General features: G+C 26.9%; 2 protein-coding genes and 1 long non-coding RNA gene across 3 annotated transcripts in view; 1 reads left to right on the top strand and 2 right to left on the bottom strand.

The window, feature by feature from the left end:
- Window positions 1–15638: 15638 nt before the first annotated feature.
- Window positions 15639–18590, bottom strand: LOC136088870 (sentrin-specific protease 2-like). The gene is made up of 14 exons (XM_065813873.1): window positions 18535–18590; window positions 18387–18440; window positions 18261–18314; window positions 18145–18189; window positions 18015–18071; window positions 17897–17942; window positions 17508–17682; window positions 17277–17363; window positions 17027–17092; window positions 16817–16905; window positions 16627–16732; window positions 16266–16371; window positions 15895–15996; window positions 15639–15764 (listed from the first exon to the last, which is right to left on the bottom strand). Exons 6-13 carry the CDS (start codon window positions 17938–17940, stop codon window positions 15986–15988), a joined length of 684 nt encoding a protein of 227 aa, XP_065669945.1. The 5' UTR covers window positions 17941–17942; window positions 18015–18071; window positions 18145–18189; window positions 18261–18314; window positions 18387–18440; window positions 18535–18590; the 3' UTR covers window positions 15639–15764; window positions 15895–15985.
- A 17569-nt stretch (window positions 18591–36159) lies between these two features.
- On the bottom strand, window positions 36160–41592 carry LOC136087855 (uncharacterized). Its single transcript, XR_010642123.1, has 3 exons — window positions 41263–41592; window positions 36672–36739; window positions 36160–36342 (listed from the first exon to the last, which is right to left on the bottom strand). It is a non-coding gene; the product is annotated as an uncharacterized LOC136087855 (long non-coding RNA).
- An 18792-nt stretch (window positions 41593–60384) lies between these two features.
- LOC100202074 (uncharacterized) overlaps window positions 60385–72089 on the top strand; it is a 19398-nt gene continuing 7693 nt past the window's right edge. Inside the window, exons 1-3 of the mRNA XM_065813872.1 lie at window positions 60385–60625; window positions 60739–60962; window positions 64434–64622. Coding sequence (XP_065669944.1) covers window positions 60406–60625; window positions 60739–60962; window positions 64434–64622 — 633 coding nt within the window. The 5' untranslated portion in view covers window positions 60385–60405. The remainder of the gene's footprint in view (window positions 60626–60738; window positions 60963–64433; window positions 64623–72089) is intronic.

Below are 72089 nucleotides of genomic sequence, written 5' to 3'. Positions count from 1 at the left end.
TTAGAAAATCCTCAAAAATAAAACAAAAACTATATATTAAATACCTTGAAGCAAAAACAATTGAAAGCAAAACACTCTATAAAACCTTTACCAAACTATTTGAAAATAAAAAAAAAACCTTAAAAGAAAATATTACAGCGACTTATTTGATAAATATAAAAACGACTATAAGCGAAAATGGCAACTTGTTAATGAAATCACTTGTAACAATAAAATGGAAATATGCTCTTTGCCCAAGGCAGTTAAAATAAATACTGACATTTTTTAGAACCCTACCATAATAGCAAACGAAATAAACAAGTTCTTTGTATCAGTTGGACCAAACTTAGCCAAAAACATCCCCATAATTAATAATTCAATCAATTCAAAAAAAGATTTGACTTCCCCTGAAATATCTTCTCTAAATAAATTTATCTTTTGATGAATTTGAGTATCTTTTGATGAATTTGAGATTGCTTTCAAAATGCTTAAGACTAATAAAGCAATTGGTCCAGACGATGTAAACGGGAATATTGTTATTGGTTCATATGACATAATTAAAAATATTCTCTTTAGGGTCTTTACGTGCTCAATAAACCGAGCAGTATTTCCCGACAAACTCAAAATAGCTAGAGTTACCCCAATTTTCAAAGGAGGAGAACTTACAAACCTCAGTCATTATCGCCCAATATCAGTTCTCCCAGTTTTTTCAAAAATTCTAGAAAGAATATTATATAATAAAATTTTTAATCGCTTATCAGAAAACAAAATATTATATAATAACCAATATGGATTTAAAAAAAATAATTCTGCAGAACATGCAATACTTCAACTAACAAGAAATATTGGTGATTCATATGAAACATCACAATACACATTAGGTATTTTCATAGATCTATCGAAAGCTTTCGATACTATAGATCATGAAATTCTTTATAACAAACTAGAACATTATAGAATCACTGGAAATACTTTAATATTACTAAAGAACTATTTAACTAATCGTAAACTGTTTATTCAAATAGACTCATCATTATCATCAAATTTATTAAATATAACTTGTGGAGTGCCACCAGGCTCAATACTAGGCCCATTGCTGTTCCTGATATACATCAATGATCTCTACAAAGCCTCAAACTTAATGACAATTATGTTTGCGGATGACATTAATCTTTTTTTAACCAGCAATGATCTAACAACATTATTTAGAAATATGAACACTGAGCTTATTAAAATCTCTGACTGGTTCAAATCAAACAAATTATCAATTAATATAGAAAAAACTAAATGGATGCTTTTTTACCCAAATTCAAAAAAAAAATTAATTCCATGTTTTACGCCACTTATTTTTGTTGACAATATTGAAATAAAGCGAACAAAAATTACAAAATTTTTAGGCATTTATATTGATGAAAATCTTAAATGGAAACAACACGTTAACAACCTAAATAACAAAATTGCTAGAACTATAGGAATATTATATAAATCAAGAAGTTTCTTAAATAAACATACTTTAACTCAATTATATTATTCCTTTATTCACTGCCATATTAACTACGCTAACATTGCTTGGGGTAGTGTGAACAAAAGTATACTAGAACCTCTTCATCGTCAACAGAAACACATTGCACGTCTTATAAACTTTAAAGACCGTTTTACTCATGCCAGGCCTCTCTTACTTGAAATGAATATTTTAAATATATATCAGCTAAACGTTTATGATATTTTATGTTTTATGTATAAATGTAAAACCAACGATTCCCCTTCTTCCTTTCATAACCTATACTCAATAAAAGAAAAAAACAAGTACAATCTACGAAATGATAATTCTATTCGACTACAATTTTCGCATACAAATTTTGGTAAATCTTGTGTTTCTTTCCGAGGAGCCTTTCTTTGGAATAAAATAGTTTTGAAACATTTTGACTTTTCTCATGAATGGACTTATAACTCTTATAAAAGGAAACTTAAGAAAATCATTTTGTCTATTGATAATATACTTTTATACTTTTAATAGGAAATTTATTTGAAAATTTCTATTTTTTATTTAAATTATGTTTTTCTTCTAATATTGTTAAACACAGTTTTTTTTTAATTTATTTTAAAATATGTAACACGTAAATTTGTAACGAGTTTGCAACGGTTCTTCTACGAGTCTCCGCATTCTTTTTTTTTATTATTTATAGTAAAAATCCTCACTTGTAATTGTTTATATTATTATATCTTAACTTGTAATTTTATAAATATTGAAGAAACGTGAAAAAAAAATTTAAAAAAAAATATATATATATATATATATTTTTTTTTTTTTTTTTTTTTTTTTTTTAGAATCCAGTTATATATATATATATATATATATATATATATATATATATATATATATATATATATATATATATATATATATATATATATATATATATATATATATATATATATATATATATATATATATATATATATATATATATATATATATATATATATATAACTGGATTCTAACAGTTATAAAACTTTTTTTTAAGTTTCTATCATCTTTATAAGATAGATGAAAATTGTAATCGAATGAATTTAAAAGATTAATTTTGATTTCAAAATTAATCTTTTTTTTTCAAAATAGAAAAATAAAAAAACAAAAAAAAAAAAACGTCATAATTGTAAAAGAAATTGTTTTGAAAGTATTTAGGGAATAAGACAAAAAAGTAAAAATTTTAAATAAATAGACTACCTGTCCAAACCAAAACCCTCAGTCAATGTATGAAAACTCAAATGCGTCAACCTCAAATTAATTTAGTCGATGTATGTCACTAATAATATATTTAAAATAGTACAGATATTAATATAATACGATAAAGAATGGTACAAATATTAGTATAATGCGATGTATTAATATAATACGATGTATAATATTAATATAATACGATGTATAATAGGGTGCATCGCTTGGTACTATAATTAATGAAAATCAATATTTTTCAAAGCGCGTACTCATTTTCTTATGTAAAATTAAATTTTAATTTGAGTTTCCTTTTAGTGTTTTTTAATTTAAAAACGTTTTGGTAAGGCAATGGACACTTTTAGATACGCAATATATCATTATTTATAGCAATTTTAATTTTTTTAGAAAAGTGGAAATTCTAAATTATTTTACTTTTATACTTATGTCAAAGAGCGTTGTTTTGTCAGAAATTGATTAATTTTTTTTAGTAATAAGAGCATGGGAACACCCTTCCCCTCCCAAACCCCCTGAGCAATCTCGGAACAATATATGTCATCGTCCCTAATGAAGGGGAAAGAATTTTTAATCTAAAAATTACTCAATCTCACATTTTTTAAATTGGTAAAAGGTTTAAAACCATTTTCAAAACTATTTTTTGTTAAATATTTTATTAAAAAAAGTACTTCTCATTACAAGCGGTTTTCAAGTTTTACAGATTAAAGTTTTGAATAAAAAATGAAAAAAATACAAAATGTATAATTTTGTTTTATTTCTTAGTTAAATTATTTCAAGAACATATTTCTTTGATTTAAAGGTAGGAATTTCTTCCCTGTGTATCATTCTTGTTCTAACAAATCCATCTCTTCTTTCTTGGCCGTAAACAATGGCAGATGCTTCCGTCACGCTTTTGACGCAGCGTTCTGTTGCTTGAGTGTGAATGCTGAATTTAGGAATTTTCAATTGATCTTCAATGAATTTGGAGACCTCCACTTTAGAAAGATTACATGTAAATATTGGTTCATAACAATCTTTTACATTCCAAGAAATTAGTTCTTGAAGAATAGTAGCGTCAAGGTTAATTTTTGGAGATATTCTTTTTCGAACAGCAGTGTCTCCAAGCTCATTATTTCCTCTAATTTGTAAAACCTTATCAACACCAAACATTCTTTCATTTTTATTAGAGCTAGTCAAGAGTGAAACCAGAATACACTCACTATGGCTGTACCAAGCCCCAGTTCAAATATAAGGTGTAATAATATTCGCCAAATTGACTGGCATTGTCTTTAGAATTTTAAGTTCAAGCAAAATGTGTCTTGGTCCGTCCTCCAGCAGATGTTTGGAAGAAATTTCAAAATAAAGTTTGAAATACATTTTGACACAAAATTGAACTAATATCTTTAAGATCTCCAACTCACTGTATTTAAGGTTATGATTTCTTTTCCACAAAAACATCAAAGCCATACCTGTTGTAAGCCAGCGAGAATGAGACAGTGATCCACATTTTAGATTTGCGAGATCCGGAGAAAGTTTTCCTGACTTGATAGCATTTACATATCTGTAACTGATATAAGCATCAGTAGATAAACTTTTTATGTCTTTCTCACCAAGTTTTGGAAGCTCCTCTCCATCTGGCAGGGGTGTAAAATTATAATTTATTGTCATATCATTTACATACTTAAGGTTTTTGCAAACTGATCCTGTAAATCCGTCCTTGCTACTTGTCGGACCATCAAGGGATATAATTAAATGTCGTAGCTTGAGTTCATTTGTATGTTTCATGCAAATCGCCCAATAGCATTTATGTCCTAACATTTTTTCAAGATGGGCATGAATTCCCCCTGACCATCCTGTGTTGATATTAGTTGAATCTCCACCTATTACTATGCATAACTCATTTGCATTGTTTTTTTCAAGCACATCATAGAGTGCTTCAGCGATTTTTTTTGCAGGTTTTTCCGGATGAAGGGCAGGTTCTGGCGTGATGTGAGCAAGATAACGTCCAGTTGGCTCCCAAGATACACTTATATGCTCCTCTTTTATGACTCTAGGGTGAAGTTTTTCGTATTTATCTGGAACTAACGTTTTGGTCCAGTCTTTTCTTCCATCATAAGCAATTCCAATTATATTTTCGTTACTACATTTATTAGCTTCAATTATTGTATTTTCTTTCATTACATTATTTTTAGCCCTTCGCATTTTATTTGGGTCAACAGAAAGGTATGACATATCAGGAGAAAGATAACCTGCAGCTATAAAATCTTTTATTATACCAGTGATTATAGCAGCCCCACCAACATTAGAAATATTATATCTTATTGCAGCTGATGCCGCATGTGTTATAGTCATTTTGTTTTGCTTTAGACTTGGTTTTTTTAAGTATCTTGTAACCAGTGATGCAAATTTTCCTAGTTTTTCTTCAAGCAACTTGTCGGCCAAAGTTTTTGTTTCTTTTTTTAGTTGTGCAGTATTTACATTGTATGTATCATCAGTATCATCAATACCATTTTTGTTTTCTTCATGCAGATTGAAAACAAGTTCAGGATTCTAAATTTTTTAAACATGCAGTTTCTATAATATAATCTTATTACTTACCAATATTGGTAAGTAATATTATATATAATAGAATATATAAATTTTAAATTTAAAAAAGTTAAGTATATATTAAACATTAAAAAGTTAGTTTTAAAGACTTTCTTAGATTGCGGTAATAAATGTTTTAAAAAAATTAAAGAATTATATTCATGCTAATTGAGCTAACCTGAAATTTATTAAACTCATATTTTCTTTCATTTTCTTTTTTTTCCCTTTTTCTTGCAGCTTCTTCCTGAATGTTTTTCCTATTTTCTCTTCTCCGTAGGCGAACTGATTCTTTATAATCACATAAACCAATTTGCATAGTAGAAATCTCTTTCTTTTTAAGCCTCTGATTACGAAGCCAAAGAAGATCAAGTACAGGAACTTTTTGTAATAGAGGGCATGAACAATAAACATGTGCACCTAATTTGCAGTTTTTGGGATCATTGCAAAATGATGCTGCCTCTGTGCATATAATGATTGTATGAGTACATGATATGATATCAAAGAGACTATCAAGCTCATTAGTTATTTTGTTGGTTGCTTCTTTGGATGGTTTTGTGTTTTTTAAAAACCTGGATATTTTAAACCATAGTCTACTTATTTTTTCTGCTAGTAATTTTTCCGAAATTGTAACTGGTGGTTTAAACATACTATTTGCTTTGAACCATTGAGCTGTCACCATTTTATCAAGTTCTCTGCTTAGTTCTTTTGTAGCAAAATTACTTTATCTACATTCAAATTCTATTTCTTTTCTTTCCTAAAAGGTAGATATAGATTTAGTTATTTATCACAAATAATTTATATTTAGTCAATATATATTTTTGATATAATATTTTTTGAAAATATTTTAGAAGTTAAAAAAAATAAATAAAAGCTAACCTTTAGAAGAATACCCATTTGAATTACTGATCTTTTTGTGGGTACCTCCGACAAAACAAACTCTTTACCTTTTCCAACAAAAGTAGACAATTTAGTTGCTAAACTATGTCTAGTTTTCACATTCGATGTATAGTTACTCATTGTTAGTACTGTTATTAGAAATAAATTAAAAAATACACATTATTAAAAAGTACTTGTGATTAGAGTCTTTTTTATAAAATACGTTTTTAGTATATAAACAAAGTAAATTTGAATTCTCGGGTATATAAACTGAATAAAATCCTGCTTCTTTCGTTTCTTTGTTTTGAAAATATCTTTTCTTAACAAAAACATGTATTTAAGATAACAATGTATGTTACAATCGTATTGTAATTTTACAATCGTAGTTTATAAAAGAAAAATGTACATGACTGGGGCTAGAAGACGACAAAATTAGTCTTTTCATTGAGCCCCGAAAAAGATAAAACATCACCATAAGGTCAAAATAATAACCAAAAAAAATTCTATCACATAGTTCATTTTATTACATATGTTCAATATGCATAATCGCTGAATATGCACAATACGCATTATAAAAACAAACTTTATGATATTTTGATAACTAGTATTTATTTTTCAAGGTAAGTATTACTTACCTTGAGAATTATACAGTTGTTACAACACATTCTCAAAAAACGGGTAATTATTTACAATAAACTATAAAATGTATAACTAAAAGTCTCAATCGCCTTACCAAAACATTTTCAAATTAAAAAACGCAAAAAAGAAACTCAAATTAAAATTTAATTTTACATAGGATTATCAGTACGCCGTATTATTTTAATCAAAATTATTTTAGCGATGTACCCTAATGTATATATGATATATAGCATTATTTAATAACATTATTAATATTATTTTATAATATGATTATTATATTATATTAAGATTTATTATTGTTATCAAAAATGAATTTTTATTCATGATATAAAAAAATATATTACTTCTAATAATTAAATAAAGCTTAACAAAAAATATACATATATTCAACAAAATATTGCGTTTCTTTACTTCATATTTTTTTACTACATCGCAAAAGATATGTTAAAGTTTTAACAATATCTAAACAAATATTGCAGACCGGAAAAAAAATATGTTTGTTATCGCCGAGAACAATAAGATAAAACTTGCATTAGCGGCGTTGAGTAAGCTTACAATGCGACTATCGCATAATTTTTTGGTAATAAATATAGTATTTGAAGTTTTCCTTAAATTAACTTCAAATATGGTAGACTTTACTAGGATCATTATTCTTGGGATTTTTTTTATTTTTTTATTTATTTATTTATTTTTTTTCTGCACCTTCTTTTTAGTATACCACAATTTTCTTGACGAATTTTTCATTTTTCATCAAAATTATCATTTTCTTCAACCGTTGTAAAACACCTCTGCAAATACATTATTGAATAGATTAAGTCTATCTTTTTTTTTTTTTTCTTTTTTTTTTTTTTTTAAGGATATCACGATTGTCAAGTCGAATTTTTAATTTCAAGATTTTTATTGTCATATGATGAATATTTTCCACTTGATTTGTAAAAGTTCTTCTTTGACCCACATGCAGCAACTTTGAACTCGACTAGTGCGTTCACAAGTCGAACGCACTAGTTTCAGTGGTTTGAACTTGATGTTTCTCTTCAGATTATTACATTAGCATTTACAACCATAGTTCAATAAATCAAGTTAAGTAAAAAGAAATGAATCTGCTTTTCTACTTTGTATAAACAGTCAACGTAACATGTCATGACGTTAGAATTATGTTGCTTTATGTCACGACGTTAGAATGATCTTTTTTTGCTTTTAGGGTGTGCTTTCTATATATTTTGTTTGTCTTTGATATCTTGAACACTAAGTACCTTTAAGGGAATTCTTTTTTACTATTTATATTTTCTTTGCTTTTAATTTTATACTTTATCTAGAATTTTTCAATACAAAAGCCGCGCGATGTAGAATAATTAAAAATTGATTTTGTTCTTACTTTGAAAATGGCTAATATTACTCGAAACATAAATTACTTTTATGCGGTTGCTTTTTTAAATTACATAAAAAAATACTTTTATAAAAACTATAAAACTGTTATAAAAACTTTAAAATTGATATAACCTATAGTTAGGGTTGCTATTGTCCGAGTGTGTAGGAGAACGCAATAAGAATTTAACTTTGATTAGTTTAGCGCTGCGCTCTCCTACGTAAAAACAGGGACAATGGCAAAATCTACCTATAACGTCAATATACATGATAAATATTCGGCTAAAACAGATTCTAGCAACTGGATTCATTCGGGTAACGCTGATATTAAAGTTTGAATTTATGATAGTATTACACTTTAAGGTGTTAAGCCATTATAGTTATCATAAAAAGCTTACAAACTTACGGCATTTTCTCCTCCTATAGGAGGAGAGAATTCAGTCGGCGAAATTTTTTATATGCAATCAAATTATTTATCTGCTTGTCATATATGACAATCATGGGCCAATAATGCTTTAGAAAACAGTCAATAATGCTTTAAAATCATGGGCCAACGAACAAATAGTTTGTTTGTTGGCCCATGATTCTAAAGCATTATTGACTGTTAAATTTAAAAGTTGTCTTTAAATACTATTCTACTTTCCTCTCAAAATAATGTTATTCTAGTTTTTATTATTCGTAATAATAACAACTACAATAACAATATTTTGTAACAATATTGCTATTTCTATTTAAAAGTAATATTACTATTTTTATTAATATTATTATATAACTATTACCCAGACAGCACACGACTCTGGGCCAGAACTCCGGCGAATTGTCACTCGCTGTTGCGACTGTATAAGCAACGGGCCATTACTGGCGCGAGTCTGGCAAGCGACTCAAGCAACTTTTTCATGTATGGTAAATCATCGCAAAGAACCGCAGCGGCATGCGACGAAATGCCAGAACTCTGGCGAGTAGTGGTGAGCCACTGCGACGGCATTTGATTTTGGGCCAGCACTGGCCCGTTTGCGGTGAAGACAGAGTCGAATACAGGCCGAATGTCGTTTTACCATAATTTAAATGCCTTTTTTTCGTTAGACGTGATGACTGTAATAAAATATCACATCCGCCTAAAATATCACATCCCCCATAGAAAAACCGAAATCGAGAATGCGTTTTCAAGTTATTGCACTTAGAAGTGTATCTAGTACGTCCGAAATATTTATTATGAACAAAAACAATAAAATTAAAAGCGCAACGATCAAGATTCATAAAGTGGTTTGTAAATAATATACTACAAATGAAGTTAGCATTAAATGGTAATATATTTTAAAGTCATAGTTATGAAATTTTGATCTTAATATATTGCGTGACAATAATTATACAGATTACACATGGGGGATGTGATATTTTAGATACCAAATACTAATACTTTTCATTATTTTAAATGTTACATAGGGGGATGTAATATTTTAGAAGCCTGAATAAGGGGGATAAGATGTTTTACGTAGGAATTTCAGCTTCTTATTGTGATATATATACAGATTACACATGGGGGATGTGATATTTTAGATACCAAATACTAATACTTTTCATTATTTTAAATGTTACATAGGGGGATGTAATATTTTAGAAGCCTGAATAAGGGGGATAAGATGTTTTACGTAGGAATTTCAGCTTCTTATTGTGATATATATACAGATTACACATGGGGGATGTGATATTTTAGATACCAAATACTAATACTTTTCATTATTTTAAATGTTACATAGGGGGATGTAATATTTTAGAAGCCTGAATAAGGGGGATAAGATGTTTTACGTAGGAATTTCAGCTTCTTATTGTGATATATATACAGATTACACATGGGGGATGTGATATTTTAGATACCAAATACTAATACTTTTCATTATTTTAAATGTTACATAGGGGGATGTAATATTTTAGAAGCCTGAATAAGGGGGATAAGATGTTTTACGTAGGAATTTCAGCTTCTTATTGTGATATATATACAGATTACACATGGGGGATGTGATATTTTAGATACCAAATACTAATACTTTTCATTATTTTAAATGTTACATAGGGGGATGTAATATTTTAGAAGCCTGAATAAGGGGGATAAGATGTTTTACGTAGGAATTTCAGCTTCTTATTGTGATATATATACAGATTACACATGGGGGATGTGATATTTTAGATACCAAATACTAATACTTTTCATTATTTTAAATGTTACATAGGGGGATGTAATATTTTAGAAGCCTGAATAAGGGGGATAAGATGTTTTACGTAGGAATTTCAGCTTCTTATTGTGATATATATACAGATTACACATGGGGGATGTGATATTTTAGATACCAAATACTAATACTTTTCATTATTTTAAATGTTACATAGGGGGATGTAATATTTTAGAAGCCTGAATAAGGGGGATAAGATGTTTTACGTAGGAATTTCAGCTTCTTATTGTGATATATATACAGATTACACATGGGGGATGTGATATTTTAGATACCAAATACTAATACTTTTCATTATTTTAAATGTTACATAGGGGGATGTAATATTTTAGAAGCCTGAATAAGGGGGATAAGATGTTTTACGTAGGAATTTCAGCTTCTTATTGTGATATATATACAGATTACACATGGGGGATGTGATATTTTAGATACCAAATACTAATACTTTTCATTATTTTAAATGTTACATAGGGGGATGTAATATTTTAGAAGCCTGAATAAGGGGGATAAGATGTTTTACGTAGGAATTTCAGCTTCTTATTGTGATATATATACAGATTACACATGGGGGATGTGATATTTTAGATACCAAATACTAATACTTTTCATTATTTTAAATGTTACATAGGGGGATGTAATATTTTAGAAGCCTGAATAAGGGGGATAAGATGTTTTACGTAGGAATTTCAGCTTCTTATTGTGATATATATACAGATTACACATGGGGGATGTGATATTTTAGATACCAAATACTAATACTTTTCATTATTTTAAATGTTACATAGGGGGATGTAATATTTTAGAAGCCTGAATAAGGGGGATAAGATGTTTTACGTAGGAATTTCAGCTTCTTATTGTGATATATATACAGATTACACATGGGGGATGTGATATTTTAGATACCAAATACTAATACTTTTCATTATTTTAAATGTTACATAGGGGGATGTAATATTTTAGAAGCCTGAATAAGGGGGATAAGATGTTTTACGTAGGAATTTCAGCTTCTTATTGTGATATATATACAGATTACACATGGGGGATGTGATATTTTAGATACCAAATACTAATACTTTTCATTATTTTAAATGTTACATAGGGGGATGTAATATTTTAGAAGCCTGAATAAGGGGGATAAGATGTTTTACGTAGGAATTTCAGCTTCTTATTTTGATATATATACAGATTACACATGGGGGATGTAATATTTTAGATACCAAATACTAATACTTTGCAGTATTTTAAATGTTTCATAGGGGGATGTAATATTTTAGAAGCCTGAATAAGGGGGATAAGATGTTTTACGTAGGAATTTCAGCTTCTTATTGTGATATATATACAGATTACACATGGGGGATGTGATATTTTAGATACCAAATACTAATACTTTTCATTATTTTAAATGTTACATAGGGGGATGTAATATTTTCGAAGCCTGAATAAGGGGGATAAGATGTTTTACGTAGGAATTTCAGCTTCTTATTGTGATATATATACAGATTACACATGGGGGATGTGATATTTTAGATACCAAATACTAATACTTTTCATTATTTTAAATGTTACATAGGGGGATGTAATATTTTAGAAGCCTGAATAAGGGGGATAAGATGTTTTACGTAGGAATTTCAGCTTCTTATTGTGATATATATACAGATTACACATGGGGGATGTGATATTTTAGATACCAAATACTAATACTTTTCATTATTTTAAATGTTACATAGGGGGATGTAATATTTTAGAAGCCTGAATAAGGGGGATAAGATGTTTTACGTAGGAATTTCAGCTTCTTATTGTGATATATATACAGATTACACATGGGGGATGTGATATTTTAGATACCAAATACTAATACTTTTCATTATTTTAAATGTTACATAGGGGGATGTAATATTTTAGAAGCCTGAATAAGGGGGATAAGATGTTTTACGTAGGAATTTCAGCTTCTTATTGTGATATATATACAGATTACACATGGGGGATGTGATATTTTAGATACCAAATACTAATACTTTTCATTATTTTAAATGTTACATAGGGGGATGTAATATTTTAGAAGCCTGAATAAGGGGGATAAGATGTTTTACGTAGGAATTTCAGCTTCTTATTGTGATATATATACAGATTACACATGGGGGATGTGATATTTTAGATACCAAATACTAATACTTTTCATTATTTTAAATGTTACATAGGGGGATGTAATATTTTAGAAGCCTGAATAAGGGGGATAAGATGTTTTACGTAGGAATTTCAGCTTCTTATTGTGATATATATACAGATTACACATGGGGGATGTGATATTTTAGATACCAAATACTAATACTTTTCATTATTTTAAATGTTACATAGGGGGATGTAATATTTTAGAAGCCTGAATAAGGGGGATAAGATGTTTTACGTAGGAATTTCAGCTTCTTATTTTGATATATATACAGATTACACATGGGGGATGTAATATTTTAGATACCAAATACTAATACTTTGCAGTATTTTAAATGTTTCATAGGGGGATGTAATATTTTAGAAGCCTGAATAAGGGGGATAAGATGTTTTACGTAGGAATTTCAGCTTCTTATTGTGATATATATACAGATTACACATGGGGGATGTGATATTTTAGATACCAAATACTAATACTTTTCATTATTTTAAATGTTACATAGGGGGATGTAATATTTTAGAAGCCTGAATAAGGGGGATAAGATGTTTTACGTAGGAATTTCAGCTTCTTATTTTGATATATATACAGATTACACATGGGGGATGTAATATTTTAGATACCAAATACTAATACTTTGCAGTATTTTAAATGTTTCATAGGGGGATGTAATATTTTAGAAGCCTGAATAAGGGGGATAAGATGTTTTACGTAGGAATTTCAGCTTCTTATTGTGATATATATACAGATTACACATGGGGGATGTGATATTTTAGATACCAAATACTAATACTTTTCATTATTTTAAATGTTACATAGGGGGATGTAATATTTTAGAAGCCTGAATAAGGGGGATAAGATGTTTTACGTAGGAATTTCAGCTTCTTATTGTGATATATATACAGATTACACATGGGGGATGTGATATTTTAGATACCAAATACTAATACTTTTCATTATTTTAAATGTTACATAGGGGGATGTAATATTTTAGAAGCCTGAATAAGGGGGATAAGATGTTTTACGTAGGAATTTCAGCTTCTTATTGTGATATATATACAGATTACACATGGGGGATGTGATATTTTAGATACCAAATACTAATACTTTTCATTATTTTAAATGTTACATAGGGGGATGTAATATTTTAGAAGCCTGAATAAGGGGGATAAGATGTTTTACGTAGGAATTTCAGCTTCTTATTGTGATATATATACAGATTACACATGGGGGATGTGATATTTTAGATACCAAATACTAATACTTTTCATTATTTTAAATGTTACATAGGGGGATGTAATATTTTAGAAGCCTGAATAAGGGGGATAAGATGTTTTACGTAGGAATTTCAGCTTCTTATTGTGATATATATACAGATTACACATGGGGGATGTGATATTTTAGATACCAAATACTAATACTTTTCATTATTTTAAATGTTACATAGGGGGATGTAATATTTTAGAAGCCTGAATAAGGGGGATAAGATGTTTTACGTAGGAATTTCAGCTTCTTATTTTGATATATATACAGATTACACATGGGGGATGTAATATTTTAGATACCAAATACTAATACTTTGCAGTATTTTAAATGTTTCATAGGGGGATGTAATATTTTAGAAGCCTGAATAAGGGGGATAAGATGTTTTACGTAGGAATTTCAGCTTCTTATTGTGATATATATACAGATTACACATGGGGGATGTGATATTTTAGATACCAAATACTAATACTTTTCATTATTTTAAATGTTACATAGGGGGATGTAATATTTTAGAAGCCTGAATAAGGGGGATAAGATGTTTTACGTAGGAATTTCAGCTTCTTATTTTGATATATATACAGATTACACATGGGGGATGTAATATTTTAGATACCAAATACTAATACTTTGCAGTATTTTAAATGTTTCATAGGGGGATGTAATATTTTAGAAGCCTGAATAAGGGGGATAAGATGTTTTACGTAGGAATTTCAGCTTCTTATTGTGATATATATACAGATTACACATGGGGGATGTGATATTTTAGATACCAAATACTAATACTTTTCATTATTTTAAATGTTACATAGGGGGATGTAATATTTTAGAAGCCTGAATAAGGGGGATAAGATGTTTTACGTAGGAATTTCAGCTTCTTATTGTGATATATATACAGATTACACATGGGGGATGTGATATTTTAGATACCAAATACTAATACTTTTCATTATTTTAAATGTTACATAGGGGGATGTAATATTTTAGAAGCCTGAATAAGGGGGATAAGATGTTTTACGTAGGAATTTCAGCTTCTTATTTTGATATATATACAGATTACACATGGGGGATGTAATATTTTAGATACCAAATACTAATACTTTTCATTATTTTAAATGTTTCATAGGGGGATGTAATATTTTAGAAGCCTGAATAAGGGGGATAAGATGTTTTACGTAGGAATTTCAGCTTCTTATTGTGATATATATACAGATTACACATGGGGGATGTGATATTTTAGATACCAAATACTAATACTTTTCATTATTTTAAATGTTACATAGGGGGATGTAATATTTTAGAAGCCTGAATAAGGGGGATAAGATGTTTTACGTAGGAATTTCAGCTTCTTATTGTGATATATATACAGATTACACATGGGGGATGTGATATTTTAGATACCAAATACTAATACTTTTCATTATTTTAAATGTTACATAGGGGGATGTAATATTTTAGAAGCCTGAATAAGGGGGATAAGATGTTTTACGTAGGAATTTCAGCTTCTTATTGTGATATATATACAGATTACACATGGGGGATGTGATATTTTAGATACCAAATACTAATACTTTGCAGTATTTTAAATGTTTCATAGGGGGATCTCTTTCGCACACTATTTTATAAGCAAGTTCTTTTTTTCAACTGATATTTAACTTTTTGAACTCTAATGTAATTTGTTATACAATTTTATTGAATGCAAATTTGTTTTTTATTTACTTCAATGTCTAAAGTCAATTACTATATTTTCTTATTTTGACTTTTGATAATTTGTGAAATTAAACTTAAACCAAAGTATGTTTATGCGTTTAATAATATATTTCAAAATTTTTATGTGCTACAAATTTTTGCATGTTAATTTATATATTTTTATATATTTATTTATATATATATATAGAGAGAGAGATTTCTTCTTTTCTTTTTAAACTTCTAGCAGTGTTTTGCGGAAAACCTAAATAAATTGTATAAATTTATTTATTATGTTATAATATGTATTTATTAAAGTTATAAATATTGTATTAGTTAATTTTTTACACAAATTATTATGTAATAAATGTTATATTATTTATTATTAATTTTACTTTTTAGTAATAAATTTGATCACAACAAAATGAAGTTTCATTTTTAAAAACAATGCATCCTATATGGTACCATCGATTCGGGATGCAAAAGTCACATTTTATCTAAAAATAAATATTTAAGGTTAAATCATTTTTCTATTTGAAAATAATGTTTAAAAGTAATTGAAATATTTCTTAATACCCATTTATCTTTTTTTTGATTTTTTCTAGTTTTTGGACCAGTTTCACTTCCGGAAATACGACACAAATTATCCTGCCAACATTTTTGACCTATTGATTTAGCTTTATCATTTTTTTTTTGTTTCTTTTTAAATGTAATTTTATATAAAAGTAATATAAATGTTTTTAACACTATAAACAACCTTACTAACCTCCTTCATCTAATAGTAGTTGCACCACTTTCTTCCTATATGCATTCACTTCTTCAATTGGAAAGGTGGTCACCAATTCTTCTCCATTTATATAATTTTCAGCAAACTAAAATAGGTCTGCATATATATATATATATATATATATATATATATATATATATATATATATATATATATATATATATATATATATATATATATATATATATCACAAGTGAGAAAATTCACACACATTTTGAAACTCAACTGATGATATTGTAAATGCCACGGTTACTTGTTCACATAATGATAATAATAATATAAGAATAAAAACAATATTATATAAAATATATCATTTTTTTGTTTAGTTAAATAATGTTACCTTAAGGCAAAATACTCCGCATGATATACTGTCAGCTTGTTTAGCATGTGGCGATGTTAATATTTTAAACTTTTCAATAATACCATATCTCTGTTGTAAGTAACGACTGAAGTATAATAGTAAAAAAATTATAAAAGATGTAAAAACAAAATTTTGAGATACCAATCACTAGATTAAAAAGTCATCATACTTCCATTTTGATTCTTCTTTTTTTATGGAATTAATCGGCTCTCCCATAGGGTTTATATAAGGAATGGTTTTATCATCTGGTTTAATTATCTAAAACAGAAGTAAGTTTCAATGTTAAGTTTTAACTTTGGTTCCCTGTAAAAAAGCTAACTGAAAATAAGGTTTCTTGAACTCAAAGAAGTTAACTATTTCAAAAAACTATTTTACATACAGCCAGCGTCCAATGGAATTTTGCCACCATGCAGCATATTAACATTTCTAATTTAAAGAGTTCTTTCTGTAAATAAATTTGTATTAATTAAATTATATATATAAATATATATATATATATATATATATATATATATATATATATATATATATATATATATATATATATACATATATATATTTATATATAATTTAATTAATAACTATCATTAATTATTTGCATTATTTTTTAGCTAAAAGTTTGTGATTACCTCATGCCGTCTTTGTATTAAATCAGTATTAATTGGCAACTCGTCCAGTGAGAGCAACCCAGCTGGTGACAATACTTCGATTCGATTCTTCACAGCATTAATAAATGGAATGACATTCAATTTATTGTTTTATATTTAAATTAAAATTTTTTTAATTTAAATAAAGACAAATTATTAATACTGTTTGTTTTGTACAAAAATTCAATTTTGAAGTATATTCATTAATCATACTTTTTTTTTACTGTTTACTAGTAGTTTTAGATAAATATAAACAACTTCGTCACTGAGACATTCGTTTAAAGTGTCTTGTAATGAATAATCATATATCTTGCAGCCACCTAAATCTGGATATATACCCATAATGGCTTTTACAGGGTTTACAATACGGAGATATTGTATTATTGACCTATTAATAAAATGTAATAATAATTAATTATTCAAGCACAGATTCATCAAATAAAATAACGACAGTATTACATTTACAGAAGATAACATAATGTTATAAATTTTTAGACCTTCTATTTTTTCACCGGGTAGGGATAATGTTTAAAATTGATTTTATTTAGGTAAGTTTACATAGAAATCTTCAGTTTACTAGTGCGCCACTGAATAATATATACCTTTCACTATCTTCAACTATGCAGCTTTTTTTTGTATAAAACATCTCTAGAAAATTGCACATAAATTAAAATAAAAAGCCAACATGAAGGTATTTGAAGAAAATTTTTTAATACATACCTTCACTATCTTCAACGACAGAGCTTTTTATTGTCTCCTCTGCCTTATTTGTCTCGTCTATAAAATTGAACATAAATATAAAATGATAGGCTAACAAATATAAATGAAACTGTAATTATTTAATACATACCTTCACTGTCTTTAACTACGAAGCTTTTTATTGAATCTGCCTCCTCTACAAAACAAACCATACATTAAATAAAACGTTAACACTTATAAATAAAAAGGTAGTTTTTTATTACATACCTTCACTATCTTCAACTAGAAAGCTATTTATTGTCTCCTCTGCCTTATTTGCCTCTAAAAAATTGGATAGAAATTAAAATAAAAAGATAACAAATATAAATGTAAAGGTAATTTTTTAAGACATACCTTCACTATCTTTAACTACAAAGCTTTTAATTATCTGCTCTGCCTTATTTGCTTCTAGAAAATTGAACAAAAAATAAAATATGGAAAAAAAATGCTTAAGCAGACCAAAAGTTGAAACATAAAAAGAAAATCTGTTGTTACTATTTACCCTTTATGCTTTCCACCAATGAATGTTTTTTTTTTATTTCTATTTCGTTTTTTGTTGTTTCTAAAGTAGAAGGTACAAAAGTCTTTCAAATTAGAAAAAATTGGTTGTTTAGCAATAATATTCATGAAACTCTTTAGCTTTCTTTTTAAAAGTTAAAAAAAGTAGTTATTGGAAAACTTGTATATAAGTTGTGCGCATACCTTTATCACAAATGCCTTCGAGAAATTTCTTAACATGGGCTCTTTTGTGGGTTCCTTTTATAATAACTTTATTACTACTCAGTTTGTAATTTCCACATTTTGTAATATCGCTTACTTCATAAGGTCCTTTAAACCGTGGCTTGAAAGCTGCGCCTTTGCTTCTCCTCCCTCTAATATCAAGTAACAAAACTTTGTCCCCAATTTCAATGCATTCTTCATTAGATTTGATATTTTTTGAAACTCTTTTATCGTAATATTTTTTCTGTTTCTTTTGAGCTTCTGTAATGTTCTAAAATTTATAACTATTGTAATTAGAAAAAAAGAAAAAAAAAGAGGGTATCTTAAAAATTAAATTAAAGTTAAGTGGTATAAGTGATTACTTTAGTGACCAAATTGGTTAAGTTTTCAATATGAATTTTATTTTTTTCGATTTCAGCTTTAACTTCATCTTCGTTTGCGGGGAAAATACCGACCTCCTAAATAACAATGCATACTGGTATTGGTATACTAAATTATGAGTGTAAAGTAAATATAATTGCTTAAAATGATATCCAAATATACTTACTTCTTTGAACTCACTTTTGCAAACAGGTGAACGACCACCAAACATTAACTCAAAAGGTGACACTTTTGTAGACGTTTGTCTTTCAATTCGTAATGGGTATAAAACTATATCGAGAAACTCATCCCAGTTTGACTGGTTTTCGTCGACAAGTTTTCTGATTTTTCTAATTAACGTAATTTCAAAATAATGATGTTATTATCATTATTTTATTTTGAACTTAAACAATGATAAAATAATGCACACCTTTTTATATTTTTATTTGTATTTTCATCTTGTCCATTTGTTTGAGGGTGATAAACAGCAGTTCTTCGTCGTTCGATACCCAAGATCTTATATACCTCATCGTTTAACTAATTAAATAACGGAAAAAAATGAATTATTTTTATTACTTGCTATCGTAAATGCTGTATTATACAAAATCAAAATGTTTTATTCTAATTCATCCTTAAAGGATTCGACCTAATGTTGTTCCTACGGGTCTGCATTATATAAAAAAATTAAAAAATACCTCATTGCAAAACTCAGTTCCATTGTCAGTAAGTATGACGGATGGAAAACCAAAGGTTGTAACTAAATTAATAATCGCTCTTGCTACCGTTATTGCTTCCTTATTTGGTAATGCGTAAGCAATAGGCCATTTGGAAAATAAATCGGTGCAACTCATGAAGTATCTGTTACCCATTGATGTTTTAGTAAATGGTCCGGCGAAGTCTAAACCAATAATTTCCCAAATTCTTGTGGTCTAAACACAAAATTTCAACATAATGCAACTTAACAAAGTAAACATAATACATTATACATTCGTATAATATACTAAATTAAAGATTCCGAATTCTAGAAAGATATTTAAAAACACTTTATTAAGTTACCTTTATGGAATGTAAAGGTTCGGATGCGGAAAGCAGTTGACCCGATGTTTGACATTGAATGCATTGTTTTATCTATTAAAAGAGTTATTTTTTTATTCCTTTTTTAACCTTTTATCTTATTTTCCCAAGGCTGATGGTAGTGGTTTTACAACTTACTATGATAATAAAATAAAAATAATGCAATTAAATAAATTTAAAAGCAAAATACTTTACCCATTTTTTAATATCTCCGGTAATATTGGGCCAATAATGTTTTTCCATTATTTTCATTATTGTTTTGTTTGTGCCACCATGACCCCCTAAAGGACTGTCATGTTCCGCAGCAAAAATTTTTTTTTGCTCTTCCGTATCCACAACAATATCCGCATAATATAAGTTTCCACATATCTTTACTCTACGCTTCAACTTGTTATCTAAGGATAGTAAATATTGAACAAGTATACTTTTAATTTCATTTATTTCAATGAAATATTTAAATTTTAGTTTTTTTTTTTATTACCAGTACCTAGCACACAATAACTTTTTGACACATTTCTCAAACTTCGTTTTTCATCTTTTCGAAAACCAGCTGGATAAGTGCTCTCTGTTAAATATGCTAAAATATTTTTAAAGTAATGTTCGTTTTTTTCCACCTTTTCCATTTTTAACTTTTAAGTTTTTCAAAATTGTAATGAGTATATCAAACCTGTTTACATATTTTGAGTTAGGGACTATTTATATACATACATAATCGTAAGAAAATCAATAAGTATGTCTTAATGGCTCATACGGAAAGCAGTTTGGCTACATATACAATATACGATAAATGTGCTGCACACGTTTGACTTTTATTATACTAAATTATGTCTTTCGTGCGGAAAAAACACAACATTTAATATCATTTATTTTGTAGAGAAATTTATTGTTTTCTTTTAGTTTTGTCTTTTAAAATGAGCGTTCTGTCTCCTTTCTGTATGCCTATCTTTGTAACGCTTATATTTCTATTTTCTAATACTTATGTTTTTTTCCTCTAAAAACGTCTATTTCCACATGCAAGGGTTGCTGACGGCTTCGCCGAAAGATTGTGACTTATGTTGTGGTCTGGAGAGGCTTTTTGTTGACTAACCTGTACAACTAGCCTTGGTAGGTAAAGTGTGACTCGGTAAGGCAAGTAGTAGAAGGGGGATAAATTTCAATGCCTACTTTGTATTAAGATTACACGTAGAAAATTAAACTACTTAGATTAAATTAAGTTGAAGAAAAGTAAAAATACTTAATTAGTAGAATAGAAACTTTTGAATAAAAAAGTAACAAAAATATTATTTAAATATTTTCAATGTTTTTTAAAGATGTTTTGAGACCAGTATTATGCGTAATAAAATTTGAATAGCTCTGGGTTTCTGACACGTCAGACGAAGGTGTATTCAAAACAAAAATTTGTGCGCTCAACTTTTAACCTCAAATAATAAATATTTACTAATATAATTTCACTTCACTTTGCTTAAACTCAGTCCTTTCCTGAACTGCTCAAGTCGAACTGTTTGACAAATATTATAATTACCGGCAATTTATGTTCGGAATTTTGTTACCACGGCTACGTGTTTGTACTCGACTCGTTGAATTGAAATTAAAAAGTCTTTCATATGCCAATCGATATAGTCAATTTTATTATCTAACTTAATCATTTTAATTAAACCACCACGCTTTCATCCTTATTTTAAACTTGTCAAATTCCTCGCTATCTGGCTGTCATTATAAGCACGATTTTTAATTGTTGTTGAAATCCTCGTCGTACAATGTGGGACACGGTTTAAAGCATTTGTATCATTAAGTAAATAAAGAAACCAAATATTATAAGTGTGTACAAATAGAAATTTTTTATTATTGCTCAATTGTTTTGTTGTCGAAATGATTAAAATATTCGCGAAAGCATTTCGATGTCGCAGTGGGCTTAAAACAACAATAATCAACATGCTGTTTTGATTTCAAATTAGTTAACAGTAAATAATCGCAATTCCCAAATATTTTATGTTCGTCTTTTCCATAATATTATACAGTACTATAAATATACTACAATGCACATACAGTATTGGTACAGTATTCTTTATCATTACACATTGGTATTTAATGTTCCTTAATAAAAAAATTCACAATGATTTTACATTTATCATTATAAATATATATATAAATCGATTTCTAAACTGGACTTGAGAAGGTTCAAAAATGATTCAAGAATCAGAGGCACCTTCTCTCATACCACCCACAAAAAAATGTTAATTTAATCATATTCTAAAATTGTTACTGTATTGGGATAATAAAGAAGCTTCTTTTATTTAATAAAAGATTCCAAATATTTTCTAGCCCTCTCTCCTTAAATTTTTAAACATACAAAAAAAGAAACAACAATGACAAACAGTATTTATTTCTTTTCCTTAAATGTTTATGCACTAAAACATAAAAATACAAGCATAAAAATGTGTTAGCTGTGTTCTTTTTGAATCTTTAGAACTCATTAACTTGTTCAAAGCCTTATGCATTTTAAAAAGCTTTTTCAAAGTCTTGGTTGAACAATTTTGCATTTTTTAATTGTTAGCTCAATCGCATCTAAATTTAATAGAAGATTTAATTAAAAATTAAAAAGCTAAAAAAAATAATGAAAATAAAGAATACAAAAAATTGTAAATTTATTATAAGCTTTGTAAATAAACATAAATTGTATACATATATATTTCATATATTTTTAAACATATTCCAACAAAGCTGAAAGAAATAAAAAAGTGCTACCACTATTTCAGTATATGTGGTGACTAATTATCACAACATAAAGCTGAAATTCCTACGTAAAACATCACATCCGCCTTATCTATGCTTCTAGAATATTTCATCTCCCTATGTAATATTTTAAATACTGCAAAGTATTAGTATTTGGTATCTAAAATATCACATCCCCCATGTGTAATCTGTATATATATCACAATAAGAAGCTGAAATTCCTACGTAAAACATCTTATCCCCCTTATTCAGGCTTCTAAAATATTACATCCCCCTATGTAACATTTAAAATAATGAAAAGTATTAGTATTTGGTATCTAAAATATCACATCCCCCATGTGTAATCTGTATATATATCACAATAAGAAGCTGAAATTCCTACGTAAAACATCTTATCCCCCTTATTCAGGCTTCTAAAATATTACATCCCCCTATGTAACATTTAAAATAATGAAAAGTATTAGTATTTGGTATCTAAAATATCACATCCCCCATGTGTAATCTGTATATATATCACAATAAGAAGCTGAAATTCCTACGTAAAACATCTTATCCCCCTTATTCAGGCTTCTAAAATATTACATCCCCCTATGTAACATTTAAAATAATGAAAAGTATTAGTATTTGGTATCTAAAATATCACATCCCCCATGTGTAATCTGTATATATATCACAATAAGAAGCTGAAATTCCTACGTAAAACATCTTATCCCCCTTATTCAGGCTTCTAAAATATTACATCCCCCTATGAAACATTTAAAATACTGCAAAGTATTAGTATTTGGTATCTAAAATATTACATCCCCCATGTGTAATCTGTATATATATCAAAATAAGAAGCTGAAATTCCTACGTAAAACATCTTATCCCCCTTATTCAGGCTTCTAAAATATTACATCCCCCTATGTAACATTTAAAATAATGAAAAGTATTAGTATTTGGTATCTAAAATATCACATCCCCCATGTGTAATCTGTATATATATCACAATAAGAAGCTGAAATTCCTACGTAAAACATCTTATCCCCCTTATTCAGGCTTCTAAAATATTACATCCCCCTATGTAACATTTAAAATAATGAAAAGTATTAGTATTTGGTATCTAAAATATCACATCCCCCATGTGTAATCTGTATATATATCACAATAAGAAGCTGAAATTCCTACGTAAAACATCTTATCGCCCTTATTCAGGCTTCTAAAATATTACATCCCCCTATGTAACATTTAAAATAATGAAAAGTATTAGTATTTGGTATCTAAAATATCACATCCCCCATGTGTAATCTGTATATATATCACAATAAGAAGCTGAAATTCCTACGTAAAACATCTTATCCCCCTTATTCAGGCTTCTAAAATATTACATCCCCCTATGTAACATTTAAAATAATGAAAAGTATTAGTATTTGGTATCTAAAATATCACATCCCCCATGTGTAATCTGTATATATATCACAATAAGAAGCTGAAATTCCTACGTAAAACATCTTATCCCCCTTATTCAGGCTTCTAAAATATTACATCCCCCTATGTAACATTTAAAATAATGAAAAGTATTAGTATTTGGTATCTAAAATATCACATCCCCCATGTGTAATCTGTATATATATCACAATAAGAAGCTGAAATTCCTACGTAAAACATCTTATCCCCCTTATTCAGGCTTCTAAAATATTACATCCCCCTATGTAACATTTAAAATAATGAAAAGTATTAGTATTTGGTATCTAAAATATCACATCCCCCATGTGTAATCTGTATATATATCACAATAAGAAGCTGAAATTCCTACGTAAAACATCTTATCCCCCTTATTCAGGCTTCTAAAATATTACATCCCCCTATGTAACATTTAAAATAATGAAAAGTATTAGTATTTGGTATCTAAAATATCACATCCCCCATGTGTAATCTGTATATATATCACAATAAGAAGCTGAAATTCCTACGTAAAACATCTTATCCCCCTTATTCAGGCTTCTAAAATATTACATCCCCCTATGTAACATTTAAAATAATGAAAAGTATTAGTATTTGGTATCTAAAATATCACATCCCCCATGTGTAATCTGTATATATATCACAATAAGAAGCTGAAATTCCTACGTAAAACATCTTATCCCCCTTATTCAGGCTTCTAAAATATTACATCCCCCTATGTAACATTTAAAATAATGAAAAGTATTAGTATTTGGTATCTAAAATATCACATCCCCCATGTGTAATCTGTATATATATCACAATAAGAAGCTGAAATTCCTACGTAAAACATCTTATCCCCCTTATTCAGGCTTCTAAAATATTACATCCCCCTATGTAACATTTAAAATAATGAAAAGTATTAGTATTTGGTATCTAAAATATCACATCCCCCATGTGTAATCTGTATAATTATTGTCACGCAATATATTAAGATCAAAATTTCATAACTATGACTTTAAAATATATTACCATTTAATGCTAACTTCATTTGTAGTATATTATTTACAAACCACTTTATGAATCTTGATCGTTGCGCTTTTAATTTTATTGTTTTTGTTCATAATAAATATTTCGGACGTACTAGATACACTTCTAAGTGCAATAACTTGAAAACGCATTCTCGATTTCGGTTTTTCTATGGGGGATGTGATATTTTAGGCGGATGTGATATTTTATTACAGTCATCACGTCTAACGAAAAAAAGGCATTTAAATTATGGTAAAACGACATTCGGCCTGTATTCGACTCTGTCTTCACCGCAAACGGGCCAGTGCTGGCCCAAAATCAAATGCCGTCGCAGTGGCTCACCACTACTCGCCAGAGTTCTGGCATTTCGTCGCATGCCGCTGCGGTTCTTTGCGATGATTTACCATACATGAAAAAGTTGCTTGAGTCGCTTGCCAGACTCGCGCCAGTAATGGCCCGTTGCTTATACAGTCGCAACAGCGAGTGACAATTCGCCGGAGTTCTGGCCCAGAGTCGTGTGCTGTCTGGGTAATAGTTATATAATAATATTAATAAAAATAGTAATATTACTTTTAAATAGAAATAGCAATATTGTTACAAAATATTGTTATTGTAGTTGTTATTATTACGAATAATAAAAACTAGAATAACATTATTTTGAGAGGAAAGTAGAATAGTATTTAAAGACAACTTTTAAATTTAACAGTCAATAATGCTTTAGAATCATGGGCCAACAAACAAACTATTTGTTCGTTGGCCCATGATTTTAAAGCATTATTGACTGTTTTCTAAAGCATTATTGGCCCATGATTGTCATATATGACAAGCAGATAAATAATTTGATTGCATATAAAAAATTTCGCCGACTGAATTCTCTCCTCCTATAGGAGGAGAAAATGCCGTAAGTTTGTAAGCTTTTTATGATAACTATAATGGCTTAACACCTTAAAGTGTAATACTATCATAAATTCAAACTTTAATATCAGCGTTACCCGAATGAATCCAGTTGCTAGAATCTGTTTTAGCCGAATATTTATCATGTATATTGACGTTATAGGTAGATTTTGCCATTGTCCCTGTTTTTACGTAGGAGAGCGCAGCGCTAAACTAATCAAAGTTAAATTCTTATTGCGTTCTCCTACACACTCGGACAATAGCAACCCTAACTATAGGTTATATCAATTTTAAAGTTTTTATAACAGTTTTATAGTTTTTATAAAAGTATTTTTTTATGTAATTTAAAAAAGCAACCGCATAAAAGTAATTTATGTTTCGAGTAATATTAGCCATTTTCAAAGTAAGAACAAAATCAATTTTTAATTATTCTACATCGCGCGGCTTTTGTATTGAAAAATTCTAGATAAAGTATAAAATTAAAAGCAAAGAAAATATAAATAGTAAAAAAGAATTCCCTTAAAGGTACTTAGTGTTCAAGATATCAAAGACAAACAAAATATATAGAAAGCACACCCTAAAAGCAAAAAAAGATAATTCTAACGTCGTGACATAAAGCAACATAATTCTAACGTCATGACATGTTACGTTGACTGTTTATACAAAGTAGAAAAGCAGATTCATTTCTTTTTACTTAACTTGATTTATTGAACTATGGTTGTAAATGCTAATGTAATAATCTGAAGAGAAACATCAAGTTCAAACCACTGAAACTAGTGCGTTCGACTTGTGAACGCACTAGTCGAGTTCAAAGTTGCTGCATGTGGGTCAAAGAAGAACTTTTACAAATCAATTGGAAAATATTAATAAATTTAAAATAAAAATATTTAAATTAAAAATTCGAATTGACAATCGTGATATCCTTAAAAAAAAAAAAAAAAGAAAAAAAAAAAAAAGATAGACTTAATCTATTCAATAATGTATTTGCAGAGGTGTTTTACAACGGTTGAAGAAAATGATAATTTTGATGAAAAATGAAAAATTCGTCAAGAAAATTGTGGTATACTAAAAAGAAGGTGCAGAAAAAAAATAAATAAATAAATAAAAAAATAAAAAAAATCCCAAGAATAATGATCCTAGTAAAGTCTACCATATTTGAAGTTAATTTAAGGAAAACTTCAAATACTATATTTATTACCAAAAAATTATGCGATAGTCGCATTGTAAGCTTACTCAACGCCGCTAATGCAAGTTTTATCTTATTGTTCTCGGCGATAACAAACATATTTTTTTTCCGGTCTGCAATATTTGTTTAGATATTGTTAAAACTTTAACATATCTTTTGCGATGTAGTAAAAAAATATGAAGTAAAGAAACGCAATATTTTGTTGAATATATGTATATTTTTTGTTAAGCTTTATTTAATTATTAGAAGTAATATATTTTTTTATATCATGAATAAAAATTCATTTTTGATAACAATAATAAATCTTAATATAATATAATAATCATATTATAAAATAATATTAATAATGTTATTAAATAATGCTATATATCATATATACATTAGGGTACATCGCTAAAATAATTTTGATTAAAATAATACGGCGTACTGATAATCCTATGTAAAATTAAATTTTAATTTGAGTTTCTTTTTTGCGTTTTTTAATTTGAAAATGTTTTGGTAAGGCGATTGAGACTTTTAGTTATACATTTTATAGTTTATTGTAAATAATTACCCGTTTTTTGAGAATGTGTTGTAACAACTGTATAATTCTCAAGGTAAGTAATACTTACCTTGAAAAATAAATACTAGTTATCAAAATATCATAAAGTTTGTTTTTATAATGCGTATTGTGCATATTCAGCGATTATGCATATTGAACATATGTAATAAAATGAACTATGTGATAGAATTTTTTTTGGTTATTATTTTGACCTTATGGTGATGTTTTATCTTTTTCGGGGCTCAATGAAAAGACTAATTTTGTCGTCTTCTAGCCCCAGTCATGTACATTTTTCTTTTATAAACTACGATTGTAAAATTACAATACGATTGTAACATACATTGTTATCTTAAATACATGTTTTTGTTAAGAAAAGATATTTTCAAAACAAAGAAACGAAAGAAGCAGGATTTTATTCAGTTTATATACCCGAGAATTCAAATTTACTTTGTTTATATACTAAAAACGTATTTTATAAAAAAGACTCTAATCACAAGTACTTTTTAATAATGTGTATTTTTTAATTTATTTCTAATAACAGTACTAACAATGAGTAACTATACATCGAATGTGAAAACTAGACATAGTTTAGCAACTAAATTGTCTACTTTTGTTGGAAAAGGTAAAGAGTTTGTTTTGTCGGAGGTACCCACAAAAAGATCAGTAATTCAAATGGGTATTCTTCTAAAGGTTAGCTTTTATTTATTTTTTTTAACTTCTAAAATATTTTCAAAAAATATTATATCAAAAATATATATTGACTAAATATAAATTATTTGTGATAAATAACTAAATCTATATCTACCTTTTAGGAAAGAAAAGAAATAGAATTTGAATGTAGATAAAGTAATTTTGCTACAAAAGAACTAAGCAGAGAACTTGATAAAATGGTGACAGCTCAATGGTTCAAAGCAAATAGTATGTTTAAACCACCAGTTACAATTTCGGAAAAATTACTAGCAGAAAAAATAAGTAGACTATGGTTTAAAATATCCAGGTTTTTAAAAAACACAAAACCATCCAAAGAAGCAACCAACAAAATAACTAATGAGCTTGATAGTCTCTTTGATATCATATCATGTACTCATACAATCATTATATGCACAGAGGCAGCATCATTTTGCAATGATCCCAAAAACTGCAAATTAGGTGCACATGTTTATTGTTCATGCCCTCTATTACAAAAAGTTCCTGTACTTGATCTTCTTTGGCTTCGTAATCAGAGGCTTAAAAAGAAAGAGATTTCTACTATGCAAATTGGTTTATGTGATTATAAAGAATCAGTTCGCCTACGGAGAAGAGAAAATAGGAAAAACATTCAGGAAGAAGCTGCAAGAAAAAGGGAAAAAAAAGAAAATGAAAGAAAATATGAGTTTAATAAATTTCAGGTTAGCTCAATTAGCATGAATATAATTCTTTAATTTTTTTAAAACATTTATTACCGCAATCTAAGAAAGTCTTTAAAACTAACTTTTTAATGTTTAATATATACTTAACTTTTTTAAATTTAAAATTTATATATTCTATTATATATAATATTACTTACCAATATTGGTAAGTAATAAGATTATATTATAGAAACTGCATGTTTAAAAAATTTAGAATCCTGAACTTGTTTTCAATCTGCATGAAGAAAACAAAAATGGTATTGATGATACTGATGATACATACAATGTAAATACTGCACAACTAAAAAAAGAAACAAAAACTTTGGCCGACAAGTTGCTTGAAGAAAAACTAGGAAAATTTGCATCACTGGTTACAAGATACTTAAAAAAACCAAGTCTAAAGCAAAACAAAATGACTATAACACATGCGGCATCAGCTGCAATAAGATATAATATTTCTAATGTTGGTGGGGCTGCTATAATCACTGGTATAATAAAAGATTTTATAGCTGCAGGTTATCTTTCTCCTGATATGTCATACCTTTCTGTTGACCCAAATAAAATGCGAAGGGCTAAAAATAATGTAATGAAAGAAAATACAATAATTGAAGCTAATAAATGTAGTAACGAAAATATAATTGGAATTGCTTATGATGGAAGAAAAGACTGGACCAAAACGTTAGTTCCAGATAAATACGAAAAACTTCACCCTAGAGTCATAAAAGAGGAGCATATAAGTGTATCTTGGGAGCCAACTGGACGTTATCTTGCTCACATCACGCCAGAACCTGCCCTTCATCCGGAAAAACCTGCAAAAAAAATCGCTGAAGCACTCTATGATGTGCTTGAAAAAAACAATGCAAATGAGTTATGCATAGTAATAGGTGGAGATTCAACTAATATCAACACAGGATGGTCAGGGGGAATTCATGCCCATCTTGAAAAAATGTTAGGACATAAATGCTATTGGGCGATTTGCATGAAACATACAAATGAACTCAAGCTACGACATTTAATTATATCCCTTGATGGTCCGACAAGTAGCAAGGACGGATTTACAGGATCAGTTTGCAAAAACCTTAAGTATGTAAATGATATGACAATAAATTATAATTTTACACCCCTGCCAGATGGAGAGGAGCTTCCAAAACTTGGTGAGAAAGACATAAAAAGTTTATCTACTGATGCTTATATCAGTTACAGATATGTAAATGCTATCAAGTCAGGAAAACTTTCTCCGGATCTCGCAAATCTAAAATGTGGATCACTGTCTCATTCTCGCTGGCTTACAACAGGTATGGCTTTGATGTTTTTGTGGAAAAGAAATCATAACCTTAAATACAGTGAGTTGGAGATCTTAAAGATATTAGTTCAATTTTGTGTCAAAATGTATTTCAAACTTTATTTTGAAATTTCTTCCAAACATCTGCTGGAGGACGGACCAAGACACATTTTGCTTGAACTTAAAATTCTAAAGACAATGCCAGTCAATTTGGCGAATATTATTACACCTTATATTTGAACTGGGGCTTGGTACAGCCATAGTGAGTGTATTCTGGTTTCACTCTTGACTAGCTCTAATAAAAATGAAAGAATGTTTGGTGTTGATAAGGTTTTACAAATTAGAGGAAATAATGAGCTTGGAGACACTGCTGTTCGAAAAAGAATATCTCCAAAAATTAACCTTGACGCTACTATTCTTCAAGAACTAATTTCTTGGAATGTAAAAGATTGTTATGAACCAATATTTACATGTAATCTTTCTAAAGTGGAGGTCTCCAAATTCATTGAAGATCAATTGAAAATTCCTAAATTCAGCATTCACACTCAAGCAACAGAACGCTGCGTCAAAAGCGTGACGGAAGCATCTGCCATTGTTTACGGCCAAGAAAGAAGAGATGGATTTGTTAGAACAAGAATGATACACAGGGAAGAAATTCCTACCTTTAAATCAAAGAAATATGTTCTTGAAATAATTTAACTAAGAAATAAAACAAAATTATACATTTTGTATTTTTTTCATTTTTTATTCAAAACTTTAATCTGTAAAACTTGAAAACCGCTTGTAATGAGAAGTACTTTTTTTAATAAAATATTTAACAAAAAATAGTTTTGAAAATAGTTTTAAATAATGCTATAAATAATGATATATTGCAATATATATATATATATATATATATATATATATATATATATATATATATATATATATATATATATATATATATATATATATATATATATACATATATATATATATATATATATATATATATATATATATATATATATATATATATATATATATATATATATATATATATATATATACAAATATTATATGAGGCGTTGCGAACGAAAGGGGCACGCCAACCAATTTTTGAAAATCCGTTTTCTTTAACCATTTTTTACTTTAGTCTGTCATCTACAATATAACACAAGATCAACGTGTCAGTGGGCCTCTTTCTGACTGAAAATCTCTTCTTATTTACACGTGATAAAATCTGAAGAAACACACTTTCGTTTGCAACGCCTCATATGTGTAGTTATAATTACATATAGTATATATGTTGTTACAACTATTTAATATGTAGTGTTACAACTATTTAATATGTAGTGTATATATATATATATGCAGTTATAATTATATATGCACATAATCGTTATGTAGAGCATAACCATTGAATGTACAGTTAAGTACACAATCATTGAGTCATAATTTTTGCAGTATGCATATCATATTATGCATAATAACGTTGTTATATATATATATATATATATATATATATATATATATATATATATATATATATATATATATATATATATATATGTATATAAAACGTTATTATGCATAATATGGTATGCGTACTACTAAAATTATGGCACAATGATTGTGCACTTGACTTGGTTATGTACAACATAATGATAATGTTGTAAACACATTATAAACATATTTTTTATAATATTTAAGTTCTTTTATAATAAAATAATAATAACATTAGATGTTGTCATTAGGAATAATTGTATTATTAATATAACTGTTTTTAATACTAATTTGAAAAACTTTGATATTATTAAATCAAAATTATATCTAGTAGTATAATACTATTTCTAGATATATTTTCAGTGTTAAAAATTTGAAAATATTGAAGTGTGTCTATATAAAATACATTTGCATTAACTGTGATTTTATAAGCAGGAATTTTGTGTTTGTTTTCCAAACAATGTTTCCAGCATTTTTTTCAAATACTCTGACTTTTGTTGCATTGAGGAGGAACGAAAATGGGAAAATATTTTTTTCGAATTATTGGGGTAGTTATATCAAAGAATACTACTCCATCTTCAATTTCTTTCCACCATTCATTAATGCCTTCTACTAAACAATCAGCTGATTTTTCTAAAAGTTTTTGATATTCATTGCTATTCTTTTCAATCCAAGTAAATGATATTTTTGTGTCAATAAATAGACTATGTAATGGTTGGTAGAATTTGTGAAGTATTGAAACGCCATCACATAACTTTTTTCCTTCCTTTAAATATTTTTTTGCTTGGTTGCGGATTATTGCATTAAAAATAATATTTTCTGATTGATGATTAGAAGATGTTTATGTAGACAGTTTCAAATTTTGAAAAAACCTGTAAGTAATCTATACTGTAGTGGAGCATGGGATGTGATTGAGTGATAGTATGCAATTTTTTAAATTTGCTTCTAAATGTTCTTTCATAATTATTGCATATACAAATTTGGTATTTATTAAACGAAGAATACTGTGTGTTGATCTAGATTCTTCTGGCATATAAAGGATGTTTAGTATTTCGCACAGAGTTAGTAAAAATTTAAAAACAAAGTGATTGTAATGTTCTAGGAACCAGTTAGTAACTATTAATAAACTTTTTCGATAGTTGGCAGCATTTTTTGCTTCAATGCAATTGAAAGAGCTTTTAATTGTATTTTCTGCAATTTTTTATCTTTTTTTTCTACTAAATATGGCAATTCATCAAATATATTTTTAACATGGTTTGAAATATCATGCATTGGTTCATTATTTAAAATTTCATAGTGTAAAAGATTTAGTTGTGTTAAAGAAAAACCTGGTTTTTTTAAAAAGAAGGGCAGGCAATCCTTGCACTCCATGCATTTCATTTGCCAATAGCTCCTTTAATTTTTTGACAGATGTATTTAACGGAAATTGAATATTTCTTTCATAAAGCTCTTGTTTGATCTGATCTTTTTTTAGACATGAATATAATTTGGTTTTTCCTTGGTTTACTGCTAGCAGTGAGGTGTTCGTTGCATTTATATACTCTATACGATTTTGTACGGAAGTGTGGGACTTAGTGATATAGATATATTATTAAAAAGATCTGCATGCATGTTGCATGCCCAACAAAAATAATTACCACCCTTCTGATGACCAGCTTCCAGTTGTGCTGCTGGATTGTCACCTTTGAATATTTGTGCAACATCTAAAATAGGTGTTCCCTTGAATTCTAAGGGATTGCTCAATTGCAAAATGTTATTAATCCTGTCATCGCTATACAAAAGTTGCTGGTCATTGGAAGGACATATACCAAGTATGCATAAATAAGGCTTTTCGACCTCTGATTGAATATTTATATTCTCTCCATACTTTTGTTTATATTCAAAGCTACTTAGAAATATGGCTGTATCATACATTACGCTAACATTAATAAGAAAGTGAGTGTGATTAGATATACTGGAGCAATCATGCCAAAACATTAAATTCCTTGTTCTTTTATAAGTTTTAAGTATATTTATCAGCTCTTTTTTAGTTAAGGTGTCATATTCATCTTTATATTCCTGAATATTATCAAGAGCATTAACAATTTGCCTTTGAGAAAGTGCTTCTAGTTCATTATCGTTTCGAACTTTCATAAAAATCTCATGGTCTTTGAACATATTTAGTCTTATATCTTTCAAGGAAATTTTTCTGCCTTTAATATGAACCTCTTTTTTTGTAATTGTTTGATTTTCAGATGATAGAAACACTTTTTCATATCTTTTCCCCTGAATTATATGTTCCATCATCTATTTTTTTTAAGTTGCTGCTTTATTTTTTTATTAGTTGGCTCGCATGGGAAAAATATATCTCTGATATATGGCATGTTTAACCTATAAATGAGTTTAAACATGAATGACTAACAAAATTTGAAAAGTTTAACTTATTAATGATAAGTGAAGGAAAGGTAATAAATGCCTCCGTTTTTTTCTTCTCTACTGTATATTATTAATATTAATGCCATCAAAGTATGTATTATCTGACATTTTTCTTTTTAGATTTAGTCTTTTTAGATCACAGTTCATTGATTCTAAAAGATTTTTTAGTACTTGGCCTCCGTTTGCGAGTGTAATACCTAAAAATTATTTTGTTTAAAATTCTTGTTTTTTATTTGTACTTATTACTGTTAAAATGGTAAAACTAATTTATTAGCATAATACATTTATTATTAGTTTATTACTTTTGTAAATATACTATATCGCAAACATTTAAAACTATTACCTTTTTTGTTTGTCACACAAAATTTACGTGCTTGTTCAGAAAAGTTTATTTTAAAACCATTAGGGTAGGATGAAATTTCATCCAAACATTCAACTTGTATCCAAGAATATTTCTCAATAGAACCGACAGGGTTTTTTGCTTTTTTCTCTCCCTAAATTAGTGGTAGAAAAAAACAACAACTTTGTATTAGCCTCACTATATGCACCTTTCAATCCTTAATCCTTCTCTGTAGTATGCTAGAAGGTATATAATATAACTACATAAGGAATGGCTAGTACTTCTCTGTACTTAGAACACATTTGTCATATGGATTGTTAAACGAGCCCTGTGAGTGTTTCCACACCTCGTAGGTTCCTTCTAGATGTGAATAGAGTTTTAAAGTATGTGTGTCTTAATATATATATATATATATATATATATATATATATATGAATGTATATATATATGTATATGTATATATACATATATATATATATATATATATATATATATATATATATATATATATATATATATATATACATATATATATATATATATATATATATATATATATATATATATATATATATGTATATATATATATATATATATATATATATATATATATATATATATATATATATATATATATATATATATATTGAAATATACAACTTGAAATTATAATACCACCCAGTGAAAAAGCGCACATGGGATACGCGTGGATTTTTTCCACATGTAACCCATGTGGGGATTATTATTTTGTCCCATGTGGGTTTCATATGGTAAATCCCACATGGATTCCATATGGTAAATCCCATATGGGATACGCGTGGGTTTTTACCATATGTAACCCATATGGGGATTATTATTTTGTCCCATGTGGGTTTCATATGGTAAATCCCACATGGGTTTTATGTGGTAAATCCTACATGGGATATAGGTGGAAAATACGACATGTTATAGATCTTAAATGCCACATATTTTAATCCAAATGGTATAAAAGTAGTCAATACTAGACAAATGAAAGTCCGAATGCTTCTATGATAATTTTTAAAATTCTTTTAATTTAAAAATTACTTAAATAGTAATTTAAAATTAATCATCGAAGCATTCAGAGAGGCTTAACTTAATCTGGTATTTGCTACTTTATCCCATTTGGTATTCAAAACGTGTAGCATTTTTGATCTTTTACATGTGATGTTTTCCACCTATAACCTATGTGGGATTTACCTTAAACTATTATGACGAAATTTTATAAAATTAAAAAACGTGTTGCAAAATGAATTTATTTAAAAATAAATGCTATTAATCAATACATCCTAAACGAATATTAAAAATATTATTTTTCCTTTTGCGATTTACACGCCGTTTTTTGTCAATTGAATTAATTAAATCGCTTCGGCTTGTATAATACCAAGGTTTTTAGTATCTTCTAACTTTCTTCAAACATTTTCTAAAAAAAAAAATATAAATATAAATATATATAAAAAAAATATATATATATATATATATATATATATATATATATATATATATATATATATATATATATATATATATATACATATATATATATATATATATATAGAGAGAGAGAGAGAGAGAGAGGGAGAGAGAGACAGAGAGAGAGAGACAGAGAGAGAGAGACAGAGACAGAGAGAGAGAGACAGAGAGAGAGAGAGAGAGAGAGAGAGAAAGAGAGCAATTTTAATTATTAGCCAGTTTGAAGTCATTAATGACTACAATATTTCACAAATAATTATTTCCTAATTTATTACTTACAATGACTAACGTTTATGCGTAATTGAACACATATTATGCGTAATGAGCTTGAACCCATGAGGAGAATCCTGAAAAAAGTGATCAATAAGGATAAGTAGTTAAACAAAAAAACAAAAACAAATATGTAAAAACCTACTTTTTCAATGATGTAGACTTCTATAATAACAGGCCTTGCCATCGCGCAAAATGCCGTAAAAACTGAAGGCCGATTAAACTTTCACTTTTACTTATATTGATATATTTTTATATTAGGTAAGGTGTAATGGAAGTCTATGTTTTCTAATAATAATCTCTAGTAAAAACGAAAATATAAAAAGAAAACCAAAAAATTGTTAAAAGATAATCATGCTTTTCGTATTTCAAATTTCATTAAGAATATTTATGTAATATTAAATAGTATCAATAACGAGCAGAACCATAACAAAGTATATATCTATATATTAGAAAGATAACTGTATTTTTAATTTGTTTACAGCTAAATATGAAATATTACAAATTGTGCCATTATGGTTAGCTACAAATGAATAATCATTGAAAATTACTAAAATAAATAATAAAAGACCAAGTTAGTACATTTTTGATTGTATGTGCACACTTTTTTTATTAAGCTGGAAAACAATAACATTGTTATTATCACTTAACAAAGATTGAATATCATCAAATATAATTTCATCCTCTTTTAGAAAATCATTTAACTCATCTGGTAAAATGCTTCGAAAACCGCTTGAAGTTACATTTTTTCTAACTTTACTTGCTGGTGTGGCTAAACAACTAGGCGGAATATTTTAAAAAACAGATGGTGGGTTTAAAGGTCGTTGCTTCCCATATTTGCTTTCAAAAGGTGCTTCATTTGGCCAATGCAGTTGACATACTGCTGTATAGTCTGTAACAATAAAACCAGTTCTTGGGATAGCTTCACTACATCTTTTTCTCTCCTCTAGATTCTTCGGGAATTTATAAATTGATATTTTTGTCGTAGTTGAGTATTGATATTTTTGTTGTAGTTGTAATTGATATTGTAGTTGTATAAATTGATATTTTTGTTGTAGTTGAGATAGTTCGACTTGCAAAGAGATACACAGCATTTTAAAGGCATTTTTAAGGCATTTTAATTATTAAAAAAACTTATCGTTAGTTTGACAATATTATTACCTTACAAAGTTAACGCCTTGAACCTTACAACGTTATCGTCTTGATGTTGGGCTATCTAATTTATAAACCAATCACATTTTAAAGATTTATTAAAAAAGCGCGAACACAAACTTTCGTCTAATGTTAAAAGATGAAAATGTAAACACAGTATTAGGAATTAGCCTTCAGTTTAACAACTTTTTGCGCGATGTCAAGGCCTGTTATTATAGAAGGCCGCGGTCACACATAATATAATATTCTGAAACTAATAAACAAACATCTAAATTTCTATAAGTAAATTTATTCTTTGATCATTGCCTTCATATCCTATCTTATTTTCATATCATAATCTATTATGGAATTATTTATATAACATATCACAACAATATTATTAAATTTGTGATGTTCAAATATATGAACATCCTCTAACATGTTCATATGATATTTGAATATAGTTCTTGAGTATATTATCTGCAAACAATTGACTGATGCAAGTTCTAATGTTGTCAAAAACCAAGCATGCATGCATGGGACACTGCAGTGTCCCACAAAGAAATGCAGGTTTGAAAGTCAAATTTTCTTTATTAAAAAAAAAAAAAAATAGCAGGGAGATAGGGAGGTTTCTGTAACTTTTTTTAGGCTCCAAAACTTTTAACTTTATATATAATAAGGTTCATAAAACTTAAGGGACTAACGAACATTGACGAACAAAAACAGGATATTTACAGAAACTTTTCAATTTTTAATCTGGAGTACCACAGTGTTATTGGGAATAAAGTCTCTGGGTCCAGTATTCAAAGTAATATGATCTAAAGTAATATATAAATAATAAGTAATAATAAATTAAATAAAATGCTATAAAATGCATGCAGTTATACATATAACTCCTGATAGTTAACTATATGTATAACTAGTTATACATAAAATTTATTATATAAACTTATTTTTTAAGGTTATGCTTGAACAAATTAGAACCAATTAATTCAAATTCAAGATTTAGTTCAAGTTCAAGTTATTTGTTCATTGTTTTTTCACTATTTTATATTTATTTGTCCAAATTTGTTAACCAGTACTAATTCTTACTACAGTAAGAATATTTATCATTGTTGAACGTGATTTTATTAGTAACATAATTTTATTTTCAACATATTTTGACAACACCCTTTACATTTTAAATGATGACAGCTTTACTTTTCTATTGATGTTAAATTTATTACGTTTCAATAACTCAGATTGAATTTTAACTGAATTATTGTAAGCTTTGTAAAGGTTTGTTGTATCTCAAATGGTGTTGTAAATAAAGTAAAAATAATATATATATATATATATATATATATATATATATATATATATATATATATATATATATATATATATATATAGTATTTAGGCTATGGGATCATCCATAAATGATGCCAGTAGATAGAGGGGCAGCGAGAGTTTAACAATAATTGACAATAGGGAGGGGATGTTGAGACCAAAATAATGTCAATTAAAAAATTGAATTAAAAAAAAAAGTAAAATATTTTATTTTAAAAAAAAGTAAAACAATTTATGCTAGCTATGAGCAGGTTTTAGAGGTATTTAAACCAACAATGTGGTCTAAAAACTTCTTGCTTTTGTTGCTTAAAACTGTAGAGGATCATAGGAAAAACAATTTAAATTCAGAAATTAGCTTGCTTATCTGAAAGAACAATTTGTTTTTCTTTTTTTACTTTTAGTACTGTTGAGAATAAATGTATAACTGAACCAGAAAAAAATTGATGGTATATGCATTTTTTATATTATATTAACAATTCAGATATACCATCATAATACGATAACAAAAACTGACATCATTTTCAATGGGAGATGGCAAAAAATTGACTGAGTTTGATAAAGGGTGAAGTTGTTCAATAAACCGGGTCATCATCTGACATCATTATGCATAGATGACCCTACAATTTAAGTAAAATAAGTAATCAATTTGCCATATTTCTCTTTAGAAAGTGTAAGAAAAAAGCATTGTTATGCTGAGAACCTACCTATTGAGCAAGCTTTGACCACCTATTTTATAAATTTGAGAGACAAAGTGGAAGTGCGAATCGTAAAAGAACTAATAACAATGCTCTAAACTAGTTTTTAACTTTGTAGACTAACATTAATATAGTATTTAGTAATAATACATGATTTTTATAATTTGTATTTATTTCCATTAATTATCAGTTGTCAGTCTCCATTTTATAAAATGAATTAAAAAACTATTTGTTTATAGTATTACATATATTTTTATAGTATTTTATAGTAATAATAATACATAAATACTAGTTTCCTAATGCTATTATCATCACAATGTTAATGGTATTCGTTTTAAAGTGAAAATTTGTATCAATTTTATTGTTTTAATGTTATATATATATATATATATATATATATATATATATATATATATATATATATATATATATATATATATATATATATATAATATATATATATATATATATATTATTTTTACTTTATTTACAACACCATTTGATATACAACAAACCCCTACAAAGCTTACAATAATTCAGTAAAGATTCAATCTGAGTTATTGAAACGTAATAAATTTAACATCAATAGAAAAGTAAAGCTGTCATCATTTAAAATATAAAGGGTGTTGTCAAAATATGTTGAAAATAAAATTAAGTTACTAATAAAATCACGTTCAACAATGATAAACATTCTTACTGTAGTAAAATATAGTACTAACTGTTAAATTTGAACAAATAAATATAAAATTAACAAAAACAATTAATAAATAAGAACATTAACTTGAATTTAACTAAATCTTGAATTTGAATTAATGGGTACTAATTTGTTCAAGCATAACCTTAAAAAATAAGTTTATGTATATTTTATATATTAATAATAATTATAAGTATAACTAGTTATACATATAGTTAACTATCAGGAGTTATATGTATAACTATATGCATTTTAAAGCATAATATTTTATTTAAACATTACTTAGATCATATTACTTTGAAAACTGGACCCAGAGGCTTTATTTTCAATAACACTGTGGTACTCCATATTAAAAATTGAAAAGTTTCTGTAAATATACTGTTTTTGTTCCTCAATGTAGTTCGTAAGTCCCTTAAGTCTTAAGGACCTTATTATATCTAAATATAAAAGTTTTGGAGCATAAAAAAAGTTACAGAAACCCATCTCTATCCTATTTTTTTCTTTTTTTAATAAAGAAAATAGGGAATTCTTTGACTTTCAAACCTGCATTTCTTTGTGGGACACTGCAGTGTCCCATGCATGCAAGATTGGTTTTTGACAACATTTCAACTTGCATCAGTTAATTGTTTGCAAATAATTTACTCAAGATATATATTCAAATAACTATTATATTATCCTAATAATAAGTCTATTTGCACAAATCTTAATCTTATTTCTATAAAGAAAGATAAACATTATTCGTGGTACTTACGTACTTGCTTGCCATTCCCTTTATTAATATAAAATATTTTCACACAATATAAACGTAACGCAATGCAATGTCGATTTAAAAATTTTTTTTTAGTTTCCAGCTTTTAAATTAATTCCCATGCAAATCCCACAGGAAACCCACGTGGGATTTCCCATGTGTGTAAATACCATATGGTTCCCACATGTAACCCATGTGGGATTACCCACATGGGTTTAAGGTGACAAATTTCCATACGGATACCACATGGGAAAATCCGTCCCACATAAATCCCATCAATCCCACACGGAACCCACGCGGAACCCATGTGGGACGCGGTTTTTTTTTTCACTGGGCAAGGCCATCTGTTGCATGTAATTAATGTGTATATTGTTCAAATTATAAAAAATGCATACATCATTTGTAGTTAATGATTATTTGAGCTGGTAAGAACTATAATGGTGTTAGTTAAATTTTCCTCAATTTGATATTTATTAGGTGTTATTAGATTCTTTATTTGGTTTATGTAGAAAAATCCCTAAATACTACTTCACCCAGGGGTCACTGAATGAACTAATGACTTATGCGAGTCCTAAATTTAACATAATGACGCTGTAATTATAGATATTGACTTAACTCAAATCTGTTTTAAAGTTATTATTATTTTAACCAACTCATTTTTTTGTACATGACTTAAATTTTTTATAGGTGATAGTTCTAATATTCTTCTTTTTTTTGTGTTTTAAAACTATGGGTTAGGCGGAGCTTATCTCTATTGCTTAATGATACAGGAACACCAAATGCCATAAAAAAGTTAAATTTTTATTATACTTTATGTTATATATATATATTATATATGTAAAACAAAGTGAGAGAGAGTACATTCTCTCTCTCACTCTCTCTCTCTCTTCCTCTTTTATCTGCTTTATATTTGAACCTTTTACATTTGACAGGAAATTATTCTAACACTAATTTTAATCTTTTGTTAGCTATGCATCCTTGACAGTTAAAAATGGCTATGAAGCATTTTTGAGCTTCTTAAATTATTAAATCTTTCTTTGGAAAAGGTAAGCAAAATACCTTTCAAAGACAATTTTGACCTGGTCTTCCCTAAGTTTTTCAAATGTTTAACAATAACCGGGCCTTTTTTTTTGTTTGTTTAAGATTAAAGTGAAATGTAGGATTTTTTTCAATATAAATTTTGTATTGATGATTTAGCACTCTTGATCTAAAAACTTTATAATTTTCTTTTACTAAATGTTTGATTCTATGTTTTTCAGTTAAAGCTATATATACTGCAACTTTAGAGAAACCGCAAGTTAAAGGATCAGCAATAGACAGCTCTGACATAACAAAAGATTGAGTTAATTTTATTATAAATATGTTGTTCACTTGTATTCTAAATTTGGTTAAGTAAATTTATATACTGCCCGCTATTTTACATGTTTACATTAATCTATGGTAATTTAAAGACCGGAATTTTAGTAAAATAGTTTTATGGCATTATAAAATAGGGGTGGTTCATATCACAGTAATGTTTAAATTTTGGGCTTAGATTTTTAAATAAACATTAAGAGGTTTAACTTTAAAAGTCTAACTGGTCGTATGCCAATTTGTGTGTTCTTTACACTCAAATTAATAAAAACTTTCATATAAAATGGAAAAAATAGATTTTAAACTTGAAATAACTAATTTTTTTTGACCTTTAATATGCTTGCAGACATATGACTGGTTAGAAATTAAATATATAACTTAAAACTTGTTTGAAAAAGTTGTTTTCTCAATTTAATGTTTTATCTTCGTTGAGAGCAGCACCATTTTATACCAAAATATGGTTCATCGACAATAAAGCAAAATTTTATATCTAAACTTTAGTAATTTAAAAAAAAGTTAAATTTGTTTGATTTTAGGCACATTATAGCGCTCGGGGAAAAAAAAAAGTAAAAAAAATAAATTATTTGGGATAAAAAAATGCAGTGAAACATAACCTTTTTGTAAAAACGCAAAATTCGTGTATTTTCCAGAACATGCATTAACGGCGTTGACTTATATAAATTTTTATTGACGCGTTAAATTTAGCGGTTCTCATAACAAGACCTCTAAGTCTTCTTTGAGTTTCCGCATTATTTTTTTTAATTTAATTTCTATCATTATATTAAAATAATCTCCAATTGTAAACTTTTTAACTTTATATATTTGTATAAAAATTTTCATGTAATAAAGAACAGAAAAAAAAAAAAAAAAGTTTTCAAATAAAGAGCCTGCTGAATGATGCGTGTTTGTGCGCGTCGGAGCTATTCTATAAAACTCGATGAATAATAAATAGCTTATTTCCCATCATGCTACCTTTTGATGGTCCTCGTTTAAAATGCGGGCCATCAGCCTCCACGGAGTATCCGAAGGCGAATAAATCCATTTCAAAATTGTTAATAATTTTTGAGTGTTAAAGTGAAAGTTAATAATTATTTATTCAATCTTAGTAAGTGGCTTCGATTACATTTGGTTTATATTAAAGTCTAAAGATATCTTTATGTTTGAGGTGAAAAAGAAAACTAAGCTCCAAGTGCTAAACTGACCTATTACAGATTTTATATAACAGATATATATATATATATATATATATATATATATATATATATATATATATATACATATATACATATATATATATTTATATATATATATATATATATATATATATATATATATGTATATATATATATATATATATATATATATATATATATATATATATATATATATATATATATTAAATATTTTGACTTTAAAGTATGTTTAGGTAAAAGAGGTCATCAAATGCTGCACATAATTATCAAATAGATAACAAATTTATGTTTCTAGCCCAGTTAGAAGCAAAGTTATTGTAATTTGAGTGATCAAAATTAATGATAAGCGTCTTAACAATGATTATAGTCTGTATTCTTATGGGGTATGTTGAATATATTAGGAATGTAGTGTTTAAATTATTCAAAAAAGGAAGAAAATTAACGAAAAATAATGAAAGAGAAGACTGCTTCCCCATGCCATGCCCATGCGGCAACAGTCTGTAAGATAGTTAATGTATGTACTTACGCCCCTTGCATCTATCTCTTTTAGTATGATATCATCAGTGTGCATCTAATGCTGCATATATAAATGTATATTTATAAACTATGATCCTCACATGTTGTGGAGTAGTAACTTACAAAAACTTAATACCTTTAAATGAAACTGAAATCATTATTATAGTTTTGTTTAAAATAACAAACAATTTAACAATATGACAACATTTTATAATAAGAATAAAAAAAAAAAAGAGTAACCTCAATAATAATTAAATGTATTTTGTTGTCAGTATAAATAGAGTATTTGATTTATGCTTTGTTAAATACATTCATGTTAAATACATTTATAGTTATTATTAAGCACATTTATTATATCATACTGATACAGGAAGGCTTGTGATCGCATGCCATTATATGCAAACAAATTTTTTTGACCATGCAAACAAAATTTTTTTTGACCATGGCTTAACATTTTAAAAATGTGCTGAATAAAATCGTTTTCATATTATATTTATATGCTATAATTATACATTAAAAATAAAAAAACATTGAACCTTTTATCCTTACTATTGTTTCTATATAAGCAAAACGTTTTTAAATAAAGTAACAGATTACTGATAAAGTTTTTGTTTCAAGTATTGATGAAAGTTGTATATATTTTTTCTATTTATATTGTATAAATTCTGTTTTTTAATATAAAATTAAATTTTTTATAGTAAATGTTATTAAAAAAAAATTAATTTGATTTTGCAATATATCTTTTTTAGACAATCATATGCTTTTAAATAAACTTTGTATAAAATTCATTAAAATTTATATGCTCTAAAAGATGAAAAAGTTCTTGAAAAAAAATGACAAATGTTTTTGAAAGCCATTACAGTTAAATAACTTCAATCTTAATGTTTTTTTTATTATTGAAGCGCTTTTAGTCAATGGTAATGATTTTTTATATAAAGTATTAATGAATGTTATACAGAGTTTTTTTTTCTTATTTATTTATAATTATGAATTTTTTAATGTTAAATTAATGTATGTTTAAACAAAGTATGAAATTGCTTAAAAAAGAGTTTAATATCTTTTTTTTGTGTGCATTGTTATTCATTAGTGTGTTAAATATGAAAATTTTTTATTTTTAAATTAGTAAAAAAAAATAAAAAAATGCTATAATTTTAAATTAATGTGTGCATTTAAATAACAATTGATAGAAATTGTTACTTAATTCAAAAAAGTTTCTCATAATATTGTCAAAACATGAGTAAATATAAAATATGCTAAGTTTATTATTCCAAACGTAATTACAAACCTGATTTAGATTATTTTAGCGTTTTATTTTTTGTGTTTTATAATTGAGTTTTAGTTGAGTTTTTTTATTTTTTTCTCTTTAAGATTTCATTTCTTTTTTTAAGTAAAGATTTTTTTAAAAGATTTTATTTAATTAAGGTCTTTGTTTATTTAAACAACTTTTATAAAAAATTACATTTTTACACTAGTTTTTTTTTTAAAAATTATTCTAGTATTTATTCAAAGCATTTTTTGCTATTTTTATTTTAATTTAAATAGCAGAAAAAAACGAAATCCTTAAATTGCGCAGGCTAACTTAAAAATGACTATCCTGTCAGCGCTTTCTGTGTGCATTAAATTTCAAACTTAGAAAACTGACTTTACACTAATACACCTTAATGGCCAAAGTGGTTAGCGAACAGCATTTCTAAAGTGCATCGCAATGCTTCAAATCCTTGCCCTTCAACATTTTTTATTTTTATTATTTTTGATTCTTTAAAATACAAAATAAAACATTTTTGAAGTTCAATAAATATTATATACATAACATATATAAAGATATACTATATATCTTATATCCTATATATATCTTATATACTATAACAAACTTTTTTAAATAGAATTTTAAAATAATCTTAAAATTTCTAAAAACATTAAAACACGTTGTAAAATTCAAGCCTTTCCTGGAAATGTATGCAGTTTTTCGTTTTGTATGACCACACATAAGTATTTTATTGTAGACAGCTTGGTCACGACTGTTTGCAAGTAATAATTAATATAATAAATATTAAGTGTTGCAGAAAAAGTTTTAAAAACAGAAAGCAAAACTAACAAAATAGGAAATAAAAATAAACTTAAATAGAAAGAAAAAAAAATAGTATAAATAATTTGTGTACTGTTTTTATTTTTGTTTCTTTAGAGTGGTTGTTTTTTTCAGCAACAAATTAGATAAAGCAAAGCAAAAAAAAAATAGAAAAATTAAAGTTGACATTAAAATGAATGATTTTCCTATATTTTATTTGTTTTTGTTTTTAAAGAGGAAAGTGAAAATATAAATTGCCATCTGTAAAATATATTTGTATAATTTGTGCTGTTTTTCTTTTTTTAGCTAATTACATAACACAATTAGGTTTAACTTATTAAGTACTTGCTCAATAGTGTTGAAAATTTGTACCTAACTATTTTTTAGAGAGAAGAACTCAAAAATGATACGTAAAAAATTAAAACTTCTTTATGAAAATTCAATTTCAAAATGGTGTAACACTTTTTATAAGTTTTTTGATGCCATGTACTAAAAAAAGTGTATCTTGAGATGTCTAAAAGATATGATTATGAAATTTTTTCCTATGGTTCTATATATAACAAACTCCTTATTACAAAAAACTGCAGGGGTTTTCTTTTTTGAATCTGATTTATTTGCATTAAAAGTTTTATAAAAAAATTTAAAAAAGTTGTTATTTAATAATGAAAAAAAAAATTATATACATTAATTTTTGCATTGTTTTAAAAAGATTTTAGAATCTCACATACAGTTCTAATATATAAACTTGTTGCATTTCACATTGAAGATCTTTTCTTTATACAACCTTTATGCTTAATGAAGGATTTTCGATTTACAACATTATTTTAGGGAGAGGAAATCGAGTATGATGGCTAAAATACTAAAGAATTGAAGCTTTTATATGAAAATTCAGCTTTAAAATAATGTAAAGTTTTTTGTAAATTTTTTGATGCCTCGTACAAAATATGTTTATCTTGAGATGCCTGAAAGACATGATTATAAAGTTTTTTTCTAATGTTCTATATATAACAAATGCCATAGAACAAAAAAACTGCAAGGGTAATCTTTTTTAAATCAGATTAATTTGCATTTAATGTTTTATATTTCTAAACCCTTAAAATATTGAAATTCCAAAATAAACCATGGAAATGATTAAATTGTAATTAAAAAAAATTAAAATGTAATAAAAAAAATTAAAATAAGGCAATAAGAATTAACAATCTTTAACAGCTTTATAAAAAATTAGTTCTCCAGTTTAAAGTTAACTCAGCTTTCTTTAATGCTTTGATGATTAATTGCACTGATTTTGTATTGTCTTCCTTTGACAATTGTTGGAATATTAATCATTAAGAATAAGTTTGTTGATGGAACCCAGCACACACCAACTCTAGAAGGCTTGCAATATGAACTTGAAGGGTAAAATGGATGCATGAATCTAACTTGAAAGTCTTTAATTTCAACATCAATATCCTCCACTAGTCCAATCTATGGGTTGTCATTATAAATCAAACATGCAAGCATTTCAATACTTATATCAGGCAAGCAATCTTTAATAATCTCATCAGTTTGAAAAACTGATGAGATTATTAAAGTTTCAACGTTATTGTTTAAAATCTTTGAAAAAAATTTTAATTTGAGTTATCATGTTTGACTCCTTAGATACCTATCAAAAACTAATTCCTATGATTTCATTTTGGTTAAAAAACAAAACATTCCAGATGCTGTAAGTATGATTTGTTGTTGCTCAATGAAGGCTAGCAATTGAAGTTATTCTTTAAACAATACCACCAAAACCATCATAGGCTGATTTACAATGACTTGTTGCAAAGAAAAACCATGTACATTTCATAGCAAAATCTTGCCCATGGTGGCATATATCTATGAAGTGTTTGCAATTTTGTTCTGGCCAGCACACTTATCTGAAAAGTAATAAACAGTTTCTATTTGATAAGAAATATTGCTTTTAATATGCTCCATTGATAACTTCATTGCATAATATACCATATCTACACCATGCAGTAAATCATCTGAGATAAAACATATTGAATCACATTAAGGATATTATTTACTTTATAATAAGCTACTGTACGCTGCAATGTTGCTTGAATTTTGTTCCAGTGAAAAATTTGTACTTCGTCTTGTACAACAAACTCATAATTTTCTGAAAAATCACAAAGGACAATGACCTCAGTACTACTTAACTCATTTTTTAATTTCTATAAAAAATCAGCAATGTATGAATGTTTTGCAATGTAAAAGTGAACAGTAAGTTTTTGTAACTTATTTATTAAAGTATTAGTTAAGCTACTTGATTTCTGTTAGACTTACTAGCACAGATCGGTCTGTTGTCTTCCATTGTTTGTAATCCATACAATAACCATGATCTTCATCAATATCTTCTTGAGAGTAGAATTCATTTTCAAGATAATGTCTTAATATAAAATCTTCTGGACACATTGGCTACAATTTAATATGCAATTCTTGTTAGCCCTACTAGAAATAAATCAATAAGTTTATGATAAACCTTGGATTATTCAACTGCACTTATCATCAACCAGATGCTCACACTGTAATGCACAATTTGAACAGCAGTGAGAAAAACAAGTTTTTATATCAGGATAACTGATTTTAAATTTAGCATACAGTAAATGCACATAATTACAAATGAGACATATCCTTTACCTTTTTTTTTCAGGGAAAGATAAAATGCCATTTTTCAGCAGCAGTTTGCATGTCTGCACCATATAATTAGTAAAACTAAATTCTTTTTCTATACATTTGTTAGACCAAGGTATTGGAATCAGTAGTAATTAAATTTTATGATTCCATTTGAAAGTTAAGATTTTTTCTTTAATTTTTCCTAAAAGTATATCCATATCATTTGCTTTTCATTTAACTTCCTCATATAACTTATTAAAGGAATCATCTTGACGTAACTGATCAGGATCTTTATTTAAAGTCCTTGTAATACTTAACTTTACTGTTTTTTGAACATGTAACATTTTTTTTTCACCGAGAGCAACTCTTGACTATTCACAGCATGCGTTTTGAGAGAACTTATGTTCATTATTGTCAAAAAAGAATTGAGATTTAAGAAGTTCATTATCTTCATCCTCATAAATCTGGCTGCTAGTCGGTTTTCCTGGTCCTGATCCTTAAATGACATCAATTTAGTTATACATTATGGACATATCTTTTCTTTATTTTTCAATTTTCTTTATTTATTAATCCAATTGAACATCTTTCTTTATCATTAATATTTTTATATTATTTTTTAGTTCTGTAAGAAATATTTTTAAAATAATTATTTAAATATTCGTAAATAGAAAATCCTTCATTAAACATGAAGGTTGTGCAAAGTGAAGATCTTTAATGTGAAATGCAAACAAGTTTATATATTAGAACTGTACTTGAGATTCTAAAATATTTTTAAAATAATGCAAAAATTAATGTATATAATTTTTTTTTTCATTAATAAAAAATCAATTTTTCTTATTTTTTTAATAAAACTTTCAATGCAAAAAAAAAAAGGTGATATAAATAAATCAAATAAGAAAACCTCTGCAGTTTTTTTGTACTAAGGAGTTTGTTATATATAGAACCATTGGAAAAATTTCAGAATCATATCTTTTAGGCATCTCAAGATATCCTTTTTTTGTACGGGGCATCAAAAAACTTATAAAAAGTGTTACACTATTTTGAAATTGAATTTTCATAAAGAAGTTTTAATTTTTTAGTGTTTTAGGTATCATTTTTGAATTCTTCTCTCTAAAGAATAGTTAAGTACAAATTTTCAACACTATTGAGCAAGTACTTCATAAGTTAAACCTAATTGTGATATGTAATTAGCATAAATGGTGCTGAAAAAAAAAATCAAAAAAGAGATTGGGACCGAATATTGATATCTCTGAAGCCGTAAGGATTCAGACGCTAAAATTTGGAGTGAAGTTTTCTTTCATTAATATGGGCTTGTATTGCAAAAATCATCAAAATCTGAGATGGCAAGGTGTCGAGCATAAATTGAATTGAGCTGAAATGACCCGTATATATTGTCCCTATAAGAAAAGATCTATGTGATGCATGTGTATACTTTTATATATAATATTTTGTATTATATAGTTATATTTACTTAATTTAATTATAGGCTTAACTTAATTGACGGAATGTCTGGAGTTCCGTTCCTGCAACTGTCCAATTTTTTTGGTTTTTCTTTTCGATACTGCTGGTCATATGTTAGCTTTTGTTTAACCATTTGTTTTTTCTTATTTATATATAAAAAAAATTTTTTTGTATGTTTTTATTTATTGTAAAAAATCTTGTTTTTGAATGATACACATCTCATCACATTCAGATTTCTTATACAATTTAAGCTTTTCAGTATATTTTTTAAGTAAGGCACACCCATATATTTATTCTTTAAGTTTCAATTAGGCCATGTCGTCTACACATTTTTCACATAGCTTTAATTGTTTCATATTACCTTTCTTTTCCTTTATGTTTTTTTATCCCCAATCATATTTTATCATGAATTTTATCACAAATAAGCTAAATGTGCATATGCATACAAACAGATAAATATCATTATATAATACAAAAAGTATACATAAAAGTATACGGATGCATTAGACGTTTTTTTATAGAGAGACAATGTATACTTGTTACATTAAAATCATACAAATAAATTTTACAAACAGGTGGCAATTTATATTTTTGCTTTCCTCCTTAAAAACAAATAAAATACAGGAAAATCATTATTTTTTATGTCGACTTTTAAATTTTTTTTTTTTTTTTTGCTTTGTCTAATCTAATTTTATTGCTGAAAATTACAACCACTCTAAAGAAACAAAAATAAAAACAGTGCACTAATTATTTAAATTAGTAATTTCTTTTTATTTGTTTCTATTTAAATTTATTCTAATTACCTATTTTGTTAGTTTTGCTTTTTTTGTGTTTGAAACTTAGTTTTTTATGTAATAAATAATATAATAAAACTTGCAAATGGCTGTGACCAAGTTGTCTAAAATAAAATACTCATGGGTGGTCAAACAAGAGAAAAAACTGCAACATTTCCTGAAATTTGTGGCGCTTATGTCATAATAGAGATACTTTTGTTGCTAATGTGCTCAGGTATGTAGTTCTAATAAGCTGCAGATGGTCTAAAGATTTTTTTTGGTCTTTGAAACTTTATAAAGAAAAAAATTAATAAACCTGTCCTGGTAATACAGAAAGTGCTGCTGTGGAGGCAAAAATAGTTAAGATCCATATTTTATAGGTCTGGACACCAAGGGTATATGTTTAAAAAATATAGAAAAGATCTGATGGAAAAAACTTATAAATACCTGTATTTTTATTTTTAAATAACGGTGAGTAGTTGCATGCTTTCCTCACCAAGCCTGAACTCATAGGTTACAGCTTGTGCTAAGACTCTGATATAGTATATTAAGATCAAGTATGAAAAAAATATATACTAGTTGTTTTTCCCAACAAACTCGTGCAAATGAGTGTTCCTGTTAATGATTATGTCCACTCTAATCTCTGGTTTCTTTATTTCAAAATAAGAAATATCCTCAGGATATGGATAGTTGATTAGTTTCTGTATCATTAAGAATTTCTCTTCATTAGTTAAGCCTGGATCTGCTAGTGATACAATTACAACATCTTCAGCCAAGTACCACATATGTCTAAGAAGAGAATTTTTGAGACTTTTACCTAATATTTTGTCTTCTTCCTCTATGCTTTCTGCTACTTTAATTGCTTTTAGATCACTAGATGGTGCCTGGATTATTTTAGATGACTTCAGAAACCAAGGAATATAAAATATTGCTACAAAAAGTGCAATTTGTTGACATCTTTTATCTCCACTGACATAAAGTTTTTTACAAGTTAGTTGAAGCACCAATAAATATATCCCATTTGCCATGAATTTAGCCTCATGACAAGCAGGGGGTTGATGAAGGTAGAAATTTGGTACTTCGTTACCCAAATAGGAAGAACCAAGTTCACATAATCTTATATAGTTTGTTATTATCTTGGGAAAAAAATTTCAGGGTAATGGCGTTTCCTAAGTATTCTTTAGCCTCTTGCGCAATCTGGTACAAGTAAGAATTGTTTTTGAAAATATTGAAATTAAATCTGTCTAATTAGCTTATGTCTTCATTGCATACCTGAAAATTTTCAGGCAAATGTTTTTTAAAATTAGAAAATATTTTTTTTCTTGGTGTCTTAGTCTTTCCTATTAGTGCTTGCGCTAAATGACTGATATGTCTCTCATATGTGTTGATAACATAAAAGCCACATAATGTGCTTTCCGACAACATACCTACTTATAAGTGGTAATAATATGCGGTATACCTACTTATAAGTGGTACCTACTTATAAGTGGTACCAAACCTACTTATAAGTGGTAATAATATGCGGTAGTGGTGTAGAGGTAAAGCGCTCGCTTCATAAGCTGTAGGTTCCGAGTTCGATCCCCACCATGTCCCTGGTAGTACCGCGCTCAACTTGTTTCTCCGGGCAGCGGCCTTGTTTGTCAAGGTTTGTGTTTCGAAGTTATAGAGTTGAGAGAGGGTTATAACCACTATTAAGTAACCTCCTCATCTGTAGTGGCTTTATCGGCCTTGAGGAGGTGAATAACAAAAAAAAAAAAAAAAAAAAGTTCAATTCCTCCATTATGTGCACCAGTGTTTGAAGAAGTTGTGTCAGTACAAACAGCAAAAATGTTATTTTTAATTTCAAAATCTTCTAGTACCTTTTATTTCTTTTGCTAGGTCTTTGCCTTTAGATGAATTTGCCTAGAACACTCCTAGCAGAATATCACTACTAATATCATCCTCAGGGGCTGTCACGCTTACTGCAATCCTTTCCATTTTAACAGTAATATTATTTTTAAGATCCCATTCATTGCACAATTTAATATCAAAGTGAACCAAGAGTTTCTTACCGATCAAAACATTTTTATAACTATTTCTTATTTCTTCACCTTTGCTTTTGATGATATGAAATCTTTTTCTGGGGGTTTCTGATTTTGACAAAACAATATTTTCCAAATTATGCCCTGCATACTTCAGAATTAAAGAAAGAATTGGTGTATGACCCCTCGCACCAAGATGAAATCTTGCAGTGACATCACTTGTAGCTTTTATTAATCCATCCCCTGATATTGAGAGGTGCAGCTCATCAGATCCTTTTTTTTTTTTTTATTGTTAATGGTAGAGGGAACTTTTTATCTTTTTTACTAGATACATCTAAAAAATTTTTACTAGATACATCTTTTTACTAGATACATCTAAAAATGAATCATTAGATGAATTTGACTCATAATATACTGATTCTGTATCAAAACCAGAGACAAAATCATTTTCAAATAAATTTTTATCCTCTATGAACATTTCAAGTTTTTTATCTAACTCATTTCTACGTTCAATTCTCTTCTGATAAATATGTCAAAAAGTTCATTTGAAGTTTTTTTATAGTTGGTTTCAAGAATCGAAGAAAGAGTTTCTTTTGAAGAGAAGTTCAGTCTAATATACAAAAAGTAAAAACAAGCAACAAAGACATAATTAACCCATTTATAACTTTAAAAGATGCTAGAATTTGAAAATATATATTTATTGTAAAAAAAAAAAAGAAATTCTTACTTTTTGAGATCTATTTGCTTCTCCATTTTTTGTTGAGCTTTTCAATCTTATCTCTATTGGTCCAACTTTTCATCAAGAAGTCTTTTTGTTCTCAACACATTTTCATTCAAGCTTTTACCAATCTCTACCTTCCAGTGACTTCATCAGAGTCTGTTTAATTGCTAGATCAATCCATATCCCTGACCATTTTTTTATTGGTTCTTCTAACAGTGTGATTACCTGCCATGTATTGTGCGTAAATTAGAGGGTGTTCTGTTTGTAAAACATCAATGGTCTGAATGTAAATCCTGCACAATTTTGCATAGTTATTGTGCTCTGTTGCAGCAAAAAGATTGAGCATGCACTTTGTTGCAGAAATATGTAATGACCAGTTACTTGTTCTCTCTGCTCTAATAAACTCTTGGACCACAGTTACGTATTGTACATAATATAACCATAATGATGATGTTTGTGAGTTAAATGAAAGATAAAATTTTTTCTACAAAAAGTGATGCGCCAAGCAAACAAACGATTGCAAGAGAATATAATGTAACTGAAAATTCAATTCGATCTCTCGGGAATAATCAAGATCAAATAGAAAAAAGAAGTTTACTAATGGCAGAAGAAGCTAGAAAAAAAGTGTTTCAATTATCGTCTGGAAAATTTGATGCAATAGAAAATGAGCTATATATTTGGATTGATGCATTGTGTCGTTCGAAGATTGAAGTGCCTCCATCATTAGCAATTATGAAAGCAAAAGAAATAGCGCAAAGATTAAATATAAAAGAAGAAGAATTTAAAGCTTCTTGGCAATGGCTCGCAAACTTTCGTAGTCGAGGCTTAAAATCTATGCATCTCTTTGAAGAAGGAGCTGAAGTTGACAAAGATGATCCTGTTCTTCTTCAGCATCTTGACGACCTTTACTCAGTTAATAAAATGTACAGACCTGAAAATGTATATAATATGGACGAAACTGGACTTTTTTTTTCGCTTGCTGCCTAGATATTCTCTGTTAATGCCTACTGAAAGCTTAGTAACTACAAGAGGTAAAAGAAAAATGCATATCAGCCTACAATTCATGACTTTTTCCGTCATTCATAATATATTTCTTAATAAAGATTTGTTTATATAGTTGATAATTTGGTTTGCTAAATTTTTTCTTATCTTTTTCTTATTTGCGCACTCCTAGTTAATTGTGCACCGCAGTGCCTGTTTCAATTTGCGCAATTAAGTGAGAGACTACTGTGTTGAATTAACAATAAACAAAATATCTTATTAATAAAATATTTACATCAAAATAAATTGTGCATTTTTTAAACTACTTTTAAACTACTATGACAAAAAATATTTTTTATATTTTATAAATTTAATTCCTTAAAAGAAAACTTGAAACACTTTATTTTTTTTTAACCAATTTTTAACAACAACATAAAAGTTATTAAACAAACTGTTTCTTTAACAAAAAATCAATTAGTTTACAATTGTGGTTAAATGCTTTAACTTATGACTTGTTTTCTTCTGAATAAACGTCACATTAACAACATCAATAATTTAAATATTCTTAAAGATAAAAGTTTTTGCGTAGCACAAAACTGCTGAACGCGTAGGCAAATGGCCTTTTCGCAGGCAAAATGCGAGCTGCGTAACTCTTCTTAACAAGGCCTATATATATATATATATATATATATATATATATATATATATATATATATATATATATATATATATATATATATATATATATATATATATATATATATATATATCAGGCCTTGTTAAGAAGCGCTACGCAGCTCGAATTTTGTTTGCAAAAAGGCGATTTGCCTACGCGTTCAGCAGTTTTTCGCTACGCAAAAACTTATATCTTTTAGAATATTTAAATTATCTTTTGATTGTCGTTAACGTGATGTTTATTCAGAAGAAATAAAGTTGTAAGTATTTAACCGCAATTGTAAACTAATAGATTTTTTGTTAAAGAAACAGTTTGTTAAATAATTTTTTTGTTGTTGTTAAAATTAGTTAAAAAAATTAGGCGTTTTAAGTTTTATCTTAAGGAATTAAATATATAAATTTCTTTTAAATATAAAATTTATTTTTAGTCATAATAGTTTTAAAAATGCACGATTTATTTTGATGTAAATATTTTATTAATAAGATATTTTGTTTATTGTTAATTCAATAATGTAAAGTTTTAATGACGTTCGTTTAATTTATAAAAATAAATTATGATCACGAATATGTTATCGGTAAATGATAAACAAAAAAAAAAAACTCTTTCTTGTTTAAAAACATTAAAATGAGTTCATATATTAAATAAGAAAAAATTTATTAACAGTTAATAAAATAACCAAAAACCAAAATCATAAGAAAATAAACATAAAAATCATAAGAAAATAAACAAACATTATTTTACGTTTCATGAAAAAAATATTTTTTTCAAAGTATAATTTAGTTCATTCATATTTAAAAAAAATTAGTTAAATATTAAAACTAATTTTTTTTAAATATTAAAAATTAGTTTTAATATTTAAAAAAAATATTAAAAATAATTTTTTATATAAGAACTTAGATTTTATTTGTAACTTTTGTTATAGTGAGAAAAAAACAAACTGTTTGTATGATTTTTAACGCGTTAATAAAATAACTTTAATTGCAATGCGGTACTTGAAAAGACGCGAGTGACACAATATAACTTCTAAAGATGCAAAATATATTTGATGAGTTGAGTAACTTAGAAATGCGTTACGTGTTTTCGCTACGCAGCGAAATCTCGTAACAAGGCCTGTAAATATATATATATATATATATATATATATATATATATATATATATATATATATATATATATATATATATATATATATATATATATATATATATATATGTACATATTTATATATATATATATGTATGTATGTATATGTATATGTATATATATACACACTTATAGTTTCATTTACGGGGACAGATTTTAGAAAAAAACTAATGCTTGTGAGGACATTAGCATTATCGGGGACATTTTTGTGTACCCATTAATTTTTTCTCCCATCCACCTGGCGTGGTGCATGGATCCAGGTGCTCGAAATCGCACTTCTTCTTTTGGGCAACCACCAAGAAAGATGAGACAATTGTAGAAGCTTGCCATAGTCTTGGCGATTTTTTTTTCTTCTTGGTGTTGGCTTTTTACAGCATCTTTATAGTATGCAACCATTTCATCGCGGAGATCGGTCATGGATCCACTGAAGAGTGTTTCATTAGCAGCATCATATTTGCTTTAGTCAAATGTTAGCCATTCTTTTTGAAATTGTTTGTATAAACCTACATCAGGTCCAGTGGTAGCTCCAAGATATGTGGATGTAAATATGCTGGAAAATATAACTTCAAAAACATGGTGGCGACATGCTATCCACACATGGTCTTTTTTGAGAGTTTTTCAATAATTGTGCAAGCTCCAGATTTTAAGCCAGTGTTTGAGGCTGTTGTATCAAACACAAGCCCACATATTTTGTCTTTGAGATGCCAATTATCAAATTGTTCAAGGCAGGCACTAGCTTGCTCCTCATCTGTTCCCCTTATGATTTTGGGAACCTTAAGTAACTTTTCTCCTCCATCTCCAGAAACTAGGGTTGCAATTCTGTCTACCTTTATATTTGTCTGGAAAATATCTGGTAGGAGTTTTCCATCCCAGTGAAACAGAAGACCACGTGGGTCGAATATGATTTTTAGTCCTTGACTGCCTTGGACTTACGTGTATCCATTCTAGAACAACGGATAGTGCTGCAAGAAACTGAAATGCTATCTGGATCATGTCCAAGGGCTTGAGCAGCAGCATTAACGTAAGTAGCTTGCAGATAACTAATGTTAGCGCGGTCAAGTGTGAGGTTCAAATCTGGAGTAAGAATGTTATTTCTTGTCCTTTTTGGAGCTGAGTGAGGTAGCCTTGTGGAAATGGTAAAAAAGTTCATCATCAGATACAAACTTAGTTTAGAAGCAGAAGAGCTGGAAGAATGTTCTGACAGAAGAGTTGAAGCGACCACTTCTTGGTTTTTCCTGGTATCTTCAGCATCCCTTTCTTTTTGTTTTAAATGTTTTTCTGCTCGTTTAATTTTTTGAAGTTCTTGTTGGGCAAAATGTTTATCCATACCTCCAAAACTGGAACTAGAGAGATCTTCTCGCTGGGATACCAGAAACGCTTTGTCTTTGTTATTGTGCATAATCTGCAATGCATCTGATCTTGCAACATCAAAAAGTTTATGTAAATCATTTTTAAAAGTTTCCTCTTTCATTCTGTATCCCTTTTTTGTGCAACTGTCTGGAGCATTCCAACTCTTAGGTTGATTTTCCAATTACCACACACTTGCAGAACTTCTAGTTGTTGGAGCTTTTGCCATTTTTACCTAAACAATGAACCAACAACCATTGCCTAGAGTTTACTAGTTCTGTTTATGTTATAGAAAACTTTTGTTTCATGCAAAAATTAAAAAAAAAATTTAATTAATGATTGAAATAACCGAGTACTACTACTACTAGTCTATTATAGAATGATAATTTTTAGTTTAATAATAACAATTTTCAGTTTGAACAATGAATATATAAATATTTATTTTAATTTTAAAAATATAATTTACCTTGGAATCTTTGAAGAATTCAAATTAGAGACAACTGTGTGTGATATATTAATTAATTACTAAATTATAACTGACTTAATCAATAATCATATTAATAATAGTGGAGACGCATGCAGGAAATTCAAGCATGAGAAGAAGGGAAAGCAATTAAAAGTTGACTTGAATTAAAATTAAGTTAGCAAAAAAGGTTGCTATACAAATAATATATTTCTTTTTAAAATCTCATTTTGCAGATTACTATATTTTATTGATTTTAAAATTATTATCCATTTATTATATTTCACATGAACTAAAACTACCATTACTTAGTACTTATTCTCACATTTAGAGGTTAAAATATATAAAATGAAACCACCGAACAAAAAATAAAATAGCTTCAAATAAGCCAAAGAAACTTGAAAAATTACATAATATTTTTAGAGTCCACTAAAATTGTTCAACTTTGTGCCATCTCTAAATATTACTGAATCTGTCTCATATTTGGCTTAAGTACTCCTCTCATGTATTGAAACAAGAGCAATTATGACCCAAATTGATATTAATAAAAAAAATTTTAACATAATAACTTAGACCACTCTAATATATATATATATATATATATATATATATATATATATATATATATATATATATATATATATATATATATATATATATATATATATATATATATATATATATATATATATATATATATATATATATATATATATACATATGTATATATATATATACATGTGTGTATATATATATATATATATATATATATATATACATACATATGTGTATATATATATATATATATACATGTGTGTATATATATATATATATATATATATATATATATATATATACATACATATGTGTATATATATATATATATATATACATGTGTATATATATATATATATATATATATATATATATATATATATATATATATATATATATATATATGTATATATATATATGTATAATTTTAGGTGAAGGCTTTAAATAAGATAAAAAATTAACTATTGTGATTGTTTAAAAGAAATGTATTTTGTGTAAATCAACAAATAATGTTATTTATAATTTTTTTTTTTAGGTAGGCATATATTTTTTATAATAAATTTAAATGTTTGAATCTATTTTCCCATGTCTTTCTAAATAATTTGTGAAAGATAATTTTTTAAGTTACTTGAATAATAAGTTAATATGAATAAGTTAAATAAGACATACATAAATACATGCATTAACCCTTGGAAAGATGAGACTTTAAACTGTTAGTGTTTAGCATTAGGTTAGCAAAAAAAATTGACACAAATGGGTTACCATAAAACATAGAATCAAGGTCAGCAATTTTTGCTGACTTCAAAACACTTTCAGGTTAACAGTTAGGTCGGCATTGCTGAATGCTGACCCTAATTCCTAGGGTTGATACATACATACATATTTACATACATGCATACATACATATGTACAAGGTCAGCAAATTATAGATCTTAAACTTTTAGTCAGCATTAAGTTAACACAAGGTTTTAAAATTAGAGGTGTCACCATGACAGCATTGTTTGCAAAAAATTCACACTTTTGGATCTGCATTGCTAAATGCCGACTCTGAGGGTTGATATATAAACATAATTTTTTTTAATTGTGTTTTAATATTTAGTTCTGTCTGGCAGAGAAGTAACGTACATTTATTAGTAATACATTTATAAGCTTTTAATGTATTCTTGCAAATCTGTTCATATGTATAAGGAATAAAATTATATTTCTAACTTACATCTTATTAGTTTTTAAATAAATATAAAATGTCTCAATGGAGAGGATCCTATTCAAATGATGAAAGAAGCACATTCAATCAAAATCAACGTGGAGGAAGTGGGTTTGGTATTGCACCCTTAATGAGGCCAGTTTCACCTGCAACTAGAGGTAATTTTTATGGAGGTACTAATAGTTGGAGCACCCCTCAAGCACCCCGATCTCAAATAAACAATCAAAATAATGCTAGATCTCAATCAGTTAATAGAGGTGATTTATATTTTCTGATTACTGATAACTTTTATGTTTAAAAACTGATTTATTAAATACATTTTTTATTTTTAAATACTGTGTTATCATTTATTTTATAAATATTAATTTAGGTGCATATAGAACACCAGGTAGAGGGGAAGTAATTCGAATGGGGCCATCAAAACCACCATTGCCCACAAAAGCCAATGAATTAAATACAGACGACATCAAAAATATAGCCGCAGTTCCTGAAATCAAAAAAGAAGATTTAGTTGTAAAGCCAAATGATATGAAGAAAGACCCATTAGCTTTAAGAAATCAAGAAGTTGATAAAAAAGAGGAGAAGAAATTTGAGGTATTTAAAATTTTTATTTTAAAAAGGTTTAGTTTTTTAAATATTTTTTTATATAAGTAAAAGCATTTTAAAAATAAAATTTTAGTAATTAGGTTTTTACACCGTTTTCAACAAATAAAAGTATTACATTGATAGTTTAAAAACAACAAAAATTTTTATGTATCTAATTATAAACAATAACAGTTTTGTTTATAAAACATTAAAGCGGTTTCTTAAAATGCTTGTTTTTAATGTTGGTGGACATCCTTTAAAGACGTTTTAAACAAAAAATATAGACTGGTTTTTAAAATACTAGTATAAACATTATATTTAGGGGTTGCTATAAACTTTTATTAAATTTTTAAAAGTATCTCTATATTACAAATAAAGAATTTTTTTGAAATTTTGTTAACCTAAGTCTCAAAAGAAAAATCTGCAAACATAAAGATTTTATAAATAACAACTATTTCCATTAAAAACAGTTTTAAAAACTGTTGTCTTTTTTTTTTGTTCTTTTCTTAAATATTAAATAAATTTATACAATAAGATAGTTAAGATTAAAAAATCGTTATACAGTAGCAATTAAAAAATCGCTGTACAATAACAAATATAATAAAATATATAAGTATAAAAATAAAATATAATAAATAGAACTCGCAGAAGACCTTTAGGTCTTATCATCAAGATCCGCTTGTGAATATTAATTGCATTATAATAACATTTAATGAAGAATAAACAAAAATGTCAAAGAAATAATTTGCAAAAAACATAAATTTTGTAAGAATATATAAATAAATTTGTAAAGAAATTACAATTGATTCTTATATATAAATAAAAAGTTTGTATTAAATAGTACTTATTTCATAAACACATAAATAGTGAATCCGATATTATTGTATATTAAATTATATAATAAGTTTCATATTTTCATAAAATATTAAAAATATAAAGATAAGTCTTTAAATCACAAGATACAAAAAAAATGGATTCAAAGATGGGAAAAACATCATTTCTAAAAAATATTTTAAAAACCTCATAAATTTTAAACTGGATTCCAAGATGACAAACTATTTTTGAAAAAATTTTTTTTTAACATGTTAACTATATATTCTGAGCAATATAAAAAATTTAAGCAAATTGAAGGGGATCACTTCCACAGTTTCAGGATTTTGTCTGATTTAATTATTTCATATTAAAAAAACAAAAATTGAAACAAATAGAGATCCCACAATACATTTACAAAATAACATTTCTAGATTGTTTTTTTTTAATTAGTAGGCATCGCACAATACATTTACAAAATAACACTTCTAGATTGGTTTTTTTTAATTAGTAAATGAAACTTGTGTTGAGGTAGTTTATTTTATTGATAATTTAAAAAAATTTATGTCCGTAAATAAAAAGTCAAAAATAACGAGAAGCTAATGTGCTAAGTCGTTTTTATTTAAAACAAGGCCTGTATGTTATTGCGTAAATAGAATTAGTTTAGTGATTATTTTTTCAAAGAGATTTGCCTCAATATGTTACTGCAGACTAGTTTAGTTACTAGACTAAAGTATGTAATCATAAAAATTATGTTACAGTCTACATACATTTAAAAAGCATAATTACCTTAAGGTTGATGAGGTGTTTTTTGACATCAACATCTCCCAGCTGATGAGTATAGAGCATATTGTTTATAATTTTATGTGTTTTTAATAATCACCAATTTCCTTTGAAAAGCAACAGTAGTTTTCATAAAAGCTTTTTTGTTCCATACTCAACTAAAAAATAAGTTTCATTTATGCAGCCTGTATTTCTCAATACATAAAATACTTACACTTATGCAATAATAAAGATCGTTAAACAAATTAAGAAATTTTAATAGTAAAATAAATTGTTTTATGACAATTGCACACTTACTGAATTTTCCATAATCGTATCTTAGGAGATTCTTCATTGCGTTGAATTGCCACAAGTTATTTGCTTATAAGTTGAACAAATTCTCTTCTGATGTATATTTATTTTATTATATATTATTTTAATTGCAATGATTTCTATATCATTCAGAAAACGCTCAAGTTTTTTCCTGAAATTTTATGCATTGTTTTCTGCTATGCTTAATGCTAAATTTGGAAGATTCAAAATTTTATTGTTCTGCTTAGTGTAAACTAATCCAAATCACTCATCTGTGCATCCCCTCAAATATCTCCATAAAAATATATACTTAAGAACGGCAATTAGTTTAAAAGGAACTTTACTTTTAATAATAAAAAGTTTTCTTTAAAGCATTCTAACTTATTTGATAATAATCTTTATTATCATTTTTCAAAAAATATGAAATTTTTTTACCTTTAATTATAACTTAATATTTATAGATCATGTGAGTTTTTTTTAAATTATGTTAGGACCACCTTGTATTGACATTTTAACAATTTTTTTAAACGTCTTTTTACAAAACTTAGCGCTTCTACCATGTGCCATTTTTGAAAAATATTATGACATTTTTGTTTCTTAGGTATTAATAGGGCTTAATAAAAACTAGAAAATTTAAAAAAAAATGGTTTTCAGTTTTTTAAATCAGTTATTTTAAATTTTTATTTTACACCATTTTTTTTAAATTATAAAAGCAAATTTTTATTATTGCGATATAAATGGATTGTAACCTACAGAATTGATATACTCGAATTAGATCTACAGAACTTATATACTGGAATTAGATCTGTAAACTAAAGAAAATTTGTTATACTTAAGCTAAAATAAAAAGTTTAATTTTTTTCATTAATTGTTAAACAAAAACAAATTATTTTTTCTACAGTAATATTAATAATCTGATGAACTTGGATAATCTTTTCTTATAAATTGTAGTATATTTAAAAAAATTTATATATACTACAATTTATAATATTTAAGGTAATACAAAAGTCAAAATTACAAAATGGAAAGAAGTTGCACAAAAAATGTACAACTTTTTGCCTGGCCAAAAAAAAAAATTGATTCAAAGATGGCAAAAACTTAATTTTAAAACCAGATTCCGTGCAAACAAAACATTTTTTTCCTTAACAGGTATTTGTTTTACAAAAGATTTTAGTTTTCCTTCTTTTGGGACAGAGTTTCTTTTTGAAAAACTTTTTTAAGTTGCATAATAGGTAGGAGTTCTTTCAATAATTAAGAGCTACTTATAATATGTTATAATATTTAGCAACCTTTTAATATGTTAATACGCTTGTAAATAAAAATCTGGTATCATATTTTTAGTTAAAACATAGGTTGTCCAACAATGTTAAGAAAGTGTAGCAATTAAATAAAAATGATAGATAATAAAAAATTTTTAGTTTTTAAAATCTATTTTAGAAATATATATATAAACTAAATAAAAGTTTAGTTTTATTTATGATTTATCCCTGTTCCGTAGAATAATGCATAATACATTTTTTTAAATGTTCTTTATAATGGAGGAAAACTATTTTTATTAATCCTAAAGTTTTAAAATAAAAGATGTTTTTTTTTAAGCCAATGGAAGATATAAAGCCAATAGTTGAAACTCGAAAAGAAAATCCAAGAATTACCCTTGATTCATACAATAGTGAACTTCATGTTCAAATTGAAGAGAACGGTTTTGTTGGATCAATAATGAGGGGTGAAGGTTTTGAATATATGTGGGGAGGTGTTCGTGCAAGTCATGGTGTAATTAAGGGCAAGGTATTTTTTTTTAAATAATAAAGACTTTTATATTTATGTTTTTCATGTAATTTAAAAATATGCACTTGAGTATAGGCAGTTGTTAATGAAATTGCTTCAACTGGTTTACTAATAAACCATAAATAATTTTATATGAAAAAGAATTAAATTTACTGCTAAACTCTAATTTAAGAATATTTAATGTGTCAATTTGTTTCAACTGATGATTAACATAACATAAGTTTAAGAAAACAAAATGACATGCCAAATTGATCATAAGAATAACAATATAAAATTTTACATAAATACACTTCCATCTGTCAAATTTGTTTAGTCAACTGTTACTGCGTACTTTAATTATAATGGTTTTTGTTAAATTTAAGTTTTTACTGAATAAATTTAAATCCTAAATTTTTACTAAATGATGTGAAAATGTTCTTAGTTTAAATGTGCTTAGTTTAAAAGATTTTTATCAATCTTTTAACAGTTGTAGTAAAAATCCAAAGAAAAATTTAAGAACAAAAGTTATTGATTTTATCAGTAATGTTTAGGCCTGTAAATCGAGCCGAATGAGCCAAGCTTGCCAGGGCGCGGCTTGGCTCATTTACATATTAAGAGTGTTCAGACTCGGCTCGTTTCAAACATGAGATTCTTTGTTCGAGCTCGGCTCGTTAAGGATTAATATTGTTTGGGCTCAACATGTTTTACATGTTGCTCGAGCTCAACTGGTTTAAAACTCGAAATAATTATTGTAACCTGTTAGTTTAAAGCTCGTCTAGTAAAAAAAAACTGTTTGTTGAAGGCTCATCTGTAAATAATGCAAGTCCAAATCAACAAACAACATTAACAATCCTACAGTCTATTAAACATGCAAATAAACAACATAATGAAATAAGATCCCACAAATCTAATAGTTCAAAATAAAAGTTAAAACTAATAGATCAATGTTCAAAATTAATGTTTAAAGTTCAAACATGTAAACTCTCACAAACATAATAATTCCTATTAAACACTGCACTCTAATAGTTCAAATTACATTTTCACAAATATAAGTCTTGCTCTCATTGCATTGGATAAATGTGTGTGTATATATATATATATATATATATATATATATATATATATATATATATATATATATATATATATATATATATATATATATATATATATATATATATATATATATATATTCGAGCTTTAATCGAGCCTATATGAACGAGCCTATGATGTTCAAGCTCGGCTAATTTTTTGTTCAAGCCCGACTCGTGTTCAAGCTAATTTTTTGTTCAAGCCCGACTCGTTTAATAAATGAGCCTGATTTTTTGTTCAAGCCCGGCTCGTTTACCGTTCGAGCCGAACATGAAGGAGCTCTTGTCGAGCCAATCATCGAGCCGTTCACAAACATGAGCCAGGATTTACAGCCCTAGTAATGTTAAATAAACTAATATTGAGCAACTATAAATCTTAATTCTGGGATAATTTAATTTCATTTTTTTTTAAATTGCAATCTGATATTTATATCAGATGTATGGCTGGTCACACATAAACCTAATCTGGTAAAGGCTAAAAATGTTTGATTGTGAATATGTATTGTTTCAAATTTTATTCTGTTCCATTTAATAGATGTTTATGTTTGTTTTTTTATATACTCATAAGCAGTATTTTTGTTTATACTTCATGTAACACTGCAGTAAGGTATTCCTTACTGCTGTGTTACTTTCCTATTTGTTACACTTTAGAACTCCTTTTCTGATTAATTTTTATGGCATGCAGGTCAGTGCAGAGTATTTTATCACCATTTTAACCAAAATATGCACACAGAAACCAACATTTTATTTGCTACTTTTTTAGCAATAAAATTAAGTTTTTTTGAAAAAATCGTAAATAAATTATTCTGTTATATCATCTAATTAGAGCTAATAAATATACATTAACTCCAGCTAAATTTCTTTTTATTTCTTTTTTCTTTATGCTTTGGCAAAAAATAATAACTAATGATAAGAAATCCTAAACAAGATATTATCTTAATTAAATGTTCATCAAAAGTAGATAAGGTACATATTACTACTGGTGGTCCACAACTTTAAAAAATTTACACTAAAAATGTTGCCAAAACATTTACCGACTGCTAAAATAAAAGTTTTTGTCTAACGATATCGAAACAAATAAACTTTCAGGCTATGGGCTTTTGTAAAAATTAGCTGAGATAAAAAAAGCTCAATTTTGAATGCTGTAGTGTTAGGATATTAATTTTTTTTTGTTTACTTTATTGACTACAGTCACAAGAAATTGATCGTTATTGAAATTTTTTGTCTAGTTGAAATTACATTATTTAGAATAGAGGGAGTATCATTAATAGGAAACTGGGGTTTTATTTTACAGAATCTTTTATCAGAAACTTTTTTCAACTCAATAAACAGTTTGCCAAATAATAACTGTTTTTTTTTTCTTATTTAAATATTTTGACTTTAAAGAGATGATCATTAAGATTAAAATCCATAATCACATGTTAGTTTACAAAATTGCAATTTTTAGCAACCAGATATTTTATTTATATATATATATATATATATATATATATATATATATATATATATATATATATATATATATATATATATATATATATAAAATATATACACAGTATGGAAAATAAGTCGGTCAATGAACAATGGCCACCCAAATTGACTGAAATCGCTATTTTGATCTCTCGGTCAAATTTTAGCCAACGGTTAACCATTAACACCAAGAAATGAATTCCTGGTGGTCATAGTTGACTGGTTGAAAAAAAGTATTCAGAAAATGCAAATACTAAAATTTCATAAAATCATTGAAATTTTAAAAATGCGGTTTTAATATATTTTTGATATGCTACTTTAATTCGCTTCATTGGTAAATATTACATATGACATTAACTAAATCTAATAATTTTTTTGCTTCACTTATTTAGATTACTTTAATTTTACTGGTGGTGAAAATCCTTTTTTCAATAAATGATTGAAATTCTTATTTTATTATTATTTTAATAAAAGTTTTTAATATATTATTCTAATAATAATACATAATAGTTGCTGTATTCAAATAAGAACATTTTTTCTTTCAACTGTAGTTTAAACTCAGTCACTTAGTTTTTTCTTTTAATTTTTTTATTTTCTTGTAAGTTTTTGCCGCAAATTACAATAAATGCATGAGTGATTTATAGATAAATTTAAAATTACTAATTATTAACATTCATTAATATGTTTCATATTTAACTCTCCTAAATTAATTGAAATACACATTTGTGAATTTTGAAACAATAATTTAGATTACTTTAATAGAACATTGTTTACATTCACATCTTAAAATGAGAAACAAATGATAGATTTTTACATAATGGTGTCTTTATGTTAAAAGATTGTTTATACTTACAACAAATTTTTGTCCGATGATAACCTCCCAAATTCTAAAAGCATTTCTTTGTCAAATGATGGTGTGTTCATAATATTTAACCTTAAAACAACAAATAGTTTTATCAGTGTTTGTTAATCCTGCATAAGCAAAGAAATTATAAAACAAAAACAAAAAAAACAAAACCTTTACGAGAAATTTGAACATTAGTTAATTGAGCGTTTCCTTTTCAAAAATGCATTGATTTTATTTAAAACTATTATTTTAAAACGAATACAAATTTGTTAATTTTCAAGCATTAGGTTATTTTTATATTTATAAAGTTCAGTCATTAAGAACTATTACTATAATTTAAACAAACAAAATTTAAAGAAACAAGTTAAAATTTTGAACGCCAAAAAAAAACCCAAGCAAACAGCATTTCCATGTGTTAGCCGGTCGAATTGACTGCTTATTTTCGATTTCTTATTTTCCATGCTGTTTTTCTCTCTATATATGTATCTATATATATATATATATATATATATATATATATATATATATATATATATATATATATATATATATATATATATATATATATATATATATATATACACACACACATACACAATATATATATATATATATATATATATATATATATATATATATATATATATATATATATATATATATATATATATATATATATATATATAGGGTCATCCATAAATTACATCACGCTATAGGGGGGGGTTGGGATTAATGGTTTTGTGACGATTCATACAAAACTTGCTTCTTAGTGTAACAACTTTGTGACAAGGGGGGGAGTCAAAAACGGTCGAAAATTGCGTGACGTAATTTATGGATGACCCCATACCTATGTATACATACACATTCCTAATGGTTTTGATTTTATTTTGAACTTATTTATTGTATCAAAAGTTGAAACCTCTGCTCATGTAATAAAGCCAAGTTTGTAATAAAACAAAGTATATCATTTAGTATTTTAGAGCAGAATTTTATGTTTTTTTAATTATTTTAACAATTTTTAAAATTGTTAAATTAATTAAAAAAAAAAAACAGTTAAACTGTAAGTCTGTAAAGTTGCTTACTAACAATTTTAAAGTAGTAAAGTTACTCACATTTTCAATATATATTAAGTTCAATTTTACATATTTTTGTAAAAAAATGTTAATTTTAAACAACAAATTATCAAAAAGTTGAAGTAATTTAATTAGTTACAGATCTTCCAAATCAAAAAAATTTACTGTGGATCTGGTCACATCTTTACAGTTTATGAATATATTGATAAACTAGTTTGCAGTTTTTTTTCCCAACACAAAAGTTCAATTTTTTATGAAGACTTATTAAATATATTTTAGTAACTGCTACCACCTTTAGTGGCTTTAAATATGTTACACATCTTTATCAAATATATCAGTTGCCCAATAATATGATTAATATTATTGGACTACTAATATGAACAAAGAAGAAATAATATAATAATTTAAAATAGAAGATATACGTGATCAGAGAGGCAATAATCTAAATAAAATTAAATCTCAAGTGTTAAGAAAGAACTTGATAATACTAATAACATATTGTATTTAACAGTATTATTTATAAATAACATTTCAAGTTCAACAGGTTAGTATTTTGATATTTTTATAAAAATACTAAACATTTTGTAAACACATTAAATATTCATGGATAGATTTTGAATTTCATACAATAATCTTTTAACATTCAAAAGTTAAACCATACAAACTTTGTAACCACTTCAAAAATTAAACTTTATATGGTCATTATTTTTGAACTCTGATAGATAATACTATGAAATTTATAATTTATTGATGAATATAACTTTAGCAAATAATAGTAACAACCTAATATGTTGATTTATTATGTGCAAATAAAACTAATGACTAATGCATGTTGCAATTAAAATAATTAACATAGGTAGTAACATCAATATGTACCTGTCCACAAAGATGCAAAGTTGAGCTCTGTGTAATAACAAAGCTCATCAATATTTACTTTGCAGTTCCTTAATCCCAAAGAATTAATTTAATTTTACTTTCAAGTCATCAGAAAGTTCTATTTTAAATGCTTAAATCTAACTGTTTGAGTTCTAATTGTAACACAGTTGCTTTATTTTTTTATAATTTTAAAGCAAAAATATTTAAATTAGTTAAAAATTTGAATTGTTTGTATGCAATATAGTTTTATTAGCACCCAAAAGGGTATCAACTTCATCACCTAAAAAGAGCTGTAAATTATGCTTCATTCAGAGAAAAATGTATTTAAACAGAGGTTTTAGTTATGTGTTAATGGCCAGACCGACAATTATAGCCAAATAATGAACTAAGAATAATTATTATACTACTATAAACCAAGAAAAACATTTTAACATAGTAGAGTATAGCAAAATGTATACATAGCTAAGAAATATTTTGTCTTGGTTTATAGTAGTACTTATCAAGCTGACCTATTAAGTAGGTATAACAAAAATTTAAAAAAATCTGTTTTTTTTTAATCACTACTATATATCCTCAAGCCAAAAACAAGTTTTAAAATAAAAAGTAGCTGTTACACAGCTGTTATAGGATTGTAGCTTGCATACAATAATATATTTGTCAATGTGTACTGTAATATCATGTATAAACATTGCTATTATATATAGATCTTTTGTCTATATATATTGGTAATCAGCTGTTTATCTGTAAAATCACTAGTAGTATTATCAAATGAACAAGTTCTTAAATTATTTGAAGAAATAGTGATTTTTAACAACTTTAACATTAGCTCATCTTTTTTATATTGAATTAGTTTTTTAAATAATTTTTGTATATCTTTCTCCTTTTTGTTGTTGTTTTTTCTTCTTGTCTTTGTTTTTTTAATTAATTTTTCTTTAGTTGTGGTTCTTTTAATTATTTTTTTCCCTTTCTTTGTGATTCAATTTGGATTGCATTGCTTCTTGTAAAGTTAATACAAAATATTTTTAAATCTTTCATCAATTTTCTTTGGATTTGATAGTATATATCTTTGGATAAAGCAAATTATTGTTGTCACTATCAATACTTAAATATATTGTACAAGACTGAATTGGTTTAAGCAGATCATTTTCATCAAGTAGCTATTATATGGAATAGTTAGAATTAAGCAAGTAAGCTATGCTTGGGATAGCAGACACATTGTAAGAATAAATGCCATATGATCAAATCCTTGAAATATTAACAGCTATAAGGGCTTGATCACATCTTGAAAAAGTCACAAAATTGTAATCAACTAAAAGAAATAGTATTAAAACTTCAATTGTTGACCATACTTACATCTTATAAACATATTATCATAAAATACATGTGTTAATGTATATTAGATCAATAAATCATATATGTTTACAGTGTTTACAATTTTAATTTGCAAAGCTTACAATTTTACAGTACAGAAATCAAGTATACAGTATAAATTACACTATTTTCTAATAAAAACCATATCAGTACCAAATAATTATTCTGTCAAATGAGTGGCTATTATTACAACTATTTGAGCTCTGAGATTTATGCTACATTTGTGCTTCTGCTTATTTTTTGGTAAACAACAAATCAATTTACAGTATTATATTAAAGTAACAAAACAAATCAAAATGTATCACAAAGCTGTATCTGAAAGAATATTACGTTAAGTACATTGCAAAGTTGCTCAGTTGCTTCAAAATAACTAAAATGACTTTATAAAGTAGTGGTTTTAGTATAAAATATTTTTTGTTATACTAACCCTGATGGTAATAAGATTTATAAAAAATCAAGACAAGAAACGAAATGTATCAAAAATACAAAATTCTAATAATCAGATAAATGTCCAAATAAATCAATGCAATAAAAGCAGACTCAATTTTGGCTCTTAATAAGACCCAGCCATTATTAGGGCACTTTGCCTTCATTTTTTTTATATTAACCAGAATACTTGTTTTTTCATGTCTATATGAGGTTGCAAAAATATCATTGCTTTAGTGAAAAGATTATTATTGCTACAATAAATTGAAACCAATTAGTAGCCTTGTTGTTATCAAATTTATCATGTTCCTGATAGTAACACCTATATATTTTT

Source organism: Hydra vulgaris, chromosome 12 (genome assembly GCF_038396675.1).
Source record: "Hydra vulgaris chromosome 12, alternate assembly HydraT2T_AEP".
NCBI lineage: Eukaryota > Metazoa > Cnidaria > Hydrozoa > Anthoathecata > Hydridae > Hydra > Hydra vulgaris.
The sequence above is the reverse complement of the archived record's forward strand: the minus strand, read 5'-3'. Positions and strand labels throughout refer to the sequence as shown.

Bases quoted from the DNA above. Each gene is read 5' to 3' on its own strand.
- LOC136088870 (XM_065813873.1), bottom strand. From the start codon at position 17,940: ATGTTTTATACAAAAAAAAGCTGCATAGTTGAAGATAGTGAAAG. The intron at 17,093-17,276 runs GTAATCACAAAC...ATTTATTTACAG, and splicing joins TAATACAAAGACGGCATGAG to AAAGAACTCTTTAAATTAGA. The intron at 16,906-17,026 runs GTATGTAAAATA...CTTCTGTTTTAG, and splicing joins AATTCCATTGGACGCTGGCT to ATAATTAAACCAGATGATAA.